The sequence below is a fragment of the Ylistrum balloti genome, unplaced genomic scaffold (genome assembly GCF_031769215.1).
Source record: "Ylistrum balloti isolate Yb309-2 unplaced genomic scaffold, AGI_CSIRO_Ybal_v1 Utg371410, whole genome shotgun sequence".
In the NCBI taxonomy this organism is placed as follows: domain Eukaryota; kingdom Metazoa; phylum Mollusca; class Bivalvia; order Pectinida; family Pectinidae; genus Ylistrum; species Ylistrum balloti.
In genome coordinates this window covers 1-68,767 of record NW_026782741.1, presented here as the reverse complement: position 1 = coordinate 68,767, position 68,767 = coordinate 1, and the positions used below count along the sequence as shown (strand labels likewise).

The window sequence follows — 68,767 nt, the reverse complement described above, 5'->3', positions numbered from 1 at the left end:
GAAATTATAGGGAAAGTTTACGTTCGTCAAAGTGATGTTGCTGAGAAATGGTCTATTTCATTGTGCGATATAAAACTCGACGAGTTTGATGTTCGTTAGTTTGCCTGATGGTTCCATTGTTGTTCTCATTTGAGAACATGACATAACCAACTTGACGATGAAACAGAAGACGCTTACTCTTCCGCAACACATGGTCTTATTCTTACTGAAGTTGCTTAAGAATCTCCATGTCAATATTTCTTTTGTTCATGATTTGCTCAATCTTTATTGAATTTTAGCTTGGATTCTGATTATGATCAAATGCTGTTATTATCATTATTTTTTGTTGAAAGAACGGATTCCGGAAGTCTTGGAAACCGAGGCAATGTGATGTGCTGTCGAGAATCATGATGAGATAAAAATCAATGAAAGATGTTAATTCACATTAAGTCGTGTTCATATCAACTATAAACTTTGTCTTTATGACGTTTACAACCCGACGCCTACACCATAGATACTCTTTTTTATCTTTTATATCGCTTTATTACTGACGGGATCGTCAATATAAAATATTACTTCCTGTTAAGATGGATGATAAATAAAACTCTTGTTTCGTGTACAACATCACAATGTCTTAATCTTATATATATATCAAATAAAAGATGAGTTGTTTTCTTCTTTCCCCGATAAGATATATGTACCAGACACGTTTGCTGTAAGGTCCTTAGAAAATTTCCCTTACGCAAGCAAAATTAGGTAATCCATTGGTGACGGTCGTTATACGTAGATAAATTTGAATGAATTGATGGATGCTGCATCTTGAAGACATACAACCGTGTAGATATATAGATCGCATTATCTCTTATCCAAGGTATCTTCGCAGTGATTAATCTGAACAATCGACAATGAAATCAATGCAGGAATGCAAAAAAATAATTGAAATATAATTTTCTTACATATGTATATCGTCATTTCAGTAGTGTATTGTATTTTAAGATTTGAGTATACAAATTTCCATATTGACCAATCAGATCGAGGCAATGCATTTATCGGGTTCAAAACCGAAATCTAAGAGATTTTAATGGAAAAGGCCAAATTGCTTTCCTCTATCTTTTTGCACAAGTATGTATCTATTGAATTCAAATATAGCTTTTTTTCTGGTCTAGTCTTACAATTTTTCATGAGTTGAACTTTTCGTGTTTTAGTAGAAAAGAGAAAACCTATGGGAAGGAATATTAAAACTAATAAAGATATCATAAAGTCTCTCGAAGGTACTCAACCAAGCAGGATTTAGCGTCATTTATCTATCTCACACAGGGAATATCATTATCGATCATCAGTTCAGAAGTACATGTTTATCTTCATCAAACAGGCTATCCTTATTATGGTATATTTCCCCAAATCTTGGTTTGGCAGTTCCTACAATGAAAAGGATATATTTTGGCTGCTGATAACAGACAATTATTCAACCAGATATTATCAACCTAATGATAATAAGGTAAATCGATGGATACTTCCAACAAATTTGTGTCTCCAACTTTAGTTGGAATATAGATTTTACAAAATTGCGATCCACAGTTTGATATAGTCACAACTTTTGTAAATGTTGAAACTTCCACGTATGCTTGATGAAAATTTTGATACTGCTTTTACGATAGTGATTCACTCGTTTTTCTTTATCATAAGATAACAACACAAGCAAATTAAGACCAGCTGTCTAAGAAGAGATTTCTCTTCTGGGTTTTGACTCTTTACTTGTTTTAACGACAAAAATCACAAAGTAAATAAATCTAAGTCAATTCAAAAAAGCATTGTCAAGATCAAAACCAACGGAACCGACAGGTATACTGACGATAATTAAACACGCCCATTATTGTGACGAACGTAAAACACCCCTATCATTTGGATCAATCTGTATATGTGAATCATTTTTGGTGAGATTGTCAGTTGCCGCCATCTTGCCAGAAAATCTTGATACAGAGGACAATTCCCTAAACATCGACACACGTTAAGTTGGAAAGTTACTTTCAAGAATTTACCCTAGGGAAATCGAAATTATCACGCACGTCATACAGCTTAGTGAAGAGCTGTCCCTGTATAGAAAAATCGTGGAAAGCGAAGAGTATGACATGTTCTTTATTTCCATTTCAGGTTGGTATAAACGACGGACACGTCAGCGAAATTTTCAAGGTTTTTTAAGCTTGGCTTATTTTGATAAGCTTTCTGATAAATTCTTCCTCGTATAGAAGCAAAAATAAGCCAGCCAGAGGGGCACATTTTGTTTAGGTATTCCAAAAGTATGTTCGAAGTTCTTATCGGCAAATTCGACGAAAACATTGCCAACTATAAATTCGATCATATTAACAATATCTACTTTTTTGATACACTTAAGCCAAATAAGCAATCAAACGTCATCTTACAGTCGTTTCATCCTTCGACAATTCCATCACATAGGAATATTGAAGCCAGTGACTGTTACAATTTGGTTTGTTGAACATCCTGTCAACGGCAAGAATTTTTAAAGGCGCCCATCCAATATGAAAGGTGTGTGCAAGTTTTGTATACATGTGTTTTTGGAATACTGAGCTATGTTCGTGTTAGACTCCTTATGGAAGCACAAAAATACCCGACTTTATAGTGCTACTGCAATGAAGTATATCGTCACATTTAAATGACATCTTACCTCTGAAAAAGTACTTACTTTGTGTAGACTATACAACACGTATAATCACGGTACGGGAAAGCTATATCATAGGGACTTATGGTAGACAAGACACACATTTAGAAGCTGATTGCAATCAATTCTGTTATTTGATTTACTGCAACATAGGAACAACATCAACTTGATCGATTGCTAAGATACAATCTGAAGTGTTTCTAAAGCCTTCTGTGTTTGGAAAATTGAGTGTAAATACACTCCGGAAATAATTTATAGAAGAAAGTTAATGATCATGGTCACTATTCCATGTGGCGCCAAGGGAGCAAAAAGTTGGGAAGTATATCATGGGTATAAAATTCACTGTAATTATAACCGAGTGCTCTCAATTTTATCAACATAAAACCTCATCTGATTATCATTTATAAGCTTTCAATATTTAATGGGCTGCATGGCTCTTTAAACTTTTGATATGTTCCTGTCTGGAAATTATCATCGTTAGATCACGTGACTGATAGCACAAGTAATTTTTTAAACATTATTGGCCAATCCCTATACAGATCTCGAGAAACAAGGGGCCACTGGTCATTAATGAAAAGCAGAGTGTTTGATCACGCTATATATGCAAACAGAACGTGGCCTGAGAGGAGTTTTGATTTCGCAAAGATACATCTGTTTCTACTGATTCCAATTTCATTTGAATTCTCAGTATACATCTATATCAATGATATGCATATTGAATTGAAGCAATATTTTTTATTCATTTATCACTTAGATATGGTCATAATTAAGGTAGAATGCGATGCGAACAAATTGTACATTGGTATCTATATCTAAACTTTAACATGAAATATGCCGCCAAATAAATTCAATGTGATAGTGAAGTTAGCGAAGTTTATTCTTAAATCCTAGTTTGGTCTCGCTATACAAATTAAAGTGAAGATAAATCAAGAAAGCGATTTATAATCATTTGGACGAGGGGAAAACATGAATACAGGAAAGATTTATACAGAGACAATAGGGAGACATTCATATAAGTAGCAATAAGACAATGTGTTCCAACGTGTCCAGAAGAGTCAGCGTCTCCTTAAGTCAGCCATTATCAGCTGCGTCGATGATTGTAAGCAATGTCACTTTCTAAAATGAGAACCAAGTTGATAACGAAATCATTAGGCAAATTACTGGCCGTCGGACACATTTAACATCACACAAGACAAGGAAACATTCCAATAGTCCTCATCAAAGGATTGAAATAATGAGAGGTCCATTAAAAACGTTTGTAAAATTTGAAGTGAGATAAAGGATAGCGAAAAATGAAGTAAAAATTGAAATGTAACCAAAAACAGCAATAAAATATCAACATGTCAAGCATGTTCGTTAGTTGACAAATTTTTGCTAGAAAGTCGTGATAACTGGAACAGACCCTTTGATATCAAATCAACTGCAGCATGTACACACCATAGGATTTGGATGCAGCTAGGTTGCTATCCAGAAATTGACAATTCACAATAGGGAAATTGAAATCATAACGCTTATCATACAGCTTGGTAGAGCTGCCCATGTTGGTTTTGTTGTTGGAAAATATCGGCATAAGCGGCTGATGTATAAAAGTCTGTCCTGCCTTCTTTTTCCATTTCCGGTTGGTATATATCATGAACTTGGTCAAGAAATGTCTTGTTGTTTAAAGCCGAGACGTCATCAGCATCTCTGAATTTGAAATTAAATGACTCTACAGGTACTTGTGATCCGATCTGATAAGCTCTTCGATAAATTCAGCCTCATATATAAAAACAAACACTGAAGACAACAGAAGGGCACAGTTTCCATAGGTATACTACCAAACACCTTGCAAAGCAAATTTAGAGCTAAATGCAACAGAGCCAAATCAATTAAAACTGCTACTCTACAATTTGCTTTGTCCTTCTACGAATCATTATCATGCTAAGGGCAAAAATTGTTGAAGCTTCGGAGGACACTGATGAATATATATTTTCTCAAAAATATTCCTATGTGAATCCCTCTGAAAGCTGTCTGCACCTTGTGCGAAATTCCTGATATAGGGGTAAATCTTAAATATCGAATCGTTTGTACACGTTATACATCAAGTGAAAATTTTCAATAAGATTAATAGTAATCGCACAAATACGTATTCGCTTGATTTTACTCCTTTTTTGACAGTATTTCCCCTTCGTTGAATGCAAGATATAAAGATATTGCATTTCCTTGTACTCCGTGACCGGGATCAGTTTTGCTCACTTTAGAGTCTGCTAGATTTGAAATCTACCGACGAGTTACATGCATGCCCACGCATTTTAACTTTGTATAAAATCGTTTTATATATGCTTCGACGAATCTCTGGTGTTGAAAGATGCCATCAAAATGCAAATGGGAATTTAATCGCTATTTGTGCTTGGACAAAAAAGTTTACGAAGGGTCATGGTAATATTCCATGAGGAACCGCTAATCATATTCAACAGCATTGCCTATTAATGAAAAATCCCAAATGATTATTTATCTTTGAAGCGAGTGCTCCATTGAACTATTATAGAAGCCTTTTCTGAAAACCAAATTGAAAGCACATAGTCATGCTGGTCCTTCCGGAGATTCAATATAAAAGAAAAAAAGGACTTTTTTCCGGAGTGCTATATAGTTGTGTTAGAAATCTATCTATGCTTTTACCGATTTGTAAACTAATGCGCTAAGCCTAATTGGTTTATTTGCACCTCTAATGTTTTCATTTCCGCCCCATACTTGTGTTTCAATGCAAATTTGTACAGGTCATTGGCATCTAAAAGGAGACTTTTAAGTAGCGTCTGATATCAGCTAACACTTCTAGTATCAAATGTTAAAGTTACATACGTGTTTTAATTTGGGTGTTATATACATGAAACCTGTTTTGGACCGGCGACAAACAACGTATACATATATGGTTCTATAAGAATAGAATAACAAACAGCAAACTCATCCTAAAAACATTAATGATAAATTGAAATGTAAATGTAGGGTAAGTATGTTCGCACTTTATAATATGAGCCTATCGGCTAGAAATGTGCAGTATTTGAGATCTAATTCAAACAGTCTTATCGTAAATGTATAGGCAGTTATATAAGTGAAACTCGTAATGCCGCTTTTGATAAAATAGAATTAAATCACAATTGAAAGCAGACGAAGAAACATTTTTTTCAAATTTGTTTACAGTTCAATTCAGATCGAAGTGATTGGAATTTTCGATATGTTAGATAGAGCCTGGATAAGAATCGTGTTGTTGAGATTGTTAGAAGAAAGGATGAGAGTTTGAGTTTCTTGTATTTTTGGTAAAAGAAGAGTTTTCTATTGTTCGCAAAAGACAGGAGCAATATGTCTGTTGAAGAAAGGAGATTGCGTGCGTTTGTTCTGCAGAAGACAGAAGTATTAGAAATCTTCAGTGTAAGAATTATTTGCTTTGAATTTGAGCAAGGTCATTTCGTTAGAAATGGAATTTTAATAGTTCTTCTTGACGTTGAGGTTAATTTAATGGCATGCGTCAATTACCAAATATATCCCACGCCTATGTTAATAACAAAGATTGTACAAAAAGCACAATTTAGAGTTAGATTGGTATACAGCTGTTTCATCTCTTTGGAATCGTCAGAGATGCTAAAGACCTAAATCTTAAAGCCTAGGAGGTAACCGCAGGACATTTGCTTTCTTTTCCAAATTGCTTTCATCAATATTTTGCAAGACTTCTGTAGATTTTATTGTGAAATCCGTAGAAAAAAGTTAATATACATTTCCTCCAAAAATCATTCCAGCTTTGAAACGAGTGGTTGTGTTTGTCGCGTGTATAGTCACTAATACGTGTTTGTGCCAAATCTCAGAATCTTCCCCGCAATAACTTGATTTGAATAGTTATTTGGAACATAGATTGACCTCCAGGTGGAACAATAAACGTAACTTGATATACTGTATTACAAAAAATCATAAACATTTAATACATCTTGAAGACAGGTTCTTTGTGATCATTGGCAATATTTCATCATACGCTATTGTTATCATTTTAATGCTTTCTATATTGTGTAATAAAGTATGCTTTTATTAAACTGTCTGCTGCATTTTCTCTTCTTTCTGAGAAGTTAAACTTTTCTTTTTGTAACTTGGTTCAGATAAAAAAATAAAATTACGAAAACATTCCTTAAGCTTTAACATAGGTATTTGTATAAAATATGAAAATAACTTTTAAATGGGGAGATCTTTTAAGGGAATGACCAAAAAGTATAGCTTGAATTTTTTATCCAGCAAGGTTTTGTAAACAGGACGTAGTAAAGCAGGATAAGGACATCTTTTTCCTGTAGACACGGTCACTGATTTGTCTCGAAAATCGACAGCAGATGCTTTAATACTGTATGAAAGAGAAGATAATTTGTTTTTTCATCCATTTGGTATTTTATGGTGCTTTTTAGGATCGTGGAAATTAAGATTTTATCAACTCAGAAAGGCGGAATTTCGATTTGCACTTTCATATTGCATTATCAGGTTAAATAGGAATAGGGTTGATAGCACAATTAATATAAAGAAATTCAAAGAAAAGTTATCGCTATTTGTATAAATCTATGACACTTAAAAGTTATGAAATAACATTTTAATAAAGTTATTCTTTTATTGAACGATAAGGATTTAGAAAGTCATTTTAAAACAAAAATTGATATGCTGCTGCACTTCATTTTTCACTGAGAAAATTGATTTCACTGTATATGTCTTTTTTGTGAATGTCATGCAGTTGTTGACATTTGCAGGGCGATCTGTTTTCTGCAATATATGTCTTCTTTCATCGAAATCTTGTTATGAGAAATTTCTTCTCAAAGAAAGGTGAACGGCGTTAAAAATATATGGTTGTGAACTAACTGAAGCATATTAAACTAACCGTGCCCCTCTGCTGGCAAACTTGTTTTCATACGAGGCTGAATTTATTAAAGAGTTTATCAAAACACGTTGTCATTGAGAAGTCATTAAGAAATATTCTATTTATGTGCGATATAAAGCTAGACGTGTTTGACGTTAGTTAGCTTTAGTGTTGCCATTGTTGTATACCTTGTTCTCATTTGAAAATGTGATATTACTTACTTGGATTAATTAATGTGTACATAAATGATGAAGCAGAAGGCGATTACTCTTCCGGAACACCTTATCTTATTCTCCTAGTTCTTTTTTGGGGGAGTCTCCGTGTAAATTTGTCTTTCCTATTTTGTTCTTGTTATATTGAATTTGAGTTTGGATTTTGATTACATTTGTATTTTCTCTTTTAGGTTTTGTTTTGTTGTTTTTAGTTTTTTAAAGATAGAATGACACGAAAATTATAAGATAAAACTAGATAATTAGATATTTGGGGATATTTCATTCATTACAAGGGAACTTTATTTTTTTGCGATTTGTACATTTACCATTTTACATGTATCAGGAAACAGAATGAATCAAATGTTATCACATTTTTCAACTCAAAGTGTTCCTCCAGGATTCAGGTATTTCAAATCTATCCAATTCCAATTCTGGTGGTAATTTGAATGGCATGACAAGTATTCCTGAGAAAGTTTAACGTAAACAAATCAATCAATGACATTTGAATATCCTACACTGAAAGAGAATTTCATTTAACTTCTTCAGCAATGAACACAATTGGCCCCGTTACACTACTTAAGTGTGAATTACTGCTGTGTCCATGTAATATTGCATAATAATGAGATAAAGTCGTTCCTGTTAGAATGCTCTGATTACTATTTTAGTACATGAGAAACGGAAATATCACGCGCCATACAGTGCTTGATTTTGAGGTCTCATTCAATCTGTCTGGCACCTTTACGTTGCATTTCGCACAATGTAACGTCATTATTTTCGTGACGTCATATTTGTCTTTTTGAGGCACACGTGATTCAATGCAATTGCTGTCGTTGGAAATAAAGATAGCTGATATATTACTGGGTTTTAGCTAAGTTATGTAATTAGTCAATAGTCTTTGGCTTTTGGTCGCCATAGCAATTTTGTAGCAATATTTTAGCTTTTGGATGAGATATATCGATTTCGAATACACAAATTTAATCTATTATCCTACATGGTGTTTTAAAAAAATAAAAGACAAAATGATTCTGCATTGTTTGTTGAAATAGTGTTTCTGTCTCATGTGTCCGCCATGAAAATGCCATACAACGTCTTATGAAAGCATTAATGTGGCTATTGTTTATGGATTTTCAAATGTTTTAACATGGTGTGATTAATAACAATTATAATTTGGAAGGAAAATAAACCATCTGTAAAGGAAAACAGGTTCACAACAACGAAAACATAAAACATGCTGCACAGAACTTCTCCCTCGGAGAAAACTTGGAGTCGAGTAAACTCGCCACGTGTCTCTGTGTTTCCCCATCGGGAACTCAAGGCAGAAATACAGCGTGCATTGTGCTGATATTTACTTCCTTTATAATATTATTATTTTTTATAAACATTTTATAAAACATGTGAATTTTATTGTTACGTCCCTTGAATCATAATGTGAACGCATTTCCTTCATAAATCATTCCAACTTAGTTTTGAGGTCATGCGTTGTTATTACGTGTAATCAAGTTTAGTCACGAATCTGCGCTGATGTAGTAGAACCTCCAGATTGCTGCGACCACCTCACCACAACCGGATCTGAACTAGCTTTTGCTGGAGAGTTTATTACTGTGAAATGATCTCCCAGAGGCGGCGTAAAGGTAACTTAAAAAGTGCTATTTGGTGTGATTCACCAAATATCTGAATTTGCTGGCATCAGTTGAAATCCCATCGCATCGGAAATGTACGCCAACTTTTCGATTTGAGCTAGCACTGTCGTTGGAGTGGACACAACAATGAACAAATAAGGAAAAATGCACTACCATATTGTATAACAAAATCATGTTATAAAGTTCCCGCTATCTCAATCATGTCTCTGGTCGCTAACACTAACTCACTTTTGCGGTCGTATAACAATTTAAATCAGTTTCAAACGTGATTAAGAAAATTTAGTGAAGGTGCGAACTCAAACTCGAAAAATTAACTCAGGAAATTATTATGTTTAAGTTATTAGTCTTAATTAGGTAGAATAATCATGTGCGAACAGATGATTTATGCCTCATTGGGAATATCAAAATGCACACACAGGTTTGTGTGACAGGAAAGCAAGAAAACAAGTGGCGTAGGTATTACAGCAGACGAAAGAAGAACCTGACAGTGACGATTAGGAACCTCACGGGATTAGGCTTAGAAGGCACCATCCATATGTTGATTTGAAAGTTTGAAAGAAGTTGCAACTAGTGATCTTATTAGGGTTAATTCGATATCGGCCTACGCACGTTCACCACACAGTTAGCAAGACTGGGGTATACTGCAGCTTCATAACTCAATCATTTTGTCACATTGATACCTATTTCATTATTGTTGTAAATGTCTGAACTATTTATCATCAGTTGGTCTGGTTTTAATGACAGTGGCCATTGTCTGGCTCGTTCTCTATTTTCGCTGCAAGAATATATTTCAACTAATACAATTTGTATGGTCTGTTTGCGTTTTAGTCTAGGCTTTTGGACCTCGTAAACCTAGAGTTTGACATTTTTGTTCACATCCGATTTTCCTCAGTCGCCTCCAATATTTTAATACTTAGGCTGTTAGCATCACTGAGGAAGCCTAGAACTACTTGACAGCGGTATGCTGCAGTTTATTTCATTAACTGGCTCTACTTTGTCTTATACTTGTAGCGAAATTGATAGCTGTTAACTTGTATGTCTTTAATAAAATTGAAGCATTCAAACTTAATCCATGGTCCTAATGTAATTTTATATTCATATTGTATTCCACACTTACCGGTAAAATATAGCTACACCGTCAATTTATTTTCCCATAGCTTGGTTGCTATATGTGTTTATACACACATGCAGTAAAAAAACTCATCAAAAATAAAAATGTCACCGCTGGTTGTGAACGTAAATTTGAAGATACCATTTAAACGTCATACAGTGCGACATTGTTGTACGTAAAATTTCGTCAAAGTGTCGCATTGATAGGTCTTATTAAACGTATATGTATGGCTTAATCATAATAGAACGAGTTGGCTTCACCGATTGCAATAGTGTACCGTCTATCCGGTTATATTCGCTAGGAACACAGGATGACACTAATGTCAGTACCTACATTACCTTTATCATACATTGTGTACTATTGTCGCAGTATCACTACTCCCTTCGTTTATACGGTGGTAGAGTTTTTCGTTTGATGTTCTTTTTAAATATTTTCATAAAAGAGAGCTTTCACTATCAGTGAATTTATGACCAAGGAATGGAAAAGTAAATACCTTCACATTTCTGGTTATGGATTCTGCATGTACAAGGTCGATTGTCCTGATGACGTCACCGATCTGTGTTTTCATTGTTAATTACAAGTAATAGGTACGTATTTGTTCAAATACATTAAAAAGAAACATATCCGATTGTTTTCAACAAACAAATCATTAATTCAATAGGCACTGAATGTAGCTTTTGTTATCATTTACTTGATAGAATCAATGAAGGTTCTGTTTTATCTGATCTCTTGAAAATAGGATTTAAATGGAATGATAATTAACTGTTCTCCCACACACTCCTGTATGAAATAGATTGATCAGCCCAGACACTACACTTAATGTCATTCAAATTGTCTAGTGTTAAGGAAGCATTGCAAATATTTTAACACGTCCATTCTGATCGGTTTACAAGCAATGTACAAGACCGCCAGGCCTTGATTGTGTATGCGATCTTAAGTGTTACTCTTTAGGCGCCATTCTCTTCCTGCCATCAGGTGTGATGTAACACTGGACTAGTAGCCAAACTTTGTACCGGACTGAGAATCAAATATAGAAACGATTCGTATCATATTGTGACAGTCCGGATCCACTCAGGGAATATCAAACGCTTTTGCGCAGTAACAACAGCGACGAACTCAATCGAACTGAAAAGACGGGCAACCAGATATATTCTAATTTCTCCGTCTAAACATGGCAGGAGGAAGTAGTACCTGAAAATAGGTTTCATCATAGATTGCTTGTATTACCCGCATTACAATTACTCAAATGCATAGTTACTTTAATGCATCGATGCATACACTGCCGAGCATTTCAATAGTTATATAAAGCTTCATGCAGCATCGTGAATTATCCTCACTATCTTCACTTTATATTCAGAATATGTAGTACTGTGATCAACTCACATTAAAATTAGATGGTGTGCTTGAGAACAACAAATAAAATAAATAATTCATAACTGTAAAACTGCCGATGTTATATGATAACGTATAACCCATGTGATCAACAAAGACATTCTACACAATGAAACCGTCGTTGAATGAGGTTTGGTATTGATTTACTTATCTACAAGTTTTTATATTGCCCAATTCCCAACCACTGGATTTTGGACATTTGTGATTTTAAAGAGCTAGTGTCACGTTGCGGTGTGTTAGTGTTGTGTACTTGCATAAAACGACAATAATGGATTCGTTCAAGTTGAGCCACACAACTATTTTGAATGCGTACAACCTGCTGGTTTGGTATTCTAACACAAATATCTGTCGTCTTTGACATGAATCTATCGACAATATTAAATACCACGTGGAGATATAATCTCTAAAACAAAACCAAATAAAAGTTTTAACTATACGTGTTCTGCGACCGCACACCTTGTGTATTCAAATCATAGTCTATGTATGCGATTTTTGAGACGTACGACAATAAGTATAACAAGATTATATAACCAGCAGGGCGGCCTCTCGTAGAATTACAACTGTTTTTGAAATTCTGAAGATAGTAAAAGTTCCCTTATATTCTCTGTAGTTTTAAGGTACCTATAACTAAACGTGGAGGTCCAATTCTGGCAGCTCAGTTGGTCTCTTATTTCACTCACTGGTCTATAGAAAGCATGCCGGAATGTTGACATATATATGTTTATTTATGTTTAACCACCCACTGGCTTCGAACCGCTCCCTTCAACTTTGTGTGCCATTAATTGATAATATTACAATTCCACTCGACCTGCGCATCAAAATGTGGTCAGTTCTCTCGATCTCAATATACGATATTCAACAAGTAAAGGTGTCGACGGTTTAAGCATCATCATAAATATGAAGTATGATAAACGGATTTTACAAATGGGGGCTACAGCATTAACGTTTTGGTAAGCAAAAGTAAGTAGCTTTGTAGTGTCGCATAAAATCATGTTTGAATGAGTAACTACCATTTTAAACGACTACCTAGGCTAGAAGACAGGACCCAAAGCATTCTTCACGCTCAACTTAAGAAAGAAGAAAGATCTTTAGAAGAGAAAAACATAGATCTCAAGTTTGATCGCCTATTACCATCATGCAATGGAAGCAAAACGCATAATTTCCAAACTCTACTAGCAGGGTACGGACATTGGCAAACATCAGAATCAAGCCATATTGGAAATCATGAAGAAAAACGCAGTTTTGTAGGTAAAAGAAATGTAGGGATTAAAATTGTTTAACTACTTTCGTTAACTATGTACAAAAATACGACATTGCACTTCAAACCCTCGAATCAGTTGGAACTGAACTGATGACGTTTGAATAATAACATAAAATTGTTATTTTTCAAAACGAGGGATACATTTTAATTGCTGTAAACCACATAAACATATATACAAACGCAGGTCTAGAGTATGAACAGATATATATGTTTCTTCTTTTTTTCCAGTGAACGACACGAGTGAATTCTTTTAGTTAAATACGGAACAAATGCACCATCAAATACATACATTTGATAGACTAAATAGCGACCATTAGACATAACAATGATATATTATTACGATAATTTACACCTTGTTACACGAACAAATACAGAGTTAAAGCCGCCTGTCAAACAATGGTTACGATAATAACATCCAACACACGGGCATCCCTCGGAATTCGTTCAGCATTACACCTCGAGTCTACGGTAACCAGAGCTAGGAAAATGTATAATTTATACCTCGAATTAAGCTCGGAATGGTTTGCATTGTCTATATACCAATTATGGGACCATATCATTGTTTTGTAATTCTAGTTTTGTCCCTGGAGAAATGTTCAATAATGAAAAACTATTACTCCAACGGTGTAGGATTTTGACAGAACTATTCAAATATAAAGTAACCATGAAAATGACGCATACAATATGCGCACGTTCTTCAACGGAAATCGAAGTAATTGTTTTAACTTGATATTCTGATGTTCCTAATGCTAGCTAATTCACAAAACAAAAAATGATCGACCTTCAACGTTGACCTTCGGCTTCCCATTTCGGACTTAACTCGTTTGTTATGGCTTCATTCTTTTTCTCTCACAATATTCTCACAGTTAATAGCAAGGCATCTAATTATTACAAATCATTACTAATATTCGAATATTATCGGTTCTATTCTTGCCGTTTTGCCTTGAATATGTCTAGTTACATTAAGAGATTATCTGTGGAGCCAGTGCCGATCAATTTTACATTAATTAACTAACGATATATTCAGTGAATTATGTTCAGTTATTATTTCCAAATGTTTAATCTAAATGATAATCATCAATATATGTATTTATCTTTTTTCTTTCTCTGCTATCTTTACACGGTTCTTTTTGTCTGTGGCAATATAATGCTTAATTGTACAAACAAATCACGATAATATTTCTAATTTGTTACGTTTAATTTTCGAACCATAAATAATTTTGATACTTTTAGTATAAATAAGTTTATACTAAATCGCCGTATTAGCAAGCCTGATTACACAACTCAGCCGTCCAGGGGAAGATAATGTAATTACTGTATTTTACAGACTTTCAGTATCCTATCATGTAATTACTGCTCATGCAATTAATACCTCTTTGCTGCACCGCATTCTATTCTGACTTATAAGTCAATTTATTACATAGCCATTGACGTAATGTGCCTGGTACGATTAGTGACGTGGATTCAATGTATACTGGTTCAATATTAGGTCTTCATCAGTATATGACTATTACCTCGGGCGTTTGCTAATTGTTAACTACATTTATAACACAGGAAATACCAAGCCCTCAGCTTCAATTTGTCCGGTCGTGTAGATCCTTCCACAGGAAATAGCCCTACTTAAGAAGGTTATTGCTAGAAGAACCGCTGTATGGCGCACCTTCATATTTCGGAGACAATTTGACTAAAATAGAAAAAAATGTATGTGTCATTTATTACATATGCAAGCAGGTTTACTTAAATGAACATTATGTCGTAAAGAAAAAATGCAATAGGTGTGCGTTGCTATCTTAATAGAACAGCAAAATAATCCATTGTAGGTAAATTAAGTGGAAAATGCTTTATTCGGTGATCTGTGACTTGAAGACATAAAACAGATGCATTCTAATATTCTAAGTTCAAAAGGAAAATACTGCATTCAGTGTTCCGTGGCTTTAAGACATAAAACAGATGTCCACTGTGTAATATCCAGATTTCCAAGAACTGCCATCTCGTTTTGAAAAATCTGTTTACCAAAATAACTATTGTGTTACCATGTTCGTGTAAAGGATGTTAAGTTTGACAAAATTGATTGAAGGTTAAAGCAAACGCATTCATAAAGGATAAATACAATTAATGAGTCTCTTGAAAATCTGACCAGTTTAAGCCTAATTCTCATGTGATCAAGGTTCATTGTTTCTTTGTAAAACATGCCATGATGACATCGATATTTCTTTAGGAAATTCCTTATGGAGATCGCACAAAACACCACAATGAATAGCACCTTTTAATACAAGAGCTCGATACAGTATAGCGAAGTAAAAAATCCAATTGCATCATACAGCTGTTTCCTCTTTCTTGTGCTTGTCACTAATTCTAAGGACTTAAATTTTGAAACCATGAACTGAGGAAAATCCAGTGACCGCAAGAAATGTCAAAATTTAGATATTAAGATACTTGTTAATCAAACAGTATATCATTTGGTAATGTACACTGGGTTTTTATTACTTTTTCAGATGAAAAATAGAACACTGCCATACCTCTATAGTTATGACACTTAATGGGTCGTAGCACAGGCCCAATGGACCTTTTGATTTTTTACATACTATTTCATGGGAAGTTGATTAAGATGCTACAAATATCACCCACTTTTATTTAATTTGGAGCGTGGTCAAAATTCCATTGTTCCTGAAAGAGATCCTTTCGTTTTTTATATATCTTTTGTAAAACATGGTATACAGGTTACAAATAACATTTTGTCTTCATTTATGAAAGTGTAAGGGAATATGTTTCATAAACAAATGTTATAGAATGTATCCAAATGGATGTACCGTAAGCTTCCTCTGTACAGTTGTTTGAGCTGTATGTTATTCATGCAGCCTGGATAAGGTACATACCGAGAACCTGAAACAAGACGTTTTACATAATTACAGTTTCTACATTTTGTAAATCATTATACCCATCTGTCCTGTCCCATCGCCCTGTTACAGTCAAATATAAATGATGGGAAAAGGTAGATGATTCTATTATTGAAAAACAACAAAAAACAAAAAAAAAAAAAAAAAAAAAAAAAACAAAACAAAAAACAAAAACCAAAATAAATTCACAGAGCGCGCGTAGCTTTATTTAAATAACAGCTTTCCGTGTGATACATTATTTATACCTTTAAGAAAATGTGTTGATGGCAGGGGATTGCTTTCTTTCATTTTGCAAAGATTAAAATTTAGTGTACAATACAGGACATGGTTTCTATAATGAGCGGTAATACAACAAACAGTCCTTAAAACTGACTCAATATCTTTTTCCCATACGTTTACGTTATGTTGTTTCATTATGAGTAAACGAAGGATCAGCAATAATCACCTTTTTCCAATGAGAAGTTTTATTACATATTGTCAGTGAAATAAAGAGTAATATCTCATTGAAAGTATTAATTCTACGGGTGAAAATAACTTTTTTGGAGGCTAACACTAATGAAAAGAGGGGAAACAAATCTTAAAGCTCGGTACAAAAAAAATCATAAAACCTGAAACCTGAAAGCGTTGTTTACTAGTAACACGACATTCAATTCATAAGTAAACATTAATTTACATGAAAGTCAGTAAACAATGCAACACAAATGACCTTATCAGACACAAAACCCACTCCCCTACCAAGCCTGATGAGTATGAAGCTGACACGTTAGACATTTTAAGTGGATTCGTGTCGTCAACAACGACAGATATAGGTTGCCGCCATATTTTCAGCCATGTAGTAACTTTTAATTGCTTTAACTCTCTGGACGTTTTAAAGCAAATTTTGAGTATTAGTGACATTAATAATTAAGTACTTGCATCAACCAATAATTTGAGGTAAGTTTAATATGTTGGTATTATTTTTGTACGTATTGAAGTGACACGTTTCAATACTTACCAATGCGGAATTAATAAAGAAATATTAGAGAAAATCATTTTAATGAAAGACTGAACAGTTGACTCACAGCTCGTCATGCCAAATTGTCTAACCGCTACAGGCTTTCAGTGTGTGTTTCATGCCCAGATGACAGAATTAAGTGACCTAGTTTTTTTCAGTCATTTAACACAGTATTTCTGCTGTTCAAGCTTTTGTCATTTGGCAGCTTTCATTAATTGAATTCATGTAACCATCAATACATCGCACTCTGTTAAGATAAAACAACAACAAAGAAATACAAACTTGTCAACATAATCATAATCCAAATCAAAATAGGACAAAAGGCAAACAAAAACGAAACAAAAAACAAAAGAATTTTACTTGAAGACTCCTGGGAAGAAAGGTACACGGATAATAAGACCACGTGTTTCAGGAGAGTAAGCGTCTTCTGTTAATTGAAAACACCATGTAAATTTATCTTCATCAATCGACCTATATATTTCAAATGAGAACAGCTTTGGACTTCTTTCAGCCCTCTATTTCTCGTGTAGAGCTCAACACACAAATATTGCTAGGCGTGTCAAATTAAATAAAAAGTTCTATGATTCTAAACTGAAAAACCGCGCCATCTTACTATACCAGTTACTGGTATGTGCATATTGATTATTGTGGGTTTATCAATAAATGGAGATAGATATTTCGTATGGTCTATTTACACGTGTTTGCCAAATAAAAATAAAATAAGAGAACAAATTTAAATCGTTATTTTGATCGCGGCTGATTAGTTATGGAGAGTGAAACTCAGTAAAACCATCTGCACCGTTCTAACCTTACAATGGCTGACATAAAAAAGTTACTGAATATGATTACAAGCAAATGTCTTGTGGTCCGTCAGACAACTCCCCGTTTTCAAGTTGATTTCTGTTTGTTTATTTGTAATGAATGATTTTATAGAACTATTTTGGTACACAAAGTCTGCTCGATACAGACGTGCGTCAACACTTAATTCCTAATTCCGTACAAATTTCCTTTAGAAGAGGAAGAATGGTAATTATGTTCACATTGGTTTAACAAAGATCAAGGTTACATTTCTAAGAACACGATCTCGCTAAACGAATGGCCTATTTGATACTAAATGTAGCTTCAGAATAAACAATTGGATCGAGGACCATTTTGGTACTTACATAAGTTTAATTACGGAAAGGAAAGAATCAGTCTCACATGATTCTTTAGAAACAAGGTCAAAGTTTCTTCAGATATATTTGTAGAATACTAACGTTAGGTTATGTCCATAAACTGCGGGCTATCTAACGAAAAAGGCAGAACTTCACTGATTGTAGGCTTGCCGAGTCAAAGAACAACACTATTTAAAATTGTTATTTTCCTGTTCCCGCTTTCAGTATATCCCAAGTATTAATCAAAGACCCGATTGACTGGAATGGCTGCCAAATGGAAAGTGAGGTGATTACAATAGCTTGACCAATCGAGGTCAATATAAGGGCTGTAACTACAGCAGAATATTTAGTGATATATGATGATTTGTGAGCTTTGGAATGACGTTCGTACTTTATACAGCGAAAAGGGACAGTTTCTCACCATTAATCAATTAATTTGTACTGGTTACGTCTTATGATTATGTAATAAAAGTGCATGTTGGTACTAAAATATCAAGGTAATATATGACTTTAAACATGCAGAGATATTAGCAATCCGATATATAAAAGTTTATCTTATAAAGGCAATAAAGATAGAATATGAGTTTTGGTTGAAAAGGTAGTTTCTGTCAATTCGGCTTATATTGACTCAATATAGAAAACGACCTGATATAAGTTAATTGAGTCAATGGTGAGAAACTGTCCCTTTTCGCTGTATAAAGTACGAAAGTCATTCTCAAATCCCCTATAGGTGTGGAAATAATGTACATTGTACTTAGTTTATATGAATAATTGTCCTGTACAAATGGTCAACAAATTACAACAAATTGCAAAGTCGCAAAGACCGGGTTCAGGAATCATTTGATCTGATAAAGCAATAGTGTTAACGTCAGAGTTAAAATGAATGATGTTATGTAATGAAAACCTAAAATCCATATTTTAATAAAACCACTACCGTTGAAGCAACAAATATGCCGAAAGATCATCGCATGTACACATAAATGACTATTGAATTTGACAGCTTACATGCTGATACACACAAACCATTCGTTTATCTTTTTCGAGCGAGTCTTAATTCTGACTGCACCTGGAGAGACGTATCTAGTACAAACTGAAACAGCAAAACCAAGCCAGATTATGTAATAAAAGTGCATGTTGGTACTAAAATATTAAGGTAATATATGACTTTATAAATCTTTAAACATGCAGAGATATTAGCAATCCTATATATAAAAGTTTATCTTATAACGGCAATAAAGATATCATATGAATTTTGGTTGAAAAGGTAGTTTCTGTCAATTCGGCTTATATTGACTCAGTACAGATAACTACCTGATATTAGTTAATTGAGTTAAACGTTCTATCTATAACTCTATAACTGTGTTACCATCCATTCTGGTTTAAATAACTTTATGGCTATTCTTTTATACCGATATAAATTCCAGATACAAATAAAAATAACATTTCTGTAATAGTGCGATGGAATATATAGATATTAATACACTCGTAAGGATAGAGGCAGCAATGTGACTAGATTTCTTGATAGCAACTGAAGCCATGTAGATGATGCCAGATTAGTTTCACTTGGTAAATATTAGCCGTTAATTCAACGCTCGACAGGAGAAAACTTTTTTTAGAATGGACTGTTGAGCATTAGACTATAAACCTCCTATATTCGACACCAATGTGTTACAAAAAGCAAATGACATCTGTTACACATTAGTACTAGTATAAAATACATTTTAAAATGTTTAAGGGAAGGAAAGTCAAGGTATTTGTCAATGATAGAGAAATTTAGAAGATGGCTTAAAATATATAAAAACCCACCATCTTAACTTGAAAACTGGCCAATCGACAAATGCATTTCTATTTCTGAATTTTTTAAAATTTGGTAAGTAAGTTCCCAATTTTATTTTTTGAATGTAATAGTTAAAATATAAATACATACAGTATGTAACGTGTTTAATGCTCGTTAGTTTGTCTGTTAGTTCCGTTGTTGTGTACCTTGTTCTCTTTTGAGAATGTCAAATTGCTTACTTGGATAGTCTACGATTTACATGGAGGGTATCTTCAATGAAGCAGAAGACGCTTACTCTTACGAACACGTGGTCTTATCTTCCTTGTACTTTTTTCAGGAGTCTCCGTTGAACTCTTTCTTTTGTTCATATTTTGCCGCACTTTCATTGATTTTGAGTTTGGATTATAATTTTTTTAACATGCTAGGTTTTCTTGTTGTCTTTTGACAGTTTGTTGACATATGCATTCGTGGATTATGAGCAACAAGAAGATAAAAAAAATGAAAAAGGAAAATAAATTTCCGCTTTGATTAATGATAATCCAGTCATGCTGTTTTGTTCTGATGGAATTCTGTGATTCTGTTGCAGCTTTGATTTTAATGTCTTTTTAGTAAACGTTTATAACTCTTGATTTAGAGAAATTTATTATCACCTTCATATGTATAGCATTTTACATCGAATAAAAAATGTATCGTCACTGATCTTAAACTTCAATGTCTCTTACAAAAATTCACAAGGCTGATAATGTTAAAAATATTTAGAATACTTGTTTAGAAACATTAAGTGATGTTACCTTCGTAATTGGACTGTATAATAAGTGGTCGATGAAAATAAACCTTTTCACGAACCAACTGTATATACACCGATCTCCTAAATATTTATTGTTTGATTGTGTCGTAAGAAAATGTATTGCATTTTAAAAGGCAAAATGGAAGTGGACAATTTTAAACTCTACTTGACAGATGTGAATTCTGCGGGAATGGTGTCACAATTGATCATAAACAAGCCCTAAACTCCAGTCAGATAAATTGCTTGCAAACATGGCGAAATAGCCTAAACTGGTATGGCAAAAGGTCTAATTTTGTCCACTCATCGTAATAGTTTGATTGGTTAGTTGTTAAAGGAAAATGACAACTAAAAGTAACGTCTAATGACTTAACTTATGTCTCCAGGATATTCATTCGTGGATTAAGGTTTTTTTGTAGTTGTAGTATTCTGACATAGGTTTACGCGAAAGCTGATATATGACTCTATTGCATCATGGGCAGCAAATAATTCTATAAAAGCCACGATAATTTAGCCATACTCTCAGGTCTCATGGCACGAAAAACACTGAAGATATCTTGATTTCATCCGATGTATGTATAGTCTGGTTTGTGTCACTATCCTGTTCGTCTGTACTCATATTACGACTTTTGGGTCCGTTTTTGCTTACTTTGTCCTCATTTGGGAACGTGGCGTTGCTTAAATGCACCTTGGTTGATCAAGATTTGCATGGCTGGTGTCGTTTGTTAAACAGAATATGTTTACCCTTCTGTAATACTTGGTCTTACTATCCATCTACAAATATGAACAAACGAAAACGACATTATTTTACATTTGTCCTAGTTTCATTGGATTTTGTATTTGAATTAAGATTAAGGTGCAAGACATGCCGGTATTGTCATTCCTGTTCTTAAATACAGTAGATATTGATGTGGGAAACATAATTAGACCTGGTGGGCATACTTGAAAATAAATGTAATTGGCCAACTTTAATATTTCAGGGAAAGTATTAACTTGATCGGTCGCACTATACATGGATGCATGAGGGAGGAAGCAAATTGTATATTCACCTGACACTTAGAAAGTGAGATGGGGCTGTTATTTGAACTCGTATCGAATGTGCGAATGTGTAGTTGATCGTATCCTCCCCATATCACTGTTGTGAATTCACCTCCCTATATCCCTGTTATAAACCGACCTCCCCATATCAGTGTGTTAAATAAACCTCCCCATGTTACTGTTGTAATTACACCTCCCCATATCTATGTTGTAAATACACCCCCGTATCACTGTTGTAAATACCCCTCCCCATATCTATGTTGTAAATAAAACTCCCCACATCACTGTAGCGAATAAAACTCCCCACATCACTGTAGTAAATAAAAAAAAAATCCAGATCACTGTTGTAAATACACCCCCGTATCATTGTTGTAAATACACCTCCCCATATCTATATTGTAAATAAAACTCCCCATATCACTGTAGTAAATAAAACTCCCCACATCACTGTAGTAAATAAAAAAAAACCCCAGATCACTGTTGTAAATACACCCTCGTATCACTGTTGTAAATACACCTCACCATATCTATGTTGTAAATAAAACTCCCCACATCACTGTAGTGAATAAAACTTCCCACATCACTGTAGTGAATAAAACTCCCCACATCACTGTAGTAAATAAAAAACCCCAGATCACTGTTGTAAATACACCTCCCCATATCTATGTTGTAAATAAAACTCCCCACATCACTGTAGTGAATAAAACTCCCCACATCACTGTAGTAAATAAAAAAACTCAGATCACTGTTGTAAATACACCCCCGTATCACTGTTGTAAATACACCTCCCCATATCTATGCTGTAAATGAAACTCCCCACATCACTGTAGTGAATAAAACTCCCCACATCACTGTAGTAAATAAAAAAACCCCAGATCACTGTTGTAAATACACCTCCCCATATCTATGTTGTAAATAAAACTCCCCACATCACTGTAGCGAATAAAACTCCCCACATCACTGTAGTAAATAAAAAAAACCCAGATCACTGTTGTAAATACATCCCCGTATCATTGTTGTAAATACACCTCCCCATATCTATATTGTAAATAAAACTCCCCATATCACTGTAGTGAATAAAACTCCCCACATCACTGTAGTAAATAAAACTCCCCACATCACTGTAGTAAATAAAAAAAACCCAGATCACTGTTGTAAATACACCCCCGTATCACTGTTGTAAATACACCTCCCCATATCTATATTGTAAATAAAACTCCCCACATCACTGTAGTAAATAAAAAAAAAACCCAGATCACTGTTGTAAATACACCCCCGTATCACTGTTGTAAATACACCTCCCCATATCTATGTTGTAAATAAAACTCCCCACATCACTGTAGTGAATAAAACTCCCCACATCACTGTAGTAAATAAAAAACCCCAGATCACTGTTGTAAATACACCTCCCCATATCTATGTTGTAAATAAAACTCCCCACATCACTGTAGTGAATAAAACTCCCCACATCACTGTAGTAAATAAAAAAACCCAGATCACTGTTGTAAATACACCCCCGTATCACTGTTGTAAATACACCTCCCCATATCTATGCTGTAAATGAAACTCCCCACATCACTGTAGTGAATAAAACTCCCCACATCACTGTAGTAAATAAAAAACCCCAGATCACTGTTGTAAATACACCTCCCCATATCTATATTGTAAATAAAACTCTCCACATCACTGTAGTGAATAAAACTCCCCACATCACTGTAGTAAATAAAAAAACCCAGATCACTGTTGTAAATACACCCCCGTATCACTGTTGTAAATACACCTCCCCATATCTATGCTGTAAATGAAACTCCCCACATCACTGTAGTGAATAAAACTCCCCACATCACTGTAGTAAATAAAAAAACCCATATCACTGTTGTAAATACACCTCCCCACATCACTGTAGTGAATAAAACTCCCCATATCACTGTAGTAAATAAAACTCCCCACATCACTGTAGTAAATAAAAAAACCCAGATCACTGTTGTAAATACACCCCGTATCACTGTTGTAAATACACCTCCCCATATCTATGTTGTAAATAAAACTCCCCACATCACTGTAGTGAATAAAACTCCCCACATCACTGTAGTAAATAAAAAAACCCCAGATCACTGTTGTAAATATATCTCCGTATCACTGTTGTAAATACACCTCCCCATATCTATGTTGTAAATAAAACTCCCCACATCACTGTAGTAAATAAAACACCCCACATCACTGTATTAAATAAAAAACCCAGATCACTGTTGTAAATACACCTCCGTATCATTGTTGTAAATAGACATCCCCATATCTATGTTGTAAATACATCCCCGTATCATTGTTGTAAATAGACATCCCCATATCACTGAACCTCAGCATATCATTGTGTCTCCTTAACGTGTTGCAAACGCATGCTATAAAAAAAGGCAGAAAATTGGAAAGAAATCTTGAGATTATAAATTCTTTTTACCTACATAACTTGACTTTGTCAGCAAAAATGCCACATTTTGCCAATGAAATGAAACTGACTTTTTTTTACTAAGTCAGTCCTCTGACGTAAAATGTAACATTTGCGGTAAAAAGTACAAATTTTAATGTCTTATCTAGTAAAACACAGCGGTAAAAATAACAACATATGCAAATAATAAAAACCTGCCATTGTTCTATTGAAAATAAAATGCGATTTCCATCAATTTAAATATGCTTTAAAATTTACTGAGTTACATTGTTTAAAGTCTTGTACTACAAGCTACAGCGAACTTCTAAAAGTACCAGTTTGACAAGTGAGTAATTGCATATTCGAAAGAACAAGTAAAGACAGTGGTTGCTTGAAATGCTGCTGTAACTGGTCACAGAGAGAGCGGTTGGAATAATATGTATGAGTCAGGTTAACCTGATACACAATAGATATCAAGAAGGTGCCTAACTCGCCGCCGTATTGTAACACACAAAAACACGTACTTTCACTTCCTATTTGTGTGTTTTGTCGGCCAGGAAGACTTGTCAGGATGAATGTGTCCATTTTATTGGAAGTCATTCAGGATATAATTGCTTGCATGTCCAGAATAAACTGAGTAGGTATGTGTTGTTTTGGCAAAACCTCGTTTATTCCGTTGCATTCGAAGCATCACCTTCTGGTAGCGTATGGCTCTCTCACCTTTCCTTGCTGTGAATAGTGCAGTTTTTATCGTTTACCTTCCTAATAATATCCTGTTCTGTCAGATGTATTTATGTCAGAATGACACGTAATTTTCTTCATAACTATACGCTATGTTAGATCTAGGTAGTGTCAAATTGTCCTACCAATCTACCAGTATACTGTACTAATCCATGTGAAAGTGCAGCCTTCTCGAAAATAAACAAGATATATACCTGTGTTAGCTTAGGTTTCATATACAAAATAGCATGGGGAATATATTCGCTTCATGGCTATGATGGACATTATCATACATTAGTGTATTAACTTCTTTGAAAATGAAAATATAAACTTCTTATGAAATAATTGCGAAGCAAGTAATCATCTTACAAGTGGGGAAAACCGGGCTACGGAGAAAAAAAACACATACCTTTTTTACGTCTGCCCGGGAAATCGGACTCGTCACTGCGCCACCCGACCATCTAATAAGCTTCTAGAATGAATTATCAAAATGTTTAATATCTTGATATAGAAACAGAGTCCAGGTTAAATTTTGAATAATAACAGAATAGTACAAACGTTGATCATGATCAGAGACCATTTAATTTATATAACATGTACATGCATATGTACGAGATCGCATGCACTTTATTCGCTCTATCTGTGATATCTGTCATATCATCATAAATACGTATATATGGTCACGTGACACGCACTATTGGCACATTAAGTATGATACCAAAATAAAAAAAAACAATAAGTAAGAATGCATATGACTATAAATTCAGATTACTTCATACAATAAAAAAACATTCATTTCGGCAGTAACTTAAGCATTATTGTTATCGAGATGTCTGTGTCTATTTTTGAGTGTTTGATTTCGTGTCTGGCGTCTAGGTGATCGCGCGAACATCGCCTACTTCGTCCGTGTACTTTGGAGGACTGGATATTTCAACATGTGCTGTCAAGTTGTATGATGACATAAAGTTGTTTGTTTTTCGCTTGTATATTCAACGAAAAATCATGAAATGTTACAATTGGGTAAATATTGTTAAGACAACATAGGAGTACATAGACAAAGGGATGACTTTCCGTTGTCACATTCATACATTTCGATAGCTATACTGTATAACAGCGACATCAAATACACTAGTGACTTATGCGATACAGTTGATGTAGCTTAACGGGGGCAAATTAAAATTGCTCTTTGATATTTGTTCTTTAAAAAATTAGAAAATTAATAGATAATTAAAGGGGTACATACAATACTTCTTAAGGGCACTCAATTATCACCAAGAATTATGTCACTCTTATGTTTAAGTAAGGTACAAGAAATATCGGACAACAACGCGTTTGATGTATGAACCAGACATCCTTTATGAAGAAAGGTCAGCACCTGCAAGTACGTCGATAACAGACGTACAAAGTACACGTGCCCTTGGTCTACAAAGATCAGTAAACGGTCAACCATTGGTAGGTCTCTCTTGTTTACTTAAAGCTTTCACTTTGTACTGTCAGTGTTTATTATGCATTGTTTGACACTCAAACCAATGGTCTGCAATATATACTCACTATAACCTTAGACAGCCATAACAATATTAAACAATAAATGCTCTACCATTCTGTTTAACTTAAACAAATAGTCCTCCTACCAGCCCCTAGGTAACGAATTGTCCAGCTGTATTCCATTAGCTTATCACCCGTCTAGAATCAGACATATACACAAGTTCAAAATTTTGAGTCCGACAATAGACGTTTTTCAGAGAGATGAGTTTTCTTAGTCATATGCCAAAGTGTCAAACAGGATCACTGATGTATTAAAACATTTAGGTGTAATACATACAATGATGTGAATATATACTTATCAAACGCCATGTCTCTGACCTTTGCTGATCTCTTAGCACAGCATTCATGACATCTTCCATTCAATGCAAAGCTACCACAGGGGACTGACTTCTCATCTCCCTCCACTATTATAATACATAGTTTCCCCAGGTCACAGTGAGATCCATCTACAACCTGAAAGGCGATGAAGGCATAGTTGACCTTTGTAAAAAAAAAAAAAAAATGACAGCCGGACACTCAACTCACTTACCTGTGACGACGCCTGGAATCATATATGGGTGTGAGTTGTGGAATCAATATACTTATAGAGCGATTGACCACGTAGATATAAGAGGATACGCTTGCAGGAGATGCGCTACTCTCCAGCAAAGATCGTCCACTGTGGTTATCTCGCAGTGTATGGGTCTAATGGATCTATAGGGTGTAGTCGAAGATGAAAAACTTAACTTTTGTAATAAACTTGCAAACGGTGACACGTTACTTGTGTGGTCCCACATATTTATCGCTATGCTACGTAGCTTTATGTATGGTATAACGCTTAAACAGAAAATGGGATTTATCCCGAACGTTTATCAAGTAATGAAAAAATTCCAAATCGAGATGTTTGTTAAATAGCAAGTTACAGACTATATCTTATATTTAAAGAATTCATGGAAAAGGTTTATTAAAAATGTTGTGTCGTATTGGTATTATGATATGCATATGATTTGTTTAGTCGAGTTAGGAAGGTACCTTGAAATACATGTATCAATGGGTCCTAATCAAATACCGAGGTTGTGTGCAAAATTCCTCAATATACCTGGAAATTAGATCTGATGATATATCAGTGACAAATGAAGTTGAAGAGGTTACATGTAGAATGTGAGAACACTACTGTTGATATGATATGTTGATTGTCCAGTATTATACCTTCCACGTGATGTTATCTTGATGAGGTAGTTAATATTGTAAATGTCAGAGACTATGTAAATTTTTCATTTCTTGATTACATCTACCAAACGGATTTTCTGTTTGGAAGTCGTGCGCGCATCAATGTGGCTGATGATGAATGGGAGAGTTTGATGCTGGTTGTTACAGAAGGAGTTGAGTTGCTTTGAATATCATCTGTATAGTTTGGTGTTATTTTGAATTAATTTCTATGCAGAGGAAATAAATAATCTACCTATATGTCTGTCTGTCTATCTGTCTGTCTGTATGGTACTGTGACAGCTTCTATTCCTTCTCTCGTATAGTACATAGTTACTACATCGGACTGTGACATCTCCGCCCCTTCCATTAAACATATCAGTACCACAGGTCACAATGACGTCTCTTATTCCTCTTGTATAAGGCATATTTACCACAGGGGATTGTGATAGATGGACCGACAGATTTTTTAAAATTTTCCTTATAACAACTTATTCAAGTCAATCGTTCACATTTCAGTTTACGTGAAGATATTGTTTATCAATAGAAAACAATACTTACATGAAGTTCCCATAGCATTCATCATTCCTTTTAGATTAACTTCCAAATTAAACATCAAATTCACCCATACTCCTGTAATTGCAAATTAGATCGATCACACGACATGAATTTCATTCGCCCTGTCATCCATCATGAAATCATTAGAGTGCTCTAGCATGTAATGAAACACAATGAGAGCACTGAATTTTCCACATAATTCACATAATACATGATCACGACAATTTCATCAATTGCAATAAATATGCACTTTCGTGATTTTTGCCTTGTACGTGATCCCTTGGTAAAAATGGATGGAATCATATCTAAACCAATCCTCTCCACTAAAAGAATATACATCCAAAGAATGTTTATAATGTTTAGCAAATGTAGAATAATTCCTATTTGTGTAGCAAAGCTCTTCTAGTCATAAAAAATACGTCGAAACAAACTGTACATTTGCTACACACAACTAATTCCAAAATAACATTTGTTTAAAACACATATGCTTTCTTCAGATATTAGAAACTCCAAAACATTGTACATTATTGAAAATGATAAGGGTTTCGGTAATATAATACAATATATAATATAATACAACACCTACACGCATATTTTTATGAGCTCGAATTCTTCAACAGATTTTTTTTCGTATAAGTGTTTCAGAGCTCGATTCCATATAACACAAATGGAAAAAGCTAAAACTGGTTACAGAATTAAGTCCATTAACGTGCATGCCAGTGCCAATGCCAATACGAAGTTTTTTTTCTTTCTTTTCACACAAAATTCTGCAATACCGTTTAGATTGCAGAATGCACGTACAGAATATTACATTCTTGTATTGCGTACGATAGCCACTTCTCCATAAGAACAGGATATTTTACTATGTTGTTTCCATTTCGACTGTAATACTGAAGCAGAAGACGCCTACTTGCCCGAAACACTTGGTCTTATTCTGTTTTACTTTTTTACAGGAGACTTCCTGTAAAGCTTTTCGTTTCTTTATATTTTCCTCATTGCCATCTAAATTGAGTTAATAATACACAAGGTCTGTATATATCTTTCACTTTTAACCCAAAATTCTAATTATCTAGCTCAACTGCATGGTCATTGATCATTACAAACCTAAACCCTGTCCTATCGGATATATTTTGTACTTTTGACCGTTGTACCGATGACGTCACAATATTAAATGAATGAAACATTAGCCTCCATAACTCTCCTTTAAACCCAAAATTGTATCATTTACAGAGAAGACCGTTTATCCATATGCTATTTACAGCATTTTGATGATGAAGAAAGGCAACAAATACCTTTTTTTATTTTATTTCCATATCATGTGGAGTTGATTATTCCATAAGGAACATTGCAATGATACTTCCTGAATGCTCCATAAAGCCATTTTGGAGCTTATGAGGAAAATGGTACAACACTGTTTCAAGATTCCAATAACTTTTGCAGTATTGATGTAAGATTATGTCCCTGTAATTATCCATCAGCGATTGATCACATTTACCACCTTTACAGAGGGTAATTATTACACCAAATTAAACATTTTCAGAGTATGAATCCCTGTCTATTATATCCTTATAACATGGTACAATTCTGCTGAACAAATTACAACTGGCGTATTTAATATATTTTAGAACTATCCAATTATACTAACCAGCTTTTCCACTTTAACGAGACTGTAACGAGGTTGTCACACATACCATCATTGTTCAGACTAATGATATACTTACAGATGTACAATCAACTTTATGTGCAATGTGTATCTCGAATTTATCATCAAAATAGGTTCGTTAAGAGGATTCGATAAATTTAAAAAAAGTGTTCAATCCACGCTTCTCTCAAAACATCAGGATTACAATTAATCGTTCCATTTACGAGTAAGTCATGAGAGGAAGACATATCTTCCTTCTTGTTGAATGCATAGGTACCTTAGAGCAGTCTAATATCTCTTCTCCCTTGCGTGTAATCATGTAATACATCTTCTAAAGGAAGTAAAAATCTTCTCCCTTCGAGTATTACTCCTTTGCTGTTAAACATATATACCACAGGGCACTTTGACATCACCTCCACCCCCACACTGACGTATTGCCTTTATTTAATATATAAGAGGTAAGAGCAATACTACAGTCCCCTGTGTCATATTTACTCTACGGATGTTTATCCTCTCTCTATTGGAAAATCACATTGTGACTTATCATTTCTACGCTGTGTTAAGATGTTAAAACGCCTAGTGAACTATGAGGTAGTTACTTGCATTATTCTCTTGATATTTTCAAGTTTCTGATTATATACAGAGGACGAAGGAATCAATAGTCTTGTTTGATAAGGATTTCCAATCAATAGTCTTGTTTGATTAGGATTTCCAATCAATAGTCTTGTTTGATTAGGATTTCCAATCAATAGTCTTGTTTGATTAGGATTTCCAATCAATAGTCTTGTTTGATTAGGATTTCCAATCAATAGTCTTGTTTGATAAGGATTTCCAATCAATAGTCTTGTTTGATTAGGATTTCCAATCAATAGTCTTGTTTGATTAGGATTTCCAATCAATAGTCTTGTTTGATTAGGATTTCCAATCAATAGTATTGTTTGATTAGGATTTCCAATCAATAGTCTTGCTTGATAAGGATTTCCAATCAATAGTCTTGTTTGATAAGGATTTCCAATCAATAGTCTTGTTTAATTAGGATTTCCAATCAATAGTCTTGCTTGATTAGGATTTCCAATCAATAGTCTTGTTTGATTAGGATTTCCAATCAATAGTCTTGTTTGATAAGGATTTCCAATCAAAAGAAGTTTTAGATAGAGTGGAATGAAATTGATATTTGGGTTTTTTATGCATCTATTCTTAGATACAAGTATGGAAGACTTTTTTTATTCATTTAAATACATACCACCAGTTGCCGCCGTCGTTTTTTAAAGTTAGGGAGTCGGCATACATTTTGTGATAATATTTAGGAAAAATTCGTACAAGTACTTCTTGTAACAGAAACGTTACATAATTCTACAAACAGCGAGGAGAAACAACGAAAGAAAGAATATAAAGAAGCAAAGCATAAAAATTTCCCCAGTTTGGGGAACAAAAGAAACAAATCTCAGTACATTGTTTTGGAGTGGAAAGCGCTAAAACCTTGGTAAACCTGTATAAAGGTATCCAACAAATTCCAGTAAACGTTTGTACCTTGAAATATAGAAAAAAATCACTCATTAACATGTATATATGTCCACAATTTTACATACTTTATTGACAGATCTGTTCATTAAAAAAACCTTACACTATAGCTTGAATGTCAGAAAGGTTTTAAGGAATCCGGTACTTGTCTAGTGATCATCAATCAAAAATGACACAGGAAGAATTTCTCATAAGGGCGTCATCCTCTGTATCTTCGTTGCGCTCTATAAAATCAATTCTAAGAAGGTGACAAGAGCGTAACACGAAAGTTGTCGATTGTGATTTCAGTTTCAGAATTACTTTTAATTAAGTTTAAATTCAAATTGACAACCTGCTATTATTGTCAAATGCAAAATACAATGTAAAAGAATTATTCGTGGAAACACACTTTTACACAGCTTTAGTACTAAACTGCTTGGTTGTGTAATTTCGCGAGTCTGTTGTTTTCACGGTAAGGACTAATCAAGGAAGATTAATTTTTGCGTATGTCTATATATTATATCCATGTCTACAGACATTTTCTTCAATCTTAAATCACTTAAACATTTTCGCTGATGATGAACTTTCATGCTTGAATGTCCGTTAATACTGATGACAATTTCCAACTCTATGGTATTTGAATTTTTTCATTAATTGTACAAAAACACGAATGAATAACACCTTTTAATACATACAGAATTAAATACAAAAGTTTATTCTCAACTGTGTGGAATCTCGTAAGTTATGTATCAAAAGAAGGAAAAAATGTTTCATTTGCTAATGGCTACAGAAATTGTGCGTGACATACAAAGAATGCACCATACTACATGTAATTCGTATCACTCAAACGTCACGTTTCTGATACTCAAAACATAGTGATCACTTTATCATTTACAGTACATTTTTGCAAAGCAGATTGTTTCTGTGATGTGTTTGAGAATATTTTGAAATGTGCAGCCAGTGAACGTTTTATGCACCATCTATCTACTACACTATATTTCATCTCAGATGACGGTATAGATAGATAGTCACATGAGCATTGAGAATATCCATTAGATTTGATTTAAATTTTATCATATGTCATAACTGAAACCAAACTTAAAAGATTACTGTCAATAAAATCGAACAGCTGATATCCAGTGTAGTATCAATTCGATACCAAAATCACACTGTATGGTAGTTATGTCACGATTTGGTGTGTTCTAAGAGTGGTTGAAACAGATAAGTGGGGGCGCGCTCTGTCAGACTTAAAGTGTCTCTTCTCGTGTCTAATAATGTTAACATAATGATGATCACTTACAAGAGACAAGTATTACATTATATATGTTATACAGCAAGGATCCACTAACTCCCTGTAAAATGATGTGTTCTGTCTTGAATCTATCATATGTAGCTTCCGATGTTTCCATACAGACACCAATATCCTGATACTGATTTTTAACATTTAACTTCCGACAAACACCAGACATACCGCTATGGGATGGGCGATGCTCGTTGACCTTGATGTTGTCAGTGAAATGTTGGTCAAATACAAGATATATTGTCACTATTGTAGCATTATTCACGAGTACATACTTAAAAATCGATACAATACCCATCAAAAAGGGCGTACAAAATGCCTTTATGATCTATAACATGCTTCATAACATAGCTTACAAATGCCGTAAAAGACGCAGATATTTATCCAGAGAATTTTCTTAAGAACATATGCGTTGGTGTAAAACTGTCCATAATATCGTTGAAACACGTTTTATATACATGTTAGAGTTCGTATCGCTGTTGATTTAATACATACGGTGGTGTGGACTATGAAAAGACTTGTGATCATCATGACGATCTAGTCTGAACACATTCTCTTTAGGCGATAACATTTTCTGTATATTCGTTATGCCTAATATAGTTTAGTACCATACTATGTGGGGGTGTATCAATAATGTAATTCAATAGATTTAAATGTGTTCAACACTTGATTTTATATGTATAATCTGAGTCGCGTCACTTTTCAAATGAATTAAAACATGTCATGTAATACTGAAACTGTATTAGGCATATCGAATATACCGAAAATAGTAACGAATTCCCGTTCATTTCAGACAATTTCTGTATTTGTCTCAAAGTGACAAAGAAATTCTATGGGCTATCAAATTATTAAATTGTAACGTAAAGCAGTGATGATACATTTTTTCTAAAACACTTTGTTTTATTCACATTTTCTGTTATATGTTTTCATACATATTTTTATATTTACATATGTTTATTATTTTCGAGTTATTGTTTGGTTAACATTTTGATATCATTTACACCTTGTCGCTCTCTAAATAAGAGATGGTGATAAGAACAACATACAATCTAAAAAATGACATTATTACAATATAGACTTAGTTTTTCGGTTTGAACACGAAATTGTAAATTTAAATTAATTTAAGAGATTATTTATTTCAAAACAGTTTAATGCATAAGACATGCATTTAAAAGCCTACGCACCGCAGTGATTTTTTGACCCGGATATTTAAGTCTTGGGCTCATCCTTTTCCTGTGGATTCACCAAAATTTTGAGGGCCTACAATATTTCTTAGTTATGGAATTCATAAAAATTTATTAAATTGTGTTCTAAAGTAACACTAAAATAATCCTGTAAAAATCACTGATACTTTTGAAAACTAATCTCTTTGACAAGTAACGGAGTGTAATCGTTATATAATTCCTCACCCCTCTGTTGCTTTATATTCAAATAGGATTAAGACTATTTCCTTTTGAGAACATGGTGACAATGATAAAACTCCCCTATGGTCTTATTAACAACTGTAGAAATTGCCTGATGTTGGTTTTCGTAATATTTGTATATACAAAAAGGTACGACCACTTTATGTAATGAAAACAAGTGTCTTAATTTTAAGTCACTCCTTCTGTTAAGATTGTCATTAAAATCAAACGTTTCACACCAATTTCGCGATCTGCTGGCGTCAAGATAAAACCATCTGCGATATGTTATGAAATAATGCAAAGATTATTTTCGAAAAATATTTGGAAGATAGAAATACATACATTGAAATGAAAACTAACAAAGAATGACTTTTAGAATATACAAATGTACTTAACGTTGTCCCTTCATTATCAGATGTATGAAAAATACGAAAATTACTGATTCATGGTGCACCTTCACATCTGCATTTTGACGTTTCTGTCGATTAATTTGCATTCTCCTTACTCGCCCCATATGCTTTAAAAGTTAAGCCCTTAACATCACTGACGAGTCCTTGAAGGACGAAACATCTGTATGATGCAGTTTAATTAATTAATTGACTCAACTTTAAAGTTGTATTAAAAGGTGCGGTTCACTTGTGTGTCTTGTACAATTCCCGCGAAGAATATATCTCTTTCGTCTGAAGCTTTTATCAAAATGAACAAAATAGAAAATAAAAAAAAAATTATATCATCTGGTGAACTTAACGATCTTAAACTTATCTGGTGGCCCAATTTAAACTCGTCGACTACATTCGTGTCAAGAGAGGAAATCTGATTTGTGGACGAATGTGTTAGTAATAAGAACATGTTGTTTTAATTGCCTATCTCGATTTATCATTCTGTATATTACTCGTAGCTACAGAACCAAACTATTGATTTACACACATTGAAACACAGCGACAAATCTGACATCAATCAACTTGGGAATGAACTTCAAAAAGACGTAAAACTACAGCACACAATCATAGATAACAATTTGTAAATTTACAAATAGTACTAATGAAGCCACCAGGTAACACTGTATGGTTTCTGTTTCATTCTTCCGACATATTTTGAATCAAAGCGCCTCTGAGATACAGATGACCTAAATAGTTTTATTAGTAGACTACATAGCTCCTTCAGGCCTTATGGATCTACTACAAAGCAAATAGCCATAGTAAATATTTTATTGAATGCGATAAAAAGTTGTAGAAGGATGCCATAGAAAATTTTAAAAGTTTTTATTTTAGCTCAGACATGAACTTCTATAAGTTTAAAAAGCTTCGTCAAGACATTATCATGACTCACTATTGGTTAGATGCCTTCATGGTATTTTTGTTTGAAATGCCATGGTATTTGTGTCTTATTACTTATGAAGTTTATATTTCTTATTTTATCCGGGAAAATTCAATTATATACAAAAAACCCATACTCATAATTGCTATACATAAAATAGACTTCGATATGTATTTAAGTCCTCGGTAGATATCATGTCTTTTAAACTATTTATACATAGAACATTAGCTGTTATTACGATAAATATGTGTGGAAACAAGATAAGAACTTCACATAAAGCAACAAGGAAACTACCAACATGTCAACAAAATCATAATCCAAACTCAAACTCAATAAACCTAGGGCAAAATATTAACAAATAGATGATTTGCACGACGACTCCTTCAACAAGTACAAGGAGAATGCGAGCAAGTGATCCGGAAGAAGAGGCGCTTTCTGCTGCGTCGCCGACATCCACCATGTAAATGTTGATTAAATCCAAGTAAGCAATGTCATGTTCTCAAATGAGAACAAGGTATACACTAACGAAATTAACAGGCTAACTAACGAGCATCAAACACATCTCAGCCAAAAGATTGCTCGTATATAAGCAAGATTAGGAGTAAAACTAGTTGAGGACAGGAAAGACTAACATATTACACAAAATTCATAATAGACATAAGTTTACAGAAATGTAGTATTGAAAAAAGTTATAGACTGAGGGTAATTGTGCAACTCCAGCCTATCAGACACTCTAGTCGCTACACAAAGACATTTCATCTAAAAAAAGGGGGCAGAGTGAAAGGGCTTAGGGCGCAGGAGAATATGTATTTCGTATTTAACAACACTCTCTAGTCACTATAAAAAAAAAGTCTTGAAGAAGCAGCAGGTTAGGGAATTCCTACTTAACAAAACTTCCTAGCCACTTAAGATAGACATTTTATTTTTTGAAAAGGCAGAGCGGAAAAGGGATCAAGGAGCATGAGATTAGGGAATTCGTATCTACGAAACTCTCTGGCCACTACTAATTAAATAATTTTGAAGAGCAGAACGGAGAATGGATCAGAGTGCGTGTGATTGGACAGAACAGTTACCTAACGAAAAACATGTACAATCATGTTCTAAAATCCCGAGTAGCGTTCTTTATGATATAGTGGTCTGACATTTTCTCATACCTCAGTCTATTCTTATACTTCAGCTTTGACATTTTGTTCAAATTCCCTCATGCATCGATTTGAGCAATCAAATACTCGATCAGATTGTACAAACGACACACATGTGAATAATAGCACCGTTCAATACTGAAAAAGAATCAATTCTAGTGTGTTTTGCAGACACCATAACTATATTTTTATACACATATTTCAAGTGTGAAACCGACCAAATGAGTATCTACAGTTACATAATAACATGCCTGATTCGCCACCTTATGGTATGAACAAACACTGATGAGAACAAATGGCAATTACACCTCCAAATGATTGTCTATATTACATGTTGTTTAGAAAAGGACAATTGCATATCACACCCATAAAGCATAACACCTTCTAAAGAAACTGGTCAAAAACTGATGAAAGACATATCTGGACGAAGTTTAAATTAACTCCTCCGAACATTGTTGAATCTAACTGCCGCTGACGCAGTATCACTATAGCACCATATACGCCATTTCAAACGTTTTGACGAGTGTATAAAAACTACATAGTTTCATAGAGACGATTTCAGATGAACAAAACTGGAAAATTTAATGCTGTCGTCCATTGTTTGTTAGCCGGGTGATCTCGATGTTTTAACATGGTTATAATTGAATTTATCACGATTTATATGTCGATTGTTGTTGATAGAAAATACGCTTTCACTTGCGGATTACCTGGTCTTATTATCCTTGTATATTAAAGGATATATTTGTTAATGTTCCAGTTTAACAGGAACCCATTGACCACAGAAACATTTGATATTCATGAGTATATATTCCAACCAGGTTCTGATGGTATGAAACGAAATATAACAACTTGAACGTTATTACATGCGAGTTTCATTCATTGAAAAAACAACTGAAGTTTCAATAATATTTAGTAAAACGTGATATATTTCATTTCCACCTGTCTTTTTGCTCTGGTATATTCAAGGTTTGTGGCGACATTGGTGTTTTGTTCCCTATGTTTAGTTCTGTTTGAGCTCTTTCCTTTATTTCGTTTTGCCTGTGAAATATGCTATCCAGTCAGTTGTGGTTGTTCGGTTTTATGTGGTAAATATGTTTGGAGCTTGCGTTAACACATCAACATTTATAGTCAGACTCATATCACACCTAAGTCAAGCCATGGATATTAGGAAAAAGCGGGGTCGACAATTATCTAGCAGGTATATGGGCGGCCCATAAAAAACGTTCCATGTAGCAATAAAAACTCGTAGGTGTTGTGATTTCAAGCATTCAAACCTGGTAATACGACGGAATCTATTTCGTCATTGCTAACATATAAGTATCACTTTTACAATTTTATTGATTTTTTAACGGCCGCACGAGTGATTTTATCTGTAGATAACATAACTAGATCGCATTTATGACTGTAGAATCATCAGAGATAAAATATGAAATTGTAAGAGTGGTAACAATTTTATGAAATCGATAATAATGACCTTGACCTCATCGTTATGTCAGGCTAAAAAAACACACACAAATGAAACAGTTAAAGTCGCTTCTTTTTATAAACAGACCTTACCGTTGCCGTAACAGCTACAAGACACCACTTTGATTGTGAAATAAACTTCGACCAAGAGTTAACTTGTGTAAGCTATTGCTATAAGGTGACAACACCGGGTCGCCGATCGTAAGTCAGAACGTTAGCACTCTTGATTTTGTATACGACCATGACTCAAGGTACAACCTTCTTTACCGAACTACATTACCTGCTCCAAATCAATACAACAAAAATTTTGGTCGAACACATTACGCAATATTATACGTCTCAGTGGAAAAAAAGGAAAATTGAGTTACTACATATACTAAAATCATTATCACTTTGGTAAACATAACAAAAAATAAAGAATATATGTCTTTTTTCAAACTTTATTTATAGTTTAAACCCTTTTGTATGTATAAACGTAGAAATAGGTATGATCTTTTAAATTTTAAACTTAAATACATGCCATTAGAGAAACATTATAGAAACAGGAGAATAACATAGTATTGCTCAGTGTACATGTGAATTACATGAAGGATATAAGACATGTATCACCATTTTGTAACATGTATACAAAAAGAACACACCACAATTATAGAAGTCTGGCGTTCGGTTCTGAAGTCGATGTTCGTACAATTCAAAAGGCGTATCTGTTGTGGTCATCTGCTGTAGATTGGCCGTAACATTAAGGCTTGTTAATCAGTATCATACATGGGCCTGATGTTCATTTCCTTCTAGAAATTTGATAGGTGTTTGGCTGTTTTAACTGTGTTTTAAATAAATATCATCAAGACTTGATTATCCATTGTTTTCTTTGACTACCATCATGTGAATCTTCAGGAAAGTGCTTGCTACTCTTATTATTTCCTGATTGAAACTAGACAGATTTTTGTTGTGTTTTGCAGGGAAATTTTCATATTTCATAATATATTGTTTCCTCAGAGTAACTTAATTAGTCCCGTATTTCTTGTTCCTTTACTATAACATTAACAGGAAAAACCCTTGAATTTCCAATGCACAGAACATGTCAAATGTCATGAATCTTCATTTCCATTAATTGCATTAATTATAAAACTAATCATGGTATTACTTGGTTGTCTTACGTTACTGATATAACAGAAATGATCTTTTACACGTAAGTAATCAATTTCTTCAACTTGTAAATGTTTCGAAGAAAACAGTGCGGAAACTAAAGCAAATAGTCCATGATTTATCTAGAAACGATTCTGTGAAATATTTAATTGGTGGAAGAGCAATTTATGCAAGCTGCTATTTTTCCTTCCGAATGAATATTTTTTCTATTGAAATGTACATTTGTCAATTCATTAATCACAACAGTACAGCAATGCCAACAGAACAGCTTTGTCCTGACACTGATATGACGTCAAAAGTTCCTCTTTATTACTCGCACAAGAGCAGTCATCTATTTTCATTATCAGAAATTAACAGTTGTGTTACTTTAAAAAATAGCTCTGTTTAATTTCATTTCATACGACAAGTTAAATTAACACGACAGCTATTCCAAACAACGCATGACATTTCCGAAATTACTCTGAAACACTGACAAAAGTACAAAACACGTGATTAAAGTGAATAAAAACACCACGTGACATGATTAAACTTCTCGCGTCAATCGTTATAACAAACTACGAAGTTTCAGAATCACATACTCAGCAATTTAAAGCAACCAAAGGATGGTACAGAAGTCACACAAGTTACAACATGGAGCACCCTTGTAAACGAAATTTAGTGACGGATGTATGACGAATAGTGAACGGGGGACAGAAATAACGACACGCAACCTAATCATTTTCACAAAGCAAGATAACTGCTTCTTGTCACTAACTTACAAAAAATAAAATGCATAGTCAACATATTCATGTACAGCATTCACAGAGGTTCACTGCGATAAATTGTCGACTTCCCCGTGTATAGAAAGTCAGCAAATGTATAACGGAATTGCTTAACCAACTCGATTCTAATGCATTCATGTATTATCCTCCACGGATGAAACAATTGAAATCAAAGTTGATACTTGTAGCTATATCAGTGTGGAGACAACTGTGCCCTGTACCAATTATATAAAAGTCATCAAAACATACTTGAATGTAGAAAATACATACACGAATCATGAATAATATTAAAGAAACGAAATCAACATCAGAGGTCAGTGCTATTTATAAGCCCTCCAAAACTCCTGATTATACATATGTGGTACAGCAAAAAGCAATGAGAGAAGACATGTCACTAAAAGAGGTGGACGAACATAATGACATTTTTCATTGCTGGTGATAAACCATCACAAAAAGATCATGTCAAACTTTTAGACTTTTAGACAAGCATGTGTATATACAACGAAATTCAATAAAGGAAATCGATATAAATTTTCATCATCGATACATATTTCATTTTTATACCATGAACAAGTGAAAAATATTTATATAAGGCAATATTTTTTTATAACAGACAGGTTTCGCAAAAGTAACCAACAGCCCATACAACATAGTCTGTATCTTACAGGCACTGCTTTTCTGGAATATTCAATTGATGTCTTTCTAACATGTATATATATACACGAGTTATGAGCATCAACAGGATCACAGTATTTTACACCGTTTCTTGTAATTTTATGCAATACCCTAATCAACAACCATCAAAAAATATATATGTCAGTATAAAAAATATCTTTTAAAATGTTGAAAAAAATACTCTATTTAACGTTCTCTGTGTAACGCTAATGGAAAGATATAATTTATGATAATGAAGACTGTCCATTAACAATGTATGCTATAAGTATTGCATTGATGTCAGCACCCGCTGTCATTCAAATAACTACAGAGAATTGCATTAACAGTGAAACATCCATTTCAATACATACATATATCCGAGATATTTGTGTATCAATTTAACCATACAATCAAAAACTGCACCTAAACATCTAAAGTGTCCATTTACATCTGTCAGCATCCCAAAATCAAAATATCATGTTGCATCCCATGTACAATAGTATGTAGTAAAAAATGTTGTTGCATTAACAAATGAACATTTAATATCTGTTTAAACAGATACAGCCATATAGCAATGGCGACATTTTACTTTATTTTTTATGAAATTAATGGTAGCCCTGTGTTACAGATGACTAAATGTCTCTTACACTAGCCAGACTGACATGTCATTTGTGACTATCAACACTACAGTCGTATCATACCATGACATGGATCCATCCTTCCTAGAAATGCCAAATTTATACACATCTTTCTTAATGTCTTAGTGGCAAATACCTCTGTCATAATGCTTTACCTAAATACTCAACGTATTTTATATCTTATCTGCAGATTATCAGTTTATCTTCCAGGTTGTGTAGTGAAGTGACCCATCTTAATTAATGACATATAATTTGTCTATGTATTACTGCATATACATGTATATTCTTCTACCAATAACAAACTACCAAAGTGATGACAGAGAAACTGTCAGAAAATTCCAGTTTTTAAACATTTTGATCAGTCAAAAATACAAAATATTCTTACAAAATTACTTCAACTGTAAACCCAAGTAGCAAGGTTCTTACATGGTCAATAGAAGATAATCTGTAAAATAAATTATTTACAATTCATAATGGAAGCACCATTTGGTGTATAAATCTATAATAACAACAAAGTTTCCAAAGTGATAGTAATATAAAACAGCTTCAATGACCGTCTTAACAACATTATTCTCATCCAAGAAAAGTACAAGCTTTAAGCAATTGTTCAGAAGTCTACATACATGCTGTCTCTATAGCAGACACTTTAGAATCGTCCAATAACTATACCGTAACAACTGAACACTTGATTAGCTTTCAGTGTTTGTTATACAACATTTATATCTACATTAAGCTTATTTTGGGCTAATTTTGAAAATGTAATGAGGCCCTTTTTTGTCTTTAATACTTACTGTTTTCAACAATTAGATACCTATATTTGCTATCAATAGGACCCTGCATACCCAAACATACATGTATCCCTCTCATTTTATTTTACAACAGGTGACATTAAAGAATACTGGTATTGTGCTCCCTAAACCAAGTGATATTAAGTTGTGTAGATTTCTGCTAGCATAGAAGTTTGTGTAATATTAATTTTGCAGATTTCTGCTTACATACCAAGAAAATATTAAGTTTTGTATTATAAATTGTGCAGACATTTGGTGATACACAAAGATTTATGTTATATATATTTTTAGGACCACTGCTTACCTAGATAATATTTGTTCCTGATAAACAAATCGTGTAAATTTTTACTTACATGGCAAGATAGTATTGATTTGTGTTATGTAAACTGAGCAGACATCTACTTAACACGCAGATGTAGAGAATATTTGTCTGTTTATAGATGGTAAACTTCTGCTGACATGCCTAAAGAATATGTGTGCTAAGTACATTGTTAAGGCACCAGCTTACACATTCTGAGGTTATAATATTATATGCATGATGCCCACTTCTGCTCGCACACTTAAGTGCTTGCATTATTTAAATTGCACAAACCACTGTTTACAGTACACACCTAAAGTATTCTTGTTTGTGATAAAGATTCAGTGGATTTAAACAGATAGATAATATTTGTTTGTGTTACAGAAATTCTGCATCTAATTAGAGTAAATGTTTGGTTTTTTCCATTGATCATATTTCACAGAATTTCCAAAAGCTTCCAACAAAAAAATATGTTTTTTTTTTCATGAAAGTCAAGAATCAATAAAATCTTTTCTCTAATAATGATATTTTCAATCATTTGGTTTTCATGATCTCATTCCATCCTTGAAAACTGTGAAATATATCACACCTTGAAAAGAGTGAAAAAATATAATTTTAACAGTGTATAGATCTCTTAAAAGATTGGGTAGAATCATGTCACCAAATATGGCCTTGTGGTTCATGTCAAGGTCATATTCAACCCAATAAACACCAGGAAATACTTCTTATTTCACCAGTGTACAGAATACACTGATATTGACCTTCAAATATGAAATAAGCCTGGCTGTAATAAGCTTATTGTTAACTTGGGCTTGTCAGGGCCTGGAATCTAGGGATGCCTGCAAAAACCTCACCATCTGTAAGACACAAGGTAAACTGTACAAAAAAGAGTAGACATATCCTGGTAATATTTCTTTTACTCCACCAAATAACACTTTAATAAGTCATTAATGCCATGTCAAATAAAAATTCTATCAACAAAATACACACAGATTTGACAGATACTGCTACAAAAAATGAATTCAATTTAACAGCATATACGCACTTATACATATGCTTCCCTGTCAATAAGTCCATGTCAGCGGATGAATACATATTCAGACATGCATGAAATCAACTCATTTCAGGTTACTCCAATTTTCAGTCATAAATATTAAGTTTCTCTTCTCTGAGTTTGCTTCAAACTGATTTAAATGGAATAAAAAAAACATATTTGTTATTCCAACTAAGTTTCTCTTCTCTGAGTTTGCTTCAAACTGATTTAAATGGAATAAAAAAAAACATATTTGTTATTCAAACTAAGTTTCTCTTCTCTGAGTTTGCTTCAAACTAATTTAAATGGAATAAAAAAAAAACATTTGTTATTCAAACTAAGTTTCTCTTCTCTGAGTTTGCTTCAAACTGATTTAAATGGAATAAAAAAAAACATATTTGTTATTCAAACTAAGTTTCTCTTCTCTGAGTTTGCTTCAAACTGATTTAAATGGAATAAAAAAAACATATTTGTTATTCAAACTAAATTTCTCTTCTTTGAGTTTACTTCAAACTGATTTAAATGGAATAAAAAAAACATATTTGTTATTCAAACTAAATTTCTCTTCTTTGAGTTTGCTTCAAACTAATTTAAATGGAAGAAACAAAACATATTTGTTATTCAAACTAAGTTTCTCTTCTCTGAGTTTGCTTCAAACTGATTTAAATGGAATAAAAAAAACATATTTGTTATTCAAACTAAGTTTCTCTTCTCTGAGTTTGCTTCAAACTGATTTAAATGGAATAAAAAAAAACCATATTTGTTATTCAAACTAAGTTTCTCTTCTCTGAGTTTGCTTCAAACTGATTTAAATGGAATAAAAAAAACATATTTGTTATTCAAACTAAATTTCTCTTCTTTGAGTTTACTTCAAACTAATTTAAATGGAAGGAAAAAAACATATTTGTTATTCAAACTAAGTTTCTCTTCTCTGAGTTTGCTTCAAACTGATTTAAATGGAATAAAAAAAACATATTTGTTATTCAAACTAAATTTCTCTTCTTTGAGTTTGCTTCAAACTAATTTAAATGGAAGAAACAAAACATATTTGTTATTCAAACTAAGTTTCTCTTCTCTGAGTTTGCTTCAAACTGATTTAAATGGAATAAAAAAAACATATTTGTTATTCAAACTAAGTTTCTCTTCTCTGAGTTTGCTTCAAACTGATTTAAATGGAATAAAAAAAACATATTTGTTATTCAAACTAAGTTTCTCTTCTCTGAGTTTGCTTCAAACTGATTTAAATGGAATAAAAAAAACATATTTGTTATTCAAAATAAGTTTCAACAAACAGTTCTGATAGTGGTAACATTGATTTCACTTTATAAATATTTTTCCTGCTAACGTTTTTACGGAACCAGGTTACTGAAGCTCATACCTACTGTTTAGTATTTGGGTTGAAGATCTGTGAAGCTCACAAGAAGACCAAATATTCTAAAACAGAATCACTGTAAATCATACTGAATAAATACAATTTTTGTTTAGAAAGAGAGAAATTCGGTCAAACTCACTTAGGACATTTTCTGGGACACTGAAAGGTGACTCGGATAGCTTGACCTCCGTGTTATACACCCAGTCTGGAATGGATTGGTCCGCCCACTGTAAATGTCAATACTAATGTAATTAAGTAGTCTGGGAAGAGTGTCCTACAGTGAATCCCCAGCACACTCCTACAGTGTCAGCACCACCTGAGAGACACAATGCGACCTCTGGCGGTACTACATCAATGTGTGCTGGGTTTGGAGTTCCTATCAAGTGACACTAATCAATACTAGTGTTCTATGTTGCCAGATTTCTGACGTTTATTTACTCTATCATCTCTCACATCATCGACAAGTGTTGTCATAGGAAAGCCTGTACTGTTCGGTAATTTAAGTATAACAAATGTAATAAATGACAACAGAAAGTGACAGTATACTATTGGTATGTACACTCAGGGAATGCACATCTTACCTGCTTATTTTTCTGATGCCAAATACATGGTATTGGGAGTGTAGTGATGAGACTGGCATTGTTCTTTAGTCTGACTAATATCTCCAGAACATATCGACACTAAAACATCAATAAGAAAAAAACACATTTAAATAAAAAGTTATTACTTTGTACAAATTCATGTAATGGTTTTAAACATAACCAATTATTCAATCCATTTTTTTAAGAATTCAAAAAATCATAACCAACAAGATTCATATTAATAAAAAATATTTTGATTTACCAGGTATCAATAAATGCGTTTCAAGATCATGAACCTGAGCTGTTGGCACAGCTGGTTTATAAAGGTGGGGAATACATTTATAATCAAAGTTAAGATTTCTTAATTCTATCACAAGAACAACAATCTCTACAGTGTACACTAACTATTTTCTGTATGATATATCAGATCTTTTTCTCATTTGTAGTGATTTGTAAGGTAGTCACAAACACCACATGGTAAAACCATTCATTACTTTTTACAGACAATACTTCATATGACAAATGATGCAAGAATATCATGATGGTACATCAAGGGAGAAAACCCTTACTATGTGTAAATTTTCATACCTTCAATCAGTTGTAATACAGGGCATTTGTGTCATTTACATATATGTGATTACCTGAGTCAGTGGTAATATTTACCTGTATGTGATTACCTGAGATAGTGGCAGCATTTACCTGTATTGTGATTACCTGAGATACTGGTAGTATTTACTTGAATGTGATTACCTGAGACAGTGGCAGCATTTACCTGTATGTGATTACCTGAGTCAGTGGTAATATTTTCCTGTATGTGATTACCTGAGACAGTGGTAGTATTTACCTGTATGTGATTACCTGAGACAGTGGTAGTATTTACCTGGATGTGATTACCTGAGATAATGGCAGCATTTACCTGTGTGTGATTACCTGAGATAGTGGTAGTATTTACCTGTATGTGATTACCTGAGATAGTGCCAGTATTTGCCTGTATGAGATTACCTGAGACAGTAGTGTTATTTACCTGTATGTGATTACCTGAGACGGTAGTTTTATTTACTTGTTTGCAATAACCTGAGACAGTGGTGATACTTAGTTGTGTGAAATTACCTGAGACATATGTGTTATATACCTGTATTTGATTACTTGATACCAGCTGTTATTTTTACCTGTATGTGGTTCCCAGAAACAGAAGACGGGATGGGTAAATGTGGATCCTGAGACTCCAGCAGGGGTATGATAAAATTGTCCAATCCCCTGCTTGGAAATGCAAACAATTTCAATGTCAACTTCCAGAAAGCATCAAAAAAAGAAATATTAACACTAAAAGGTAGGGTTTTATAGATCTGTTTATTCTGCTGATTTGCCAAATTTCTGTATTCCAAATTGTTATGGTAAAAAGATACAATAATTATATTAATTACCTGACATCATTAAAGCTCTTATTTAACATAAACCACTCATCATCAATTTTCCCTACAACTTTTATCTCTGTCAAGCATTTCTTTATCATATTTATTATATTTTTTTGTTATATTTCTACCATTGGGTTAGATTTTTGACACTTTCAGTCTGTAATTACCTGTTGAGAACATCAGCTATACACCCCTGAACTTGTATATCCTGTACTATGAACGGTCCTTTCTCTGGACATATGTAGATTCTATCCTGTGTCTCCTGAATACTGTTGTCTTTACACATCTTTGTGCCAGACAATCCACCTTTGGCTACAAAAGTTATCTCCCTTACCAGTCGCAATGTTATGTTACTGACATCTTTATCGGTCTGGTTGGTGATGGTAATTCCCACTTTCATTACCTTCCCCGTTTGTTGAACATTTCTCTGCAGTCTGTATATCAGAAAAAAGTTTCTTTTTTTACATCTTTTTCTATGTTACTTGTAATTTACATTTTCTCACTTCACAACATAATCATCTGACAGCTGCTTCTGGCTGTGAATGAAGTCTTTAGCCAGAGGCATTTTGTCTCAGCAAAATAATGATGGTAAATACTATATATCAACTATGATAAAAAATCCTAATGGAAATGAAATAACTCTATTGATGGCACTGATTGGTCGATGGTGTTCTATAAATAGTAATGGCAACATTTAATCCCTAAAATATATCTTCCTCCAAGAATTTTTACCAAGGGAGGTTTGTAAAAATCTTTTAATAAAAAATCTATCACAAAAGTGATGTCCTGAGAGTGATGAAATGGATTTGTTTTTCAACAAAAATCACACTCTACTGCTTTTGCTTTTAACATGAATCACATACAAATTCAACTTTTTTGACCCAGATCTGCATGTAAATACAGTGTACAAGTTCTTGAAAAGAAGATTTCCACTTTTTCATTATGAACTTACTTTGCTGTAACAAAGAGAGATTTCTTGAAAAATAGGAGGTGGGTGATATCCAATCTGTTGGTAACTGCTTGTGGGGTACCTGAGCTCTCTGTCCTCCCCAGTGGGTGGTATACAACTATTGTCACGGTTGTCTGCAAGAAAGCAAACATACAACAAATGACATCATAACCTTACAATATACATATATATACATTCCATTAAAATCTTACAGTCAGAAAAAATATACCGGTATTTAGGTTGACAATAATATTCTTCATTCAACAATTATTTGAAATTATCATTTAAATTGTTTCCTCTTTAAAATCATTAGAGCAGTTTGAATATCAGTGAAGTTTTCATCTCTGGCAACATGTGAAAAATCCAAACAAAATACATAAAACATGATAGTATATTAAGGTAAAGTATATTATGAAAATCTGATAAATTCTTTGGTTTTTATTACACTCACATTCAGATTTGAAGCATCAATCACTTCGGCACTCAGAGTATACCCCACCTTGGCTGTCCAGTTAGAGTCTGGCCCTACCCCAGTGGCTTCAAACGTTGCTGAGTAAAATTGATTCAGGGATTCAAAATTATTTCAGCAAATCTTGACATTTCTATTAGCCTGGTTCATTTATTCAAACCGTATTGGATTTGAAACAATTGATTCACTGAACTGTGTTTACAAAATGTATGACATTTGTAACTGCTACATGTATAAGAGATATGCCCCTTGATAGTGTCAGTATGGAGCAAGCGTGTGCTTCATGGCTTTTTCAAAGACTCATGAAAAATTAATGGAATGGTGGTGTGAATTAGTAACTCAATAAAACAAACAGATTATCACATGATTAGCTTTCTTCTCATGGAAAAAATTCTTGCTTTTAAATGGTAGTTTTATCAAACAATCTCAGGTGTCAAAATTACTTCAAATTATTTCATAAGATCAGTTGTACTCTAAAATTCATATTATGAGCAATTCTCAGTGTTATACCAAAAAATAAACTTACCAGGAATTTCGGTAAGCAGTCGAATTCTGAATGGAAAGGTATAACTGCCGAACATGAAAATATCTGAAAGTAAATATATACCCAATATATACACATTACATATTTTACAAATATATTTCAAAGTGATTCTATTAAAATACATCAACATATACTTGTATATGTATTCTTACCCACATGTGTTGTAGTTTTAAATTTGATGAAATATTTATATTTATCAAGAAAGAAGTTATAAACATTTGATTTGATAATGTTATGATTTACAACTTAATCATTTTCTAGAAAAGTACAAAACTGGTAAAACTATAAAGAACAATCAATACCTTGACTCTTGTAGAGATCAATATCAGGATAATCCAAATAATGTTTCTTTGCTTCAAATTTCTCTTCTGCTGGTGGATTTCCCACTCTATACACAACTAAAGCAATAGAAAATCCAGAAATTATTCTCTTCTGCTGGTGGATTTCCCACTCTATACACAACTAAAGCAATAGAAAATCCAGAAATTATTCTCTTCTGCTGGTGGATTTCCCACTCTATACACAACTAAAGCAATAGAAAATCCAGAAATTATTCTCTTCTGCTGGTGGATTTCCCACTCTATACACAACTAAAGCAATAGAAAATCCAGAAATTATTCTCTTCTGCTGGTGGATTTCCCACTCTATACACAACTAAAGAAATAGAAAATCCAGAAATTATTCTCTTCTGCTGGTGGATTTCCCACTCTATACACAACTAAAGCAATAGAAAATCCAGAAATTATTCTCTTCTGCTGGTGGATTTCCCACTCTATACACAACTAAAGCAATAGAAAATCCAGAAATTATTCTCTTCTGCTGGTGGATTTCCCACTCTATACACAACTAAAGCAATAGAAAATCCAGAAATTATTCTCTTCTGCTGGTGGATTTCCCACTCTATACACAACTAAAGCAATAGAAAATCCAGATTCAATAATACATGTTCATGTAATATACATTGTAAATACACAAAAGTTCTCGCTAAACAAAAGAGCAAATTTACAAATTTTGATAATATTTACTTTGGACACAAAGACTTTAATGAAATTTATACCATAAAGAGAGGAGCAAACCCTAGGAATAAAATCAGATGCAACAGACAAACACAACAGCATTTTCATTTCATAATGGCAGTGGTGACGATTGTTCACCTGCTCTCTACAACCCAACTCAACCCCTCCAATCAAATGATGTGTATGTTTTAGTGCATATTAGTCTGTGGTCCCAAACACCATCTGTTAGACTCTTTTATTCAGATAACAGACACATACACTATACGTCTGTAATTATCCATCAGATATCCTCTATTTCCAAGAACACCTGATGCATGAATGATGTTATGATATGGGTATTTCTGATGACGTTTATTAAACACATGTACACAATACTCACAATGTTCACAACCTTGAAATTTCAGTCGAATGCCACATCCAGTGGTTGTACTCACAATATTTAAGTAAACAACTCTGTAAAATGACAAATGTTATATATATATATATATATATATGAAAATGGTGCCAATAAATTTAAATGAGATATGTGAATCAATTATTACAAAAAATATATGGTAGGGTGTAGAACCGGTTCAACCATTCTGAACATCTGAATTTGTATGATTGTGTTGTTATTCTAGATTATATAGATGTAATGAAAAATATTTTATTGTCAAACTTGAACGTGCTGATGACCATCAAACATTTGTCTTTGGGTTTTCACAACTTTACAAGATTCAATTTTTGGTCCTGAAACTATAATGAACATTTGAGTGTACAAAATTATTTGGTATATTTAGTTTGAAATGGTTGTTAAAACTATTTTTTGTTTGTCAACAATAACTTTTTCCAATACTGTAACAAGTGTCAGAAGAAAAGAAATCAGAGTGAGGCTAATATGAAACAATTTATAGAAGGGTACAGATCTAGACTGACAGAGCAGCCAAAGAGCATAAGAGATAGTATAAGTTTAGTCCCTTGGCCAAACTGAAAATAACCATTTGGACTCGTATATGTAAATACCTTTTAAGGATTCTTGAGGAAGATTATAATCCAAAAAAGGATTAATCAATGATATACATATCAAAGTACTTTTCAATATATTTCTAATATATTTGTACAGAAACTTGCAGATGTAAAAAAATTGATGCCAATACACAGAAAGTGCTAAAGTGAATGTTATATGTATGAATACATATTCTTTGTTTATCTTCAGAGAATAATTGTGATTCTCTTTTAGCCCTGCCCCTCAAACAACTGTGGGTCAGTTATATCATTTACAAAGAAATTGTCCGTTATCTAGAGGCAAATACATTTGCAGTTTTAGAGGCATTTTCTATTGCATCATTAGCAAAGTAAAATTCAGTTTTAATGTATTTTTTAGTTATTGTTTCAGTTATTGGGAATAACGCAATCAATATAGAAATATATATGGATAACAGATGCTGTTGTCATATGATGTAATTGATGATTGTTTAGTTTTATCTATAATTTCTGTGACCAATATTTAGTTTGTTTAATAAAATAAAATAATTTGCATACCCCATATGCATGAAATATTATCACATTTAATGATAGGTGTATATGTCAGTTCTTGAAACTTACAATATTGGTAACATTTCTACTACCCACTAAAAGTAACTGATTATTCTTCATTTTGAACGCACTGAAAATTCAGAGGTCAGATTATTTTTATCACACAAATCATATACTAACAAATAAACAAATATTAAAAAAAAGCAGCCTAAAAATGAATATATCTATAAAAATAAATATATCTATGAAAATATCTTTTGCCAATTGAAGGGAATTTAAGCAATAATACATTTAAGAAAAGAGGGTTATTTATGTAAATCTGGGTGACAATATCAACTTTCAGACTGTTGATTTACAAGTTGATAATCATGAAAAAATATGTGAAACTTCATATCTATATTTCCAGCAGGTTTATACAACACATCTTAATAGTATCATAAGCAAAATGTGTTAATAATCTGCTCTATTTGCTATTCATGATGTTCTTTTTGTCACTGGGCATGGTGCCACTTTCTGCATCTGTTGATGTATCCATTTGAAAAAAACACTTCTACATTTGTAAAAATCAATGTTCACTTTTGATATTAGTTGTATGTTTTATTTATGTCTTAAAGTATTTTAAATTGTCTTTTGGTCTTGTGAGACCAAAACAAAAATAGGTATTTTTTAATATATAAATATAATGTTTAAAATATGACGATATACATGCAGAAATAATGCATAAGAACCATTCAAACGGCGCTATTTTACGCAGATTCTGCACGATTCTGTAAATCGTCGAACGATCCTGTAAATAGTCTGACCCATTATACATGTATACGCAGGGGTGGAAAGAAGGAAATGAATATTTAGAGGCGTTTGTACAGAAAACAACTGAACAATTCGATAGAGTAATCCCTAAAGAAAACGGAAAATATCCTAAAATAGGATTATATACTAAAAAGGGAGAATCTGATAAGTGAAATGTGTTTCTATAACATAATAATAACCATCCCATCCTGATGAACAACTGAGCCGTATCTGACTTACCCATAAATATCTTCTCCAGGGAGGTACTCGCCTTTATGGCTCCGAAGCACAATTTGGTTCATGACAGCGCGAAGAAATAATTTGTAATGACATCCTAAGTCTTGATGGTAACCAGCTAATAGTTGTCATTGAGGACGTTAAGTTTCTTCATTTTCGGCAAAAATAGCACCATGATGCGGAAGTAAATAAAACGGCCGGATGTAAACACTGTGTAACAAAATAAGAGTTAAGTCAATATTTTTTTCCGGATAGCGCCGCCAAGTTATTCAGAGCCGTGCCAGACTGAAGATTATTTCCATTTTTTTGGTGTAAGTTTGAGACATTCAAACAGTTAATCATAATTGGCGTCACTGATGAAAACTTCATAACAACGGTTGAATTTTGAAATGCTGCCACACAATCATGTACACGTATTCAGTGTTTAAAATTAAAGAAAAATAATAACAGAAACATAGAGAAATTCACTGAGTTTGATATAGATTTATGTACTTGGTTTTGGAATTCGGTGATCAAAATGGATAGAAAATAAAGATACAAAGAAAACCCATTTTCCCTCTTCGTATTAAACATATCTTTTTTTTTTTTTTTTTTCAAAACTTTTATTAACAAAAGACAATGACATATACAATACATACAAAGCATGGACATACTTTACATATACAGTAACAATACAAAACAATTTTTAACATTGATATACCAATAATCTTGACATTAATACGATAACATATATATATATATATATATATAAATCACTACCTGATTGAGAAAGTAAGGCTGTCACTATGCTGTGTAGGATGTAGTTTTGTCCCTTTAAATGTCCAGGGGAGACCATTTTGCTTGATATTTTTCAAATGAATTATTAATTTTTGAAATAAATTTTTCAGTTTCATTTTGTTGATAAATGAGAGTTTTACATTCTGTAAATGTTGGTTGAATTTCTTTGTATCGGCAGATATAAATGTAATATTTCATGGTTAGGATCAGATGATTTATAACTTTTGGGCCCTTTTCACAAATGAAGAGTATGTCATAAGCATCGAAAAAATCAATTTCAAAATTATCAGTTACTGAATTTATCCATACCTTAAATTCATTCCAAATTCTTTTAACAATTACACAATTGAAAAACAAATGTATTAGTGTTTCAGTTTCATTTTTACAAAATGTACATTTATCATCACCAGTAATTTTGATTTTATATAAAAACTCCTTAGTAGTCAAAATTCTGTGTAGTCGTTTAAATTGAAAATTTTGCATTTTTGTTTCTATTGTACAGTATTTTGGTAATGTATATATTTTACTCCAACTTATCTTAGTTTCTATGTTCACATTTAAATCTCTATTCCATTTAGCTTGTTTTCCTACAGGATCTATTTTAAGTTTGTTCAGTAAGGATTCATATACAAATTTCAAGTCATTTTGAACCATTATTTTCTGAAAATCAGATAAATTTGCTTCATCATTAGGAGTAATTATATCTCTATTTTGTCGTAACTCATGTAATTTATTTTTTGGAAATTTTACTTGTCAGAGCAAAGTATTGAATAAAGTTCATAGTAGGACATTTAACTTTAATATGTTCAAAATTTAGAAAATAAAATATATTATCTAACAGGTCGTTAATCTTTTCAACCCCAGATTGTTGGAATGCTATAAATTGTTTGAAATCTTGAAATGGAACATAGTTTAATATATCTTCATGTAATAAGTCTGTAGGTTTATCTTGGGATTTTTTAAAATCTATCCATGCTAAAAGTGTATCTTTCCAAAAAGGATTTGATATTTTTTTACTTATTTCGTTTAAAGTAACATTGTTAAAATTCCAAATTCTCTCGTTACCAAATTTATAAAGTAAGGTTTTAGTCAAAGTTTGCCATTGGCCATCACCTGTGTATAATCTTTTTAACCATTTTACCTTTAAGTATTTAATAAAGCTTTCTATGTGTATCATTTTCAAGCCACCTTCATCATGATCAAGTATCAAAGTGTTTCTTTTAATCCTATCAGGTTTGTACCCCCATATAAATTTATAAAAAACAGAATTAAATTCTTGAAGCCATTTTTTCCTGGGTTTGGTAAAGAGTAAAATAAATGTGGTAATATGGGTAATGCAAGTGTTTTGACTATTGTGATTTTTCCAATAAGAGAAAGTTTACGTCTCGACCACATACCTAATAGTTTTTTAATGTTAGTTAGCTTATCCTTAAAATTGATTTCAATAATTTCAGACAATTCTAATGAAAAGTTTATTCCCAAAAGTTTGAATTTATCAGTTGACCATTGAAGGTTAAGCTCGGGGCATAAGATCCGATGGAAGTAAACTTAAACTAGATATGTTTAATACGATAGGATCGTATTAAACATATCTAGTTTAAGTTTACTTCCATTTCTAGAGAAAAACTATCATATTTTTGATAGGTTTTTACAAAAAATTCAGTTTTGTAAGTTAATCTCAGCCGATGTCAAGTTACTGATAAAAAGAGAAAGAGAAGACAGGAGGAAAGAGCCAAACCTTGACTAATCGGAACAGACATTTGTGCGGTATGTTTATAATGTTCATGATATTTGTCATATATGTAACCTTTATGAATGAAACCCGAAATCGTCAATTTTGGGGTTTCTTTACGGGGAGAGAGAAAAAACATATTCAGCTATGTTTGAAGTAGAATACCTACTGTACCTTTTACGTATACTAGATATAAGTCCGCTGTAAAACCAGATAAAATAGCGTCGAGATTTGTCACAATGCCCCAATAGAGGTGTTGCAGTTAACACATTGTTAACTTCATGTATCAATATGGCTTGATAACAGGTATTTCTAAGTTGCCGGTATTAGTGTTTATTAGAAAATACAATTGCTTAATCATAGTAACAATATGATTTCGCCTTTAACTTCTTAAATATGACATCTTATTTATCTTTCATACATGACCTATGGTACATTAACATATATACCAACCTGATTTAGCTGCCTTCATCGTTGACTCTCACTTTACATTGTATGATTTAAAAACGCAAAGTTTATCATTTATCGATATTGATAACTTATTTGGACTTTGACATTTGCTGACATATATATTGACCTTTTGCACAGCTCTACACTGTAATAAGATTTATAAATGAAAACGATACATTATTGATTGACATGGGTGACTTATTAACCTGCGATTTTTGATGATCTATGTATTGACCTTGATATAGTATTGCATTGTAATAAGATGTGCAAAGGAAAAGTATATAACATGATTGATATTGATTATTCATTTGACCTTTGTCTTTGGTAACCTATATATTGACCTTTGACATATATCTGTCATCTTTAGATATACGCAATCAAACAACTTTGAAAATTGCTGGGAGTGGATGACAATTTGATATTTGACGTATGGACCTTCGTTATGTAATCAGAAGTATATTATATTCATAAGTATTGATGTCCAATATACCATTGACTTTTGTTGTCTTTTATAATGTTATTTGTGACCCCAATGCAAAAGTTGACAAATTACTTAATTCCGCTTGTTTTCACATACTGGATTTTTTTTTCTCTTTCTCTGGAGAAATATTGATATCATCTGATATTACTGTGTTTATATTATCGTCCCAATAGTCATCAGCTGCTTCATTATATTCTTCGTCATGGCCCTCTCCAGACCGATTGTTTTATTTTTGCGTCATGACCCAATCCTTCTCCATTCCCATACTCTTCTGTCCCATCCTCAGTAATATCAGATCGATTTTCTCATTTTGTCTATCTTTCCTGGTGTACATAACTTGTCCCAACGTTTTTGCTATAATGTATGGAAATGAAATGATTGGTTTTAACATTAACAAGAATTATAACCAATATGACATGTGCTCTTATCTATTGGTCTGAACATACATCAGCGGTGTAATCATATATATGGAAGTAAGGAGATCTTTACAAAAGTAAAAAGTTGGCAGGAAGGAAATGATTAAATTTGTAATGATTACCCGATCTATCGGTCAAGTGTCAACAATGAAATGACGTTCCATGCGTCTTAGAGAGGGGCAGATGATGCGCTGTCCATTTTTCCATTCTTTCGGTGTCCTTATAAGTATTTTCTCAACAACAAAATCAATCTCGCGGCATTAAAGACAAATTAAGTATACTGGGAGCGAAATTGTTGTTTCATGAGTTATGGAATCACCTAGTTTACTTTACAAGGAATGTGCAAGTATTGTGTTTGGTGAACACATCGTGCCTTTGTTGAATGTCTGTAAGTCACCCACTAAGTTTTAGATATCCTGAAACATGGATTTAAAAGTAATAAGAAACTGAAATAATAATTAAATGAATACATGTAACTTCACAAACCTCGCATCATACCGCAGTTTATCATAACAGACCCAAATATCAGCAGTCCAGAAATCAAGGTTAGACCTTTCAGTAAAGTTTTAAACTTGTCATACAAAAATATTTGTATCAGACCACATAGGCTCTCAAAAATAGGAAAGCAACATTAGTTCCACTTTATAACCGACCATCTTGAAAAAACGCTGGAAACCGATATAATCTTCATATATTTCATAACCGTACTAGCTTCGGATTTTATTATACATCGTACTTGTATCAATGGATCAGTACTCAAAATGTTTAAGTTTAGTGTATAATACTGTAATGGTAAATTTATCAATCAATAAAAAAGGGACTGTGCTACAACTAAATTACAGAACTACCACAAGAGTATCAGATAAATATCAGATAAATGTGACAAGGAAAATGCATCTTAATATTCTGTGGCCATTCTTCGACGTTGCCTATAAACCTGCTCTTAACTTAGATAATTCAACAGGGAGTAGTGTCATAGTAGAGTATAGACCTGGGATTATGTTTAAATATTTACATTTCCAGTGTGTATCCTCTATATAGACCTACCAACGACATTGACGTTTACATTTCGGTAAACCTTACGCGTATGAATACATTATTTGTAACCGTGACCTTCCCCTTCAAAGTAGCCGCATCACTGTAACACTCTTACGCAATTAATGTCAATGCGCAGTGATTTTTTTCTTCAAAGTTCTAACATTTAATAAACCTTTATTAAATTAAATATGTTGTATAAATATAAGTATAATGATAAAAGGGAGAAAATGTTGTACATTTAGATAGATAGGAAATAATTCAAATAAATGATGCTATATTGTGGAACTATATTTGTTTACGTCTTGTGTGTGACAATTGTTCCCGCCAAATTGGAGTCAGCTGTTCGGCTATTCCATCAGATGTCGGGTATTCTCGCCTAAGCGTTAATGTCCAAACATTTGAAACCGGAATTTTTTAATGCGGTATTCACAAAGAGGAAATAAAAAAATGTTAATATAAGAAATAATTTAAATTTTTTGTTGTTTACTGGTGTGTTAAGGCGCGTCATTGAAACTATCTGTTAAAAAAATGCAGTTAACACACCAGTAAACAACAAAAAATTAAAATTGTCTCTTAAGAAGCGCGATGATATTCTGGAACCCTTTTACGGCTTGGAAAATATCACTTTGCTTAATTTAATTGAGAATAGCGCAATGATATTACAGGGTCCTTTCATCAACGTTAGAACTAGGATGATTTACAATAATATAGCAAAAATATTTGTCATGATATTTTGGAGTCCTTTTTCAGCGTTGAATATGGAACCGGGATCATATTTATAATGACATAGAAAGAAAGAGAGAAAGGCGTGTTATGATATTCTGGGGTCCTTTTTCAGCGTTGAATATGGAACCGGGATCATATTTATAATGACATGGAAAGAAAGAGAGAAAGGCACGTCATGATATTTTGGAGTCCTTTTTCAGCGTTGAATATGAAACTGTGATATAATCCAATCATGAGATACGGTTTGGGGACCTAGGGACAAATATAAATATAGTTACAGGGTGGGAATACTTATTATAACAACTGGAGTAAGACTCAATAGGTCAGTAATGTCCACGGGTAATATCTGGAATCAAAGGGTATTCGTACCTCCGTTTCAAACAAATGTAACTTTAATACAATACAATACATCTTATTCAAGTGTCACATGTCATTTTCTCATATAATACAATTGTTTCAAAGTTTGACCCCAGCTATAAAACGAAAGGTCTGCCCATTTCCAACAAAGGTATCTGTAGTTTTAAGTTCAGAATCACAACTGTATCCATGCTTTGACCCCCAGGTTAGGACCCTTCCGGGTGGGGCTGACCCTGGATTAAATTCTGAAGTCATGAGTGTACATGCACTCGTCTCTCCATTATTAACGAATGCACCTGAAGTTATATAGTGAAGATCTAAACTGTTTTCACTAGGTGTCCCACGGGCTAATACCCCGGGGGCTTGGGGATGACACCGGGGTAAATTCTGAGATCATCAGTGTGTTCTTCTCCCCATCCCTAAAAAGATATACATAGTTATGCAGTGAAGATCTTAACTGTTTCCATGCGGTGACCTCCATGGCTAAAACCCGAGAGACTAGGAGTATGACTCCCGGGTACAGACCGGTGGGACCAGGGAGAAACCCTGGATCAATTCTGGACGCATGTCGTATATTAATGTGTTATTATGTTTAAGACAATGCTAGAGACATTGAGTTAACTCATCAACAGGGTCCATTTTCAACAAATGGTAAAAATAATTTTAATAGGGTTCGATTTTCCACGGTTAGCCGGTTTCATTTTCATCATTGAAAATGGACCCCGGGTTCATGATCAATGAAGGCCCAACTCTAACGTTACACCGGCACTGTATCAGTAGGAATCTAAGTTCAACGCCCAGGTGGTCTTAATAGTGATGTGGATCAGATTGACCGCAAAGAACCGTAACTCCGCTTGAAATAAAGACTACACGTGTATATATCATTAAGTAATGTATATGTATATTATTCAACAATAATAACTAAACTATATAAAATGTTGAATTTGATTTAATGCATGTAAAAAAAGATAAAATTGATGAATTGACAAAAGAATTTACATGTATAAATTCCTTAGTTTATATCATAACATACAGGTATATTTACTATTGTAACCATTGAATAAAAGAAAACAAACAATCAAATTTAAGTTCAATAGGAATTTAACGTTAATTTTTGCGAAGAGCTACGGATCTGGACAGTCTCCTCTTCCGCAAGTCCTTTTTAGCAATCGCGATAGCTCGTTTCGTTTACGTGGTTTCGTCATTGCTTGATAAAGTTTTTGACAGTGAAAATATATCCTAAAAAAATTGGAACATACATAATTTTTAATTGTTCAAACGATGTTGAGAGTTTAATATCGCTACAAAAAACCGTTAAAAAAATCTCCTCGACAACATATCGGCCGAAAAGACTACATAATTCACCTTTGGGTATGCAGTGCTTCTGAGGTGTTGAAAAGCATACCTACCGATCTATCAATTTATAATTAACAAACAATAGATCGCTATTAAAATGTGTCTAGCATGCAGCTTCACACAAGTTAATCCCCGTGACGAAAACGATGGTCGAGAACGACACACATGCTCGCGTTTCACTGCCCACCAGGTAAACTTTAATCGCTGGACAGAAATTGGTCGTAATTGTGAGGTCAATTATCGTTAATAAGTGGTCGTAGTGACTGTAGGAAGTGGTCGTAATACGGACTAGCGGGGTGGTCGTAATACTGAAGCGACCAATACATAGATATATAGTGGAAAAAAACGGGACTGAAAAAAGTTCCCGTAATAGCGAGGTGGTCGTAATTTTGAGGTGGTCGTTAGATGAGGTTTCACTATATATATATATCTAAGTTAGCTTGTTCTGTAGGACTGAAATACAAAATCAAGAGATACAAATTCCGTAGTTTTATTGGTAAACGAAGGTTAAAATCTTATATAGGAATTAAATGTTTATATCATGTAAGATGTCTTGTTACAGTCTATACTATGTCTATTGCAGATTTCATAACATTTACACAGAAAAATTCAGTTATCATTGATATCCTGTTTCCGGACGGCATTGAGACAACGATTCAATCGGATTGTTTTGAAAAGTTTTTTTTTCACATTTTCATTTCACTGACACGCACAGCACATCAATAGAACTAAATTATAAACAAACTAGGAGGTTATATAAATCAATCTTATTTAGGACAAAGCATGATTATTGTACCACGTAGAAACTTTAACAAATATTACATGTACCAATAAGGTCGAACCACATCGGATAGAGACGATGAAGTTCAAAGTATACATTAGATCATTCAGCAAAGTATCTTACACACGGGAGGTTAATATAACAGCGCATGAAGATAGCGCTTACCACACATATATAATAAAAAGTTTGAATTTTCATCAGGTGGACAAGGCCTCTTTCCTGGGTTCGTCTATATGATTGGATAAATGCTGAGCTATGTCTTCATGAATATCGCGAGCACCTCTGCGACAACGGTATCTGAATAAAAAATGTTCGTTGCTTTATTTCATGTGTACAAGTATACAAAATCACATAACAATATATGTGTAACAGACTTTTATATCCTAACAAATGTACGTATACTTCTTACGTTTTGTAAAAGTTCCCAAAAGGCAGTACATTGTACTCAACACATGATAGTGTAAGTGTTGATGATAGCAATAAAATGAAGTGGGACGATGTGTGTCTTTGTAATTCGTTAGTTTTATTCACTTGGCCTAAGTTACGAACCATTTATACAGTATGAAATTTTTAATAATAACTTATTTTTCCTTCTGTAGAAATAAACCTTGCTGTACTTCTTGAAGTGTTTCTTTTTGTTTTGTAACCTTATGCTAGCAAGCGATACACCCAGCTGAACACGAAATACAGTAGTGTACTCCGTGTTATGAAAAAACAAAAGTTTGCTTTGTCAATTAAAGCAGCGTTTGCACTTTGAGACCAAGAAACACAGCATATGATCAGAATCACAATCTGGAAACAACAACATTTGGTAATAGCGTATTGTTTGGAGCTGTGTTTCTCTAAACCGTGAGCTTTGCTTGCATATCCTTGATGAACATACCTAATAAAAGGAACCCATTGACCAGTCAATGTTCTTGTCAAAGCAACATGTTTTGGTGATTTGATGACGTATCTGCTAGCTAGAGACAATCGAAATCGACCTCTTTAAGACTTCGGGAAAGCACATCTTTTCAAAATGATACATCACATCCGGTTTTGTAAATCTCTTCTCCTATCGAGTATGTCCAGTTTCGTAGAAACCTAAAAGCATTGCGTTGTACTCTGTTGAGTTGTCATTGAATACTTATCTCAAATAAAGCGAACAAAATGAAGTCCACTCTAAGATATGGGCGGTCCCCACCTTATGGCCAAGTGAATATTAATCACGATCTGTGTGAGTGTTGATGAGCATTTGGGTCAGACAGCGAAGTTAAAATAATATGATGCCGAGTGCTGTTAAGTGTTTTTGAGATCAAATGTTAAAACAGTAAATTGAATTTTAAAAAAATGTATTAACACACCTGTTCCAACTAGGCCTGATTGATTGTTCGATGAATACATGAATTTAGGATAGGCCACAGCAGTGTCATAGAAACAAACTCCTTGTCCGTCCATAATTTGAACCCATCCGATGTCGTTAGGACAACCACCGTAACTTTTATGAATATAAAATCTCCGGCTTGCACTGCAAAAAGCGAACACAATCACTGTTATTTAAAACCAGATTGAAAGAAAGCTGTACCGGCAGCGTTAAACGCACGTGACTTACCACATAGATACCTTACAAATATTTTTGATGAAATTTGCGAACAGTTACAAAATATGAAATTTGTTACATGCAAAACGTTATTAACATAATGAGGTAAATCCATACAATGAACAGGTAAATAAAGAATAATAATTCAATGACGATAAATCATTTTCAAATATCTATTAGATACTTACTTTGGACCTGAGAGGGAGAAGAAGTTGGTCGTGGAATTCGTTGTTAAATCTGTAAATGAAGTGGACAGAAGCCTCTCCTTTGAAAACCACGACGTTAAATCCGAATCCGTAGCATTAAGTGTAATATAGACCACTTCAATACCAGAAGTGTACAGTGAAAATTTTACCTGAAAATAAAATAAATGCGGTAGGATGTATCTGATAAAATGTAGACGTATACACAGACACCATCACCAGAAACAATCTTCTCCATTTGTTTGGTAATAAAGTTAAACATTGAAATTTGAATAAAAAAGACCGAAAAAAAAAAAAAAAGAAAAAAAAAAGACCGAAAATCTAGGACCAGTAAAACAAATGACTGTTATATGGAAGCGCGTTGTATCGTACACCAACATAAAAATTTACTTTTGAGATTTTAATTTGAAATACTACATCGAGAAAAACATACCAGATATCTTTAAAGGTAACTGTTTGACTTTGATTTCATCATTGCACTTTATAATCACCTGAGTGGGATTGAGTGTTTCCCACTCGTCGATAAGGCCACTCCGGAAGTGACGTGTACACACACTTGATGTATTGGTTTCTTTACACTCGTCAGGCATGTTTGCATCACTATTGTCATCCCGTCCTGTCTCTGTCCACGTGCTCAGTACTGATTCACTGTTTCCACTTCCGAACCTAGCCAGCAATATCCAGCCCGAGGAGTCAGTCCGATCTTAATTGAAATTGTATTTATCTTACTATACCGATTTTCATGTTATATTGGTATTAATTTTTGCAAATGATTTTAAAGGACACAGAGAAACATGAGCTACAAGGAGTGATATTAATATTATTACCTGTATGCGTTCTCGTTTGGTTCGATTAATCTCAGTCGAGGGTTGTGTCAAAATCTCATTCGAGGCGATACCAAAATCTTGTATTCGATTACATTACCTACCAACGAAATGATTTAAAAAGTGCCACAAGACATCATGTAACACAGGATTAAACTCAAAGTGTCAATTGTGATTTTATTGAAAGTCTGTGTGGACTTTGTGTGAGCTTTCATGATGGCAGGAAGAGTGCTTGGCGTAGTGTGGGAGACAAGTATGCTGATTGCCGCCTCACTAAGCAAGGGGTTCGGTAATATTTTATGATGATGATGATGATGATGAAGGTTTCTCGTCTCCGTGGTCAGATTGAGTTGTACTTCATTGACGATGGTAGCCTCACAGATTTACGATACCAGGAAGAAATGCTTCATCCAAATGAAAGACCCTTTGCAGTTGCTTTCAGCTCTGAGTTTGTACTGATGGACGACAATGTTCGACCACATAGAGCTATACTTATTAATGAATACCTTCAACTATCGAGCTAATTGGCTGGCCTAGTCTCTCATCCGTCCTTATCCTATCAAGCAATCGTGAGGCATGTTAAATTTAACGCATTAAAAAAATGCCTGCGGCAGAAGACTTTAACCTTGAGAGTTATGAACTTTTTATGTAATCATACCTGACACGCTTGAATAAAATTGATTCCAAGCGGGTCGAAGTTGTTCAAATGATCCCTAAATTTTGTGTCCAGTATTGAATAAAATAAAAACAATGCTTAAAAATATCAAAATATTGTTACGTCAACAAATTTAGTTTTCTGACAGAAGATCACAAACAAGGGAGGCTATCTAGAAAGGAATATTTTACAGAGACAATTAGAAAATTACGAAGGAAATATGTGTTTAAGAAGAGTAAACATTTTATATAATAAATAGAACGTCATTGTTACCACAGTGTTAACACCTCGTAGATAATGGATTCACAGCATAACTATGTGTTTTTTTTTCCAAATCATTTCATTCACTACAATGTAGTTGGATACTAGCAATGGTTGATGTCTATAAGTTTACCTTGAGTTTAGAATGCTTCAGAGACGGCAAATACATTTATCATACGAGGAAGAATGCACGACACATAATTGCTGCACATTTACATAATGGTACAAAGTTACTCAAATGATATTACACCTCTCGTGGTTTAGATTTTAAATATAATCGTTAAACTATTCAGTATCATAATTGCTTTTCTATTATCATAACATACCGAAGTTTGGACAGAATAGTAGAAAAAACTGCACCCAAACCTCGAAGTTACTACTACTACTACTACTACTACACTACTAAGAGTGATACACCACACAATTCAATCCATTTGATGTGTGGCGCCGTATTAGGAAAGCACTTCTTAATAATTCAGAGTGAGATGCATAACAGTCAAACAAGTAAATAAACTGCATCATACAGCTGTTTCGTCCTTCTAGCACTAGTCAGTGAGGTTAAAGGCCTAAATTTTGAAGCCAAGGGGGCGACTAAGGAAAAGCCATACTTATCAAAAGAAAAATCTAGACGGGGGGAGGGGGGCGGTGCAGCAATCCAATAAATAAATGCATTTCGTAATTTACATATATCAGACTATTTTAGAATAGCATCAAGTACATGTGTATATTTTGAACCGTGCTACTAATCGAGTGAATTGAAACGTGGCATGAGCATTACGGCAAACCTCGGGGACACCAGCAGTATCTACTATCTGCTATCTTAAAGATAAAGATTGTAAAAAAGACACACAAGTAAATAGCACCTTTTCATAGGAGGTTTGATATCCGTTTGACATCATCAATAATACATCGGTTTGTTTGGATTTGACACTAATTTTGTAAATATCTATTAGATTGAACAACATTGTAACAAACATCAACTGTCTTTTATATCTTTAGAATTGTACCTAGTAGATTGATGTGACGATTCGATGGTCATTGTCTTAAATTCACAACAGTTTTTTATCTGATATACCAAAGACTTATGACAAAAACTAAATGCGATACCATTGTCTAAACTCACGACAATAACTAGATGAGATGTCCCATTGGCCGTTTCCCATGCAAGTCACATCAGCATCATTCCCTCTCGCCTCGTAACCAGTTGTACAAGTTGCCTGGAAACCCTGTCCAACAGAGCCATGTTCCATCGAAGCTATGACACCTAGCAGAGGTCGATTCATGCATTCTGTTAGGAAGAAGTGATAATACTTACAGGCAGTTTCATTTTCTAAAGATTTGTGCTTTTAAAAGAGATTCAATATAAGTTATATTTTCAACTTCTTTTTCGCACTTTTATTCTTGGTTGCATACTCAAAAGTAGAGAAAAAATAGTTCCTCTCAAAATATTACAATATTCAACGTAAAAAACACAGCATTTATAAGCAACGAATGTTTTATGAACTTCATGGTTTATAAACTGCCAGCCCGTATAGATTGTAAGGTAATTTCAGTCTGACTTATGTGCTCTGCAGTTATAATGATATTCTCAGTTATCGTGTTCATAATTGTATTACGTTATATAAAAAGTATACAATTTCAGTTTAACCATGATTGATAATGTTACAGTGTAAATGACGTTATCGTTTTTACGGGATACGTTGCTGTTAGACAAGTAACATAACGCGTTTGTTCCGTTAGTGTATTTACCTGTAACAACACATTTCGTTGTTGATGTAAATTCGAAACATTTTTGTCCCGCAGAGCATGTTGATCTGGTACAGTTTCCTGAGAACTGTCTCAAAGAAAATGTAAACAAGGTTGAGGTACATATCCTAGAACACAATTAGTGAAAAGGTGGTCTTCGTTGTTTTAATAAAAGATTGAAGAAACAAATATAACAAAAGTCAAGGTTATTTGATGTACTAAATTATTTTTGACATTATATATTGTAATACAATGAAAAGTAATCGCCTTCCCCCACTATTTTTGAGGGGTTCGAATGTTTTACTTTTTCCGAGATGTTCCATTTTTCGCTATTTTCAATGGGTTCTTTTTTTTTGCGATTAGGGGTTCTATTAATCACTACTTTCGAGATGCTCCATTTTTCGCTATTTTCGATACAGGACATGTTCTAAATACCGTTTGGAAGTACAATGTATAGAAACGTTGACATCGATGATGCCTCTGTGTCGAGAAATCTTGTGCATCATCCGATAAAAATGATTAGAAAATGCTACTGTTGGTAAGTTGACTTTTCTGATCGCATTTATTGGCCAACAGAAAAACAAAATATAACTACGTGGATCAATCAATAAGTGATAGTTGTATTCACATGTCTACTTAAATATTCACTTCTGATCAAGTCGCTGTTTACACCTATAATACTACAAAGAAGGACAAGGTACCCCCATCTAAGATCCAAATATCTGTTCTGTAAACTTTTAGAATTCTCAAGGGTGCATTGTAGGAGATGTTTGTGTATAATGTCTCAGACCTTGGTATGAAAACTCTCATTTAAAAGAATGATTTTTAGACATAGAACAATGGTACTAGTTAGTGTATACTCCTTTCAATACAAAAGCAACATTGTTATCACTATAATGTTGATCAAAATAGACCGTAAGTTTGATGACCGGTAAAGACTACGATGTTGAATCTACAGCGGTATATACTAGTTATCGAAAGTGTTTTATCGATTATAACATGACTTTAGAATTTGCCTTAACGATCAATACATTTATTAACAAGATACTCAAATCAAGAAGTATTGATTAGGATGCAGCTGATAACAACATCGTATTTACCCAATTACCTCTTAGATGGTTATCGTTACTTTGAATTCTCATGGTACAGAAATAACTTAGTTTTTTGACTGCTACTTGACAACAAATGTAGAATAACTATTATCTAACAAAATAACACAGATGATGTTTTGTTGTACTTTTTTCTTCATGACCCCAAAATTAAGTATGCTATATCGCATTAAGTCTGTCTTGTACAATAACAACCCATGATATTTGTCGTAGGAAACAAGGTGATAAATTAGAAGCACGTAATAGTAAATATAAGGCTTTCCTGGGAAAATCTACCGCATCAAGTACGCAAAGTATTTTCAAATGACATATAACAGTAATTGGACGGAATGTACATGTACATATACTTAAAAAATGTTGGGCATTAGTCCCAGTAGTATTTATATCTTAATCATCAATAAGTTTTTTGTTAATGTTTAACTATCATTAAATAACAATATTTAACATCGTTATCATAGATGAAGTCACTTTTAATAGGTCTCTCTTTTCTTATCTTATTAATTGAATTATTATTATTTTTCCCGATGGCTCTGATTTGTGTAGTTATATAACAAATTTTATATAATTTTTGAAGAATTCAACAATTAAGTTTGATGCATATTATTAAAGTCATGTGAAAAGTAGAGTGAAAGCGGTAAAAACGTTTATTATTTACAACATAAATGAATATGTGTAAATCACTGAATTGTCCATCATCTACCAAATTTGAGGATATGTATAATTTACCAGTACTTACCCCTGTCCACGTATCAATATTGCTGTAAGAATACTCAATATTTTGACTTAGTGACCCCGGCTGATTGGTGTCCGAATCCATATTGAGCTCACACGTCATGTTGATATGATGGTTAATTGACAGACAACTAGGTCTTAGAAAGCATTCCTTGACACACTGCTTAGTCCCCAGGTTTTCCAGTGTCCTAAATGTGTACCCATCCAGGCGCTGTCCCTTTGCGATGGTACCATGTGCAGAACTGCAATGATTTGTAATCATGTTTCCGGAACGTACCAGCAGACAAAGAACCATTAGATTGTTCCATATGTACCGTTGAAATCTGTATCCGAGCATTTCAATCAACTTCGGATTTGATTAATTCTGGAATATACGTGCGAGTAAGTATCATTTCTGATGTCTATCAATATGAGACTTTTATAATAAATACATAAGTATTTGCTTCTCCAAAAGCGTATATATAGCTGTTCCAGTTATGGATGGATAGATGTTCACGTTGTGTTGGATAGCTGTTCACGTTGTCTATAGATAGATGTTCACGTTGTGTAGGAATAGATGTTCACGTTGTGTTGGATAGCTGTTCACGATGTGTATGGGTATATGTTCACGTTGTGCATGGATAATAGCTGTTCACGTTGTGTATGGATAGATGTTCACATTGTGTATGGATAGCTGTTCACGTTGTGTATGAATAGATGTTCACGTTGTGTATGGATAGCTGTTCACGTTGTTTATGGATATATGTTGACATAGTGTATGGATAGATGTTCACATTGTGAAGGGATAGATGTTCACGTTGTGCATGGATATATGTTGATATAGTGTATGGATAAATGTTCACATTGTGTAGGAATAGATGTTCACGTTGTGCATGGATATATGTTGACATAGTGTATGGATAGATGTTCACATTGTGTATGGATAGCTGTTCACGTTGTGTAGGAATAGATGTTCACGTTGTGTATGGATAGCTGTTCACGTTGTATATGGATATATGTTGACATAGTGTATGGATAGATGTTCACATTGTGTATGGATAGCTGTTCACGTTGTGTAGGAATAGATGTTCACGTTGTGTATGGATAGCTGTTCACGTTGTATATGGATATATGTTGACATAGTGTATGTATAGATGTTCACATTGTGAAGGGATAGATGTTCACGTTGTGCATGGATATATGTTGATATAGTGTATGGATAAATGTTCACATTGTGTAGGAATAGATGTTCACGTTGTGCATGGATATATGTTGACATAGTGTATGGATAGATGTTCACGTTGTGTTGGATAGCTGTTAACGTTGTGTATGGATAGATGTTCACGTTGTGTATGGATAGATGTTCACGTTGTGTATGGATAGATGTT

The 68,767-nt window shown here is 33.5% G+C and overlaps 2 protein-coding genes across 2 annotated transcripts; both read right to left on the bottom strand.

Annotated features, from left to right (window-relative positions):
- Positions 1-38,405: 38,405 nt before the first annotated feature.
- LOC132562398 (uncharacterized) lies at positions 38,406-52,303 on the bottom strand. The gene is made up of 11 exons (XM_060227139.1): positions 52,181-52,303; positions 50,016-50,089; positions 48,923-49,018; positions 48,603-48,665; positions 48,059-48,156; positions 47,611-47,741; positions 46,826-47,092; positions 46,413-46,500; positions 45,244-45,342; positions 44,802-44,889; positions 38,406-43,114 (listed from the first exon to the last, which is right to left on the bottom strand). Exons 1-11 carry the CDS (start codon positions 52,240-52,242, stop codon positions 43,059-43,061), a joined length of 1,122 nt encoding a protein of 373 aa, XP_060083122.1. The 5' UTR covers positions 52,243-52,303; the 3' UTR covers positions 38,406-43,058.
- Positions 52,304-60,544: 8,241 nt separating this feature from the next.
- Positions 60,545-67,737, bottom strand: LOC132562397 (uncharacterized). The gene is made up of 7 exons (XM_060227138.1): positions 67,405-67,737; positions 65,563-65,647; positions 64,937-65,101; positions 62,565-62,776; positions 62,059-62,225; positions 61,635-61,798; positions 60,545-60,588 (listed from the first exon to the last, which is right to left on the bottom strand). Exons 1-7 carry the CDS (start codon positions 67,735-67,737, stop codon positions 60,545-60,547), a joined length of 1,170 nt encoding a protein of 389 aa, XP_060083121.1.
- Between the last annotated feature and the right edge of the window lie 1,030 nt (positions 67,738-68,767).

Coding starts and splice junctions, on each gene's coding strand:
- LOC132562398 (XM_060227139.1), bottom strand. CDS start 52,242: ATGAACCAAATTGTGCTTCGGAGCCATAAAGGCGAGTACCTCCCTGGA. Junction 49,019..50,015: donor ATTTCAAGGTTGTGAACATT/GTGAGTATTGTG, acceptor CTATTGCTTTAG/TTGTGTATAGAGTGGGAAAT. Junction 47,093..47,610: donor TCTCTCTTTGTTACAGCAAA/GTAAGTTCATAA, acceptor TCTGATATACAG/ACTGCAGAGAAATGTTCAAC.
- LOC132562397 (XM_060227138.1), bottom strand. CDS start 67,737: ATGCTCGGATACAGATTTCAACGGTACATATGGAACAATCTAATGGTT. Junction 65,648..67,404: donor ATATTGATACGTGGACAGGG/GTAAGTACTGGT, acceptor TCTTTGAGACAG/TTCTCAGGAAACTGTACCAG. Junction 62,777..64,936: donor CATCTCATCTAGTTATTGTC/GTGAGTTTAGAC, acceptor ATTTCAATTAAG/ATCGGACTGACTCCTCGGGC.